The sequence below is a fragment of the Sturnus vulgaris genome, unplaced genomic scaffold (assembly GCF_052056855.1).
Source record: "Sturnus vulgaris isolate bStuVul1 unplaced genomic scaffold, bStuVul1.hap1 Scaffold_153, whole genome shotgun sequence".
NCBI classification, from domain to species: Eukaryota; Metazoa; Chordata; class Aves; order Passeriformes; family Sturnidae; genus Sturnus; species Sturnus vulgaris.
In genome coordinates this window covers 835,028-906,568 of record NW_028276071.1, presented here as the reverse complement: position 1 = coordinate 906,568, position 71,541 = coordinate 835,028, and the positions used below count along the sequence as shown (strand labels likewise).

Genomic DNA, 71,541 nt, shown 5'->3' with positions numbered 1-71,541 from the left:
TTCTTGGAGTGTGGACTTCTAATGTAGCAGGGAGGGCGAAAAATGCATCTCCTATAGTAATTAAACTGAAGGAAGGAAAGCAACCAGTTAGAATTAAACACTACCCCTTGAAAAGAGAGAACAGGGAAAGAATTAGCCCAATATTTGAAAACTCTTTGTAATTAGGTTTGTTAAAAGAATGTCAATCTGAGTTCAATACTCCCATCTTACTGGTCCGAACACCTGATGGGTCATATCAGATAGTACAGGGTCTAGGAGCTGTTAACAAAATAACTGAAGATCTGTATCCCATGGTAGCACATCCATACACTTTGCTAACGTGCCTAACACCAGAGCTAACTTGGTTTGCCATTTTAGACTTGAAAGATGCCTTCTTTTGCTTCCCTCTCCATGAAGGTAGACAGAAAATTTTTGCATTTGAATGGGAAAACCCTAAAAGAGGGCTCAGATCCTAGCTCACATGGACGGTGTTTAAAAACTCTCCTACCCTGTTTGGAGAACAACATGCAAAGATCTGGAATGCTGGGAGGCTCCCCCAGAAGAAGGAAAGCTACTGCAGTACATGGAATGATCTCCTCATAGCCACCCGGATGAATGAGGCATGTGCAGCCTGGACAGTAAGCCTCCTAAACTTCCTAGGACTTGAGGGATACAGGGTGTCAAAGAAAAAGGCCCAGGTAATGAAGCAAAAGGTAATTTATCTGGGTTATGAAATTAGTGTGGGACAACGGACTGTAGGGCAAGATTGCAAGGAAGAGATCTGCAAAACCCCAAAACTTCAAACAGTGAAGGAACTGCAAACATCCTTAGGAATGACAGGGTGGTGTAGGCTCTGGATACTCAGCTATGGGCTGCTTGTAAAATCTCTGTATGTGCTCATTGCAAATGGGAACAGAGAACTCCAGGGGACAGAAGAGGCCACTCGGGCCTTTCACCAGCTGAAGAATGCTCGAATGTCAGCTCTGGCTCTCAGACTGCCAGATGTGAGTAAACCATTCTTTCTGTTTTCCCATGAGAAGCAGGGAATTGCCCTGGGGATACTGGCCCAGGACCTGGGTCCGTACCAGAGAGCAGTTGCTTGCTTCTCCAAACAACCAGACACAACAGCCAAGGGATGGCTGGGATGCCTCAGAGCCATTGCAGCAGTGGTGCTGAATATTCAAAAGGCACACAAATTCACCCTGGGCCAGACAATGACTGTATTGGTGTCTTACACAGTGTCTGCAGTCCTGGAAGTAAAAGGCAGGCACTGGCTCTCCTCACAAAGGTTCCTGAAATACCAAGCCATCATGGTAGAACAAGACAATGTAGAGATAATTGTTACTAACATTATCAACCCAGCTTCTTTTCTTAGTGGAAATCAAGAAAAGTGATTTTTTTTACACCATGACTGCCTGGAGACTATCGAAGCCTCCTACTCCAGCTGCCCAGATCTGAAGGACACCCCTTTGGATGACACAGAAACCTGGTTCACTGATGGAAGCAGCTGTGTCATCAGTGGAAAGCGACGCACTGGGTATGCAGTTACCACCTGCAAAGAGGGAACAGAATCTGGACCCTTGCCAATAGATACCTCTACATAAAAAGCTGAGATAATTGCTCTAACCCACACCTTAGAGATCATGAAAGGAAAGAAAATAAATATTTATAGACACTCAAGATATGCATTTGGGGTTGTACACACACTCATGGAGCCATCTGGAAAGAAAGGGGACTGTTGAAGTCACAAGGGAAAAACACCAAACATGCGCAGGAAATATTGCGGCTACTGGAAGCAGTTCAGCAAGCTGATTATGCACATTAAGACACACCAGAAGGTGAGCTCAGAACTGGAGGAAGGAAACGAGCTGGCAGACAGAGAGGCAAGAGAAGCAGCAAGAGATGAAATGATGATTGAGGGAGCTTTAATTCCAGATGGACAGGCCTCCCTTGAAGGTAAGCCAGTATATACCAGAAGGGATAGAAAACTAATTAAGGATCAAGGAGGAACGTATAACCAAGAGGGATGGGCTGTTACTGCAGAAGGGAGAATGGTTATCCCTTCTCATCTCTTATGGTCATTAGTAAGGGAAGAGCACCAGAAAACACACCGGGGAACAGATGCCCTGTATAACTATCTAATTGAAAAGATTACTGCCAGAAATTTATACTCTATTATCATTCAGGTCACCCAGCAGTCTGACATTTGGCTCCAGACCAAACCCAAGAATATCCCCAAACCAAAACTTGGTCAAATTGGAAAAGGCCATGGTCTTGGGCAACAGTGGCAAATAGACTTTTCAGAACTCCCAAGAAAAGGGGGGTATCGATATTTGCTGGTGTTAACAGACACTTCTTAAGGGTGGACAGAGGCTTTTCCCACCAGAACTGCCAAAGCCTGAGAGGTAACCAGGGTATTGTTACAAGAGATAATATCACTCTTCAGAGTTCCAGCCACAATATCTTCAGATAGAGGGCCACATTTTATTTAAAAAATAGTACAACAAATCAGTCGTCATTTGGGCATAGACTGGGAGCTCCATACTCCATATCATCCCCAGTCAAGTGGCCAAGTTGAAAAAATGAATCATTTAATTAAGCAGCAAATTGTGAGGCTAGGACAAGAAGCTAATTTACCCTGGCCTCAGTCTCTCCCACTGGCATTGCTGCGGATCCAAACCAAGCCTAGAGCCATAAAAAAACTAAGTTCCTTTGAAATGCTTTATGGGAGACCATATGGAGTGCAAAAGGGATTGTCTACCCAAGGGGGGAAGAGAGGCTGCCTGCCTATACAATAGCATTAAGTAAGCAACTCAGAAATTGAGAAACATGTGGCTGGAACTTGGGGCAGAGGGCTGGATGGACCAGTGCATGACACACAGCCTGGAGATTATGGTTATGTTAAGTCTCTTACACAAAAAACTTTGTAGCCACTATGGGAAGGACCATTCAGGTGCTTCTCACCACCTTTACTGAAGTTATGATCAAGGAACAGAGTGCCTGGATTCACCATTCTTGAGTGAAAAAGGCTCCAGAAGCCCCTTGGAAAGTAACACTGGGTAACAATGAAATGAAAATGAAATTAAAACTTACTTGAGCAAAATGAGTACATTGTGGTTGGGAATATTCAGTAATTTAGCTCGCAGAAATCTAGTCAATAGAACAGTTTAGTTTGTTTTGCTTGTAGTCATAAGTGCAATCCAAGAATTGGAAAGCACCTCTAGCCAGAATAATGCTGAATGGCCTTGGTCCCAAGCTTTCATTCAGTACACTGGATCCATGGGAAAGTGTTCTGATATAAAATACCCAAGCTGCCATGAGAGACGTCTGGCTGCCCTCGCTTACAGTGGCTGCCTCTCATCTTCTTCCAAAACACTTGGACTTTCTGCTTTTCTTTCATATGGAAAAGCCCATCTATCCTGACATGGTGTCCATGGCCAAAATTTGGATTCCACCTTCCAAATTCCATATATCCAAGGATTGCTCCCAGACAAAAGCTGCCATTCCTGTCAAGACTGGCTGGCTCTACCTCCTGAGGGCGAGCTCTCACCTGCCTTCCAAACACTGGGGCTCCATGTTTTCCTTTTTATGGAAAAGACTCGTCCTGCTTGTCCAGGCACAAATGGCCAAAATTGGCATTCCACATTCAAAATTCTCTGTATCCAAGTGCTACTCCCAGACAAACCTGCCAGGACAGACAGATGTGGCTGGCCTTGCTCCCTGGTGCTTGTGTCTCATGTGTCTCTGAACCACTGGGACTTGGTGCTTCCCTTCCCATGGAGACCATTGTGACTCTGCGTGGGCTCATGGAAGCCAGGAGCCATTGTGACACTGCAGGGCTTGTGGAACCATGGGGAACACAGTGATCCTGTACTGTTCCATGGAACCAAGGGGACACTGTGGCACTGTTGAGCCCCAGAGAACTGTGAGGCCTTTGTGACGCAGCAGGGCCCCATGGAACCAAGGGAACATGGAACAGCTCTGGCTGGCATGGGCTCCTGGGGGCTGCCTGAGAGGTTCAGATGACCTTGGCATGGTGAGAGCTTCTTCTCCAATGGACCTGGAGCAATGGGGCTCTGTGCTTTCCTTCCCATGGAACAGAACTGTCCTTCACTTCCAGGCACAAATGGCCAAAATTGAGATCCCTCCTCCAACATTCTGTATATCCAAGGATTGTTCCCATATGAAACTTGCCAGGACAGACAGCTTTGGCTGGACTTGGCCTCTTGGGGGCCACCTCTCATCTGCCTTTGAAACACTTTGGGGCTGTGCTTTTCTTCCCATGGAAAAAAATCTTTCAAGTCCAGGCATCCAAGGGCAAAATTGGGAATTCATCTCCAAAATTCTATCTAAGTATAGCTCTGACAAAATCTGCCTGGACTGACAAGTATAACTTCCCTTGGCTTCCTGAGGGCCACTCTCAGCTGCATTGAAACACAGGCGCTGTGCTTTCCTTCCTATGGAAAAGAACTAACCTTCTCTTCCAGGTGTCCATGGCAAAAATTAGAATTTGGACTCAAAAATTCCATCTATCAAAGGATTGCTCCCAGAAAAACACAGCCAAGACAACCAGGTCTGGCTGACCTTGGCATCGGGTGAACGCCTTTCATCTTTCACTTCTGGGATTCTGTGGTTTCCTTCCTACAGAAAAGAACTGTATCTCTTGTCCAGGTGACAATGGACTCAAGCACTTGACCACTGTATAGGGGCAAAGGAGCTCTGTGCTGAGTGGAGTGGAGTGGAGACTGAGGACAGCAGAGGAGAGCCCTGGGAGGGATTGAAGATCAGTTTCAGAGATGGTGGATACCTTTGACATGGAGGAAAACAGCCAGAGAAAGAAAGAATTAATGCCAAGTGCAGCTAGGGTGATCCAGAGTTGACAAAAGGATAAAGGAATTTCTCTCGCAGGGCAGGCCTGTGGTGCAACACATCCCCCAGAAGGAGCCTGGGGCAGCCCAAGGCTTTGTGTGTCCAGGCAGAGGCAGGCAGGAGGCAGAGCTGTCAGCAAAGGAAGGGGCCAGCGAGGTGGGGCAGCCGGGGGATGACGACAGCCTGCAGGGACAGAGGCGCAGGGCATGGACACCGTAGGACAGCCTGGGCTGCAGAGGGCACAGGGATGGGCAGCAGCTGAAAGGCCCTGACACAGCCAACTCCTGCAGCACTTGGGCCATGCAGGCTGGCCCTGGGCCTGAGGCCAGCAGGGGACAAGTGAGCCTTGCTGTGCTGGGGCCTCATTGCCTCCTTGTCCCTGCTCAGCAGCCTGGCAGGGGCCGCCCCATGGTGCTGCCCTTGGCATTGCACATGCCCAGAGCCCAGTGGCCCGGGAAGAGCCCTGAGCAATGAGGGAGGGACAGGATCTGCCTTGCCAGGGGCTGGGGCTCAGCCCTTGGCCCTTTGCATTCCTGAAACACATCCAGGTGTGCTCAGCACCAGAGACAACTTTCCCTTGTTTGTCCCCACTAGTCATCAGTGCCTCCAGTGTTCTGCTCTAACTGGAACCTGGGTGCTGGAATTCAAACTGCAAGGAATTCTCAGAATACTGGGTCTGTAAGGCAAAGCTTAGAATTAAGCATAGTTGAGATTGTTTTAGCATTAGAATTTAAGATATAGAAAGAAAAAAGTTAGTTACAATGGTAACAAGTTTCAGAGTGCAGCAATGTATGTTTCTCTGTTATATGATTGGCTAAGAAAGTTCACACTGTAGTATGACTCAATAGGACAAAATATTTTAGTACTGAATTAGAAGCATAAATATCTCTGTTGACAGTGTTTTATTGGTTAATACATCCTGAAAACCCACTGTAAACATAAGTGTTTTAACTTCTAAGTCATGCTGTGAACATGTGTAAGACCACCTTACCTTTTCTCCCTGTATAGGAAATTTAAAAAACAAGCTACACTTTCTAAAGCAACTCAGAAGTCCCATATCTCTGCTTCATTCAGAAAAAGAAAAAATCCCCACAAAAGCCCACACTTAAAAAAGACATCATAAAAACAATAAGCATACACTTTAAAAATATAATGTAAAAAGAATAAACCCACACCTGGGGACATTTTATTTGTCATGTCCCTCACTGGGACCCATTAGAACTTCAGGAAACTTTGAATCTGACTTTGAAATCTTGAGAGGTTTCTTTTCCTCATTTACCCTATTTTTTCCTATCTGAAATAATTGTCATCAATTTTCTGCACTAATTCAACACTTGGGAAATCTTCTCCTTCATGTTTATCAATGAGAGTCACTAAAAGTAGCAGAAACTTTGGAGTTTGAATCTGACTTTGAATTCTTGAGAGTTTTCTTCAACTCTCTCTCAGGGACTGATGTTCAGGGACTCAGCCCCAACCCCGAGAGGGTCATTAAAGTCCTTGTGCTGTGTCTGTGCTGCTGAGCTGGGCCGGGCTCCTGGCAAAGGCAGAGCTGCAGAGAGAGAGCCAATATTTCCAAAATATTATTTGGAGCTCCTAGGCAGCACCAAATGCACCACGGGGCTCATTGGGATCAAGCAAGTCCTGACAAACCATGGCTCTTCCTTGATTTCCATCTGGTCTGGTGCAGTTCATTAGGAAGGTTTTCAACTCCAGATATGGAGAAATATTTCAAAGAGCATCTTAGAAATATCCATTCCTATTATAAAGGGTGCATTTTATTACTGTTCTCTTTAGAGCAGAGCTGATTGCAGCATTCTGTGATTGATGTTGTTCCAGGGTCTCTACTCAGGAAATCTGGCAAAGAGGGGTTTTCTTCTTTTTATTTCTTTTATTTTTTTTTAAGCAATCTAAAACTCCTAATGTTCCCCACTGCAAACAGACACACTCCTCAGGTGTGTGCCAGCCCAAGGTGCCACCAAAACCACTGCAGAGCTGCCCTGGGCCAGCTCTGAGGGTGGATCATCATCCCAACCTGCCCTGGGCCACTGCCAGGGGCTGTGGCCATGGACACTGCACTGACCCCACTGCTGGCTTTGGCTGCCACAGCAACCGGGAGAAGTTCAAGTTTCCTTGGGAACACTGGGGAGCACTGGGAACCCCTGGGAAGATGGGAAGTGCTGAGGGGGGATCTGGGTGGACTGGGATGGACTGTGGGCTGCACTTAAAAACACAGGGACATCCTGGGACATCCTGGGATTGACAGAGCCCGACTGGAGCCGGGACTACAACACCTCTCATGCCCCGTGCCCCACAGAACCCCGGTGTCCGTCCCCCACATGTCCCTTCAGTGTCCCCCAGACCCTCCAGGATTCAGAAGTGCCTCCTTAGCACCCATTCGGGATCCCCTAAAAGTGTCCCCAGATCCCCTGAATGCTCCCAACCCCACAGATTCCTGTTACAGTCACTTCTGGAATTCATCTCCTGTAATCCCCCACGGCCTCAGAGTCCCTCATAACACAGTTCTGTACCTAAAACCCCTGCCCTGCCCTGAGCACTAAAGAGCCCGGTTAGAGCTCCCCAAGCTCCCCCCAAGTGCTCCCGAACCATTCACGTTCCGTCCTGAGCACCTCAAGTCTCGGCTCGGACACAAAAGTGTCCCCCAGGTGCCTTCCCGGACCCCCAAACGCCCCGGCTGAGCCACTTCCGGGACTACAGCTCCCATCATGCTCCGTGGTTCCCATAGAGTGCTATTGCAGCCGTGACTTCATCTCCCATCATGCACCACGCCCCACCGAGAGACATTGTAGCTGCACCTACAACTCCCATGATGCTCCGTGGCCCCTTTGAACCGTATTATACCTGTGCCTACAACTCCCATCATCCCCCGCGCCTCATAGAGCCCCGTTAGAGCCCCCCAAGTGCCCGCCCGGACCCTGAATGGCCCCAGATTCCCCTCCCTGACCCCCAAGTGCCCACCCTGGACCCCCAAGAGCTCACCCGGACCCCAAAGTTTCTGTCCTAATCCTTAAGTGACCACCCGGCTCCCTGAAGTGTCCTCCAGACCCTCAAGTTCTCTCTAAATTCTCTCCCCAGACCCAAAACTTCCTGAAATGTACCCCAGAAATGTCTTCATGGACCCTAAAGTGACCCCGTTTTATCCTGTGAAAATGATTAAAAAGAAGAGAAAGGGATTAACATAGGACTAATTATCATAAAGAGGGAAAAATTAATGGCCAGTAGTGATCAATTAATTAATGAAGTGAATTGTGTTTCTTAGAACTAATGACCATTAATTTTTCTGATTGCTAAAAATTCATAGATTTTTTTTCATATAAATATAAAAATTTGGTATAAAAAAGAATAATAGTATTATAAAAATAAAAGCATAATTTTATATTCGTTATTTAATTAAATTAAAATATTAATAATAAATTGATAGGGGTTTTTTTATGTTTTAGGATGTCAGTCCCAGATAGGCAATGTCAGACATGGTGAGGCTGGGGGTGAGGAGCAGGTTGTCCAAACAGGGTTGGCCTGCAAGGGGCTCATTGTTCTGCATGCCCAGACCTCCTAAGGAGACATTCAGCATCAAGATCACTTAAGGAATGCTTCAGTCAGCCCTTCTCTGAACTGAAAAATAAAAATAATATGCCCTTGATTAAAACCAAAATTCCTTCTCGTCTCACTCACAAGGAAAGCTCTGTCTCCTGCTGTTCACAAACAGAGAAGGGCTGGTGGGAGATGTGGTGCTCAGAGGCTGTTTGGGGTACAGTGACCATGAAATAATGCAGTTTTTTAATATTCTGTGAAAGCAGGTGGTGCATCAACAAAACTTCTACATTGGACTTAGAGAGAGCAGACTTTGGCCTATTCAAGATTTGGCTTTGTGGAGCACCAAATCAGGTACTGATTTTCTTAAGGGAAACAGCCTTTTAAAACAAAGGATTCCAGAAAGGATGGACACACGTCAAGAATGAAATCTTGAAGGCGCAGGAGCAGCCTGTCCCTCTGTGCCAAAAAGTGAACAGTGACCTAGCAAGGAAAATGACAGGCCTGGCTGGGCATGGAGGTTTTTCCAGGAACTCAGGGAAAAAAGAGGGTGCATCACCTGTGGACAGAGGGGCAGAAAAGTCAGGAAGTGTTTAAGGATGTTGTTAGGTCATGCAGAAAGAAAATGAGAGAAGTGAAAGCTCAATTAGGATGTAACCTGGCCACTTTTGTGAAGAATAACAAAAATGATTTTAAAAATATATTTATGGGAAAAGGAGGGACAAGGAGAACCTCCATTCCTTATTGGATATAGGGGGGAATATAATAAATAGGATGAGGAAATGGCTTCTATACTTAACTCATGCTTTGCCTCAGTTTTCAACAATAAGACATGTTGTCCTCAGGACAAGTGTTCTCCTGAGCTGGGAGATGGGGACAGGGAGCAGAACAGACCCCCTGTAATCCAGGAGGAAGCAGCTGGGGACCTGCTGAGCCACTCAGATGCTCACAGGTGTCTCTGGGAACAGATGGGATCCATCCCAGGGGGATGAGAGAGCTGCTGGATGAGCTCCCCAAGCTGCTCTCCATCATTTCTCATCAGTGCTGGCTCAGCAGGGAGGTGCCAGAGGACTGGAGGTGCCAATGTGAGCCCATCCCCAAGAAGGGCTGGAAGGAGGATGTGGGGAACTGCAGGCCTGTCAGCCTGACCTGGGTGCCTGGTGAGGTGATGGAACAGATCACCTTGAGTGCCATCCCAGGGCACCTACAGGATGGCTGAGGGATCAGAGGCAGCCAGCGTGGATTTCAATATCTGCATTGATGATCTGTTTGAGGGCATTGAGTGCACCATCAGCAAATGTGCAGATGGCACCAAGCTGGGTGTGAGTGTGGATGTGCTGGAGGGCAGGAGAGCTCTGCAGAGGGACCTGGACAGGCTGGATCCAGGGCCCAAATCCAACAAGGTGAGGTTTAACAAGACCAAGTGCCATGTCCTGCACTTTGGCCACAACAACCCCTGCAGTGCTCCAGGCTGGGGACAGAGTGGCTGGACAGCAGCCAGGCAGAAAGGGACCTGGGGGCACTGATGGACAGCAGGCTGGACATGAGCCAGCAGTGTGCCCAGGTGGCCAAGAAGGCCAATGGCTCCTGGGCTGGATCAGGAATGGTGTGGCCAGCAGGAGCAGGGCAGTGATTCTTCCCCTGTGCTCAGCACTGGTTGGGCAGCACCTCGAGTGCTGTGTCCAGTTCTGGGCCCCCAATTTAGGAAGGACATGGAGGGGCTGGAGCATGTCCAGAGAAGGGCAACAAGGCTGGTGAGGGGTCTGGAATACAAGTGCTGTGAGGAGGGGCTGGGGAGCTGGGGATGTTTATCCTGGAGAAAAGGAGGACTCAGGGTGACCTTATGACTACAACGCCCTGAAAAGTGGTTGTAGTCAGGTGGGGATTGGTCTCCTTCTTCAGGCAACAATGACAGAATGAGAGGACACAGTCTTAAGCTGCTCCAAGGAAAATATAGGTTGGATATTAGGAAAGCATTTTTTACAGAAAGGATGATAAAGTACTAGAATGATCTGGCAGTGGTTGGTGGAGACACCATCCCTGGATGTGTTTAAAAACAGACTGGATATGGCACTCAGTGCCATGGTCTAGTTGAGGTGTTAAGGCAGGGGTTGGACTTGATGATCTTGAAGGACTCTTCCTACCCAGTGATTTTGTGATTCTGTGATTCTGTGAATTCTCTGAGTCTTTCAGCTGAATCCTCTGTCCCTGTCCCTTCCCTGTGTCTCTGTTGCAGATGGAAGCTGCTGGTGCCTTTCTCACTTTTTTCCCATTTTCTGAATACAGACAGATGTTCCTAGGAGTGTTCAGCAGGTGTTGCTCAATGTTTATGCAAAGCTTTTGTATTCTCATGGAACCAAGGAGACCCTTGTGACACAGTGAAACCCCATGGAACCAAAAATCCATTGTGACATTGGGGCTGGATGGTACCAAGGAGACCATTGGGATACTGTGGATCCAAGGACACCATGGTGACACTGGAAACTGATGGAACCATGGGCATTGTGACACAGCAGGGCCTCATGGAACCAAGGAGTGAATTGTGACTCTATCAAACCTCATGGAACCAAGGGGCCTTTGTGACTCTGAGGAACTTCACAGAACCAAGAGTCTATTGTGACATGGGGTACTCATGAAACCATGGAGAGCATTTTGAAACCAAGGCCTGCTGGAATCAAAGGTCCATTGTGGCTCTTCAAGGCCCTGTGGACCAAGGGGAGCACAGTGACACTGTGGGGTCCATGGAACCAAGGGGCCATGGTGACACTGTGGAGCTTTATTGAACCAAGAGTCCATGGTGACACTGCAGGGCAGTATGGAATCATGGAGAACATTGTGACACTACACGATGTCATGGAATCAAGGGGCCATTGTGACACTGTGGGGCCTTGTGGGACCAAGGGGCAGTTGTGGTACCATGGAAATTGTGGCAACTGTGTCACCATGGAACCAAGGAGTCCATTGTGACACTACAGGATGCCATGGAACTAAGGATTCATGTCACAGTGTGGGACACATGGAACCGAGGGGCCATTGTGACACTGTGGGGCCTCATGGAATTACAGAGACCTTTGTGACACTGCAGGGCTTCATGGAATGAAGGGGCTGTTGTGACACTGTGTGCCCTCATGGAACCAAGGAGAGAATTGGGACACTAAGAAACATAATGGAGTTGCTGCAAATGATACAACTTGAAATTTTTTAATGTAACTTCAGTCAGGATTTATGTTCACCTTTGCCCAGGGGGAGGGGATTTGAAGTTTCTCTTCAAAAGACTCTGTTCACCAAGGTTGGGTGAGGCCTGATGAGTTTAACATCTACAGATTTGGAGTAGCCAGAAGATACAGAGGAGGTAAAGGAACATTAATGAACATCACCCCCAGTGTGCTTGGAGACACCTGGTGTGGAAAAAGATTGGTGAGAGAATCAAAGAATGAGGACATAATTCACATCAAAGACAAAGGGATCAACAGCCAACAGCCAATCAAATACTAAGAATTGTGTAATTTAAGATCAATGAATGTGAATTTCTTTGGGCTTTGTCTGTATAAATATGTGAAAAGAGTAAAGAACCATGTGTGATGGAATGATTTTCACTGCACAAGGCAGGCATTTGTGGGTGGAATGATTTCTATTGCACGTGCTGGCTACAATATTATCCTGGCCAGAAGAAAGTAATGCCTAAATTCTCTACAAATGAGAAGATGTTGTTGGAGAGTTTCTGTTTTTCATGCAGTTTCAGTGTCAGTCTTACTGAGGTCCATCACCAACACAGGCTCCTCCTGGACTCCTTGGAGGAGAGAATTGGAGGCCATGATTGCAAAAAGCTCTCAAGACTCCAAGGCAAAAGCAAAACCCAAAGTCCTCTGAAAAACCTGCAGTCCCTGGGAGCATGAAGGAGCCCCCAGGGCCATTCCTGACCAAGGCTCCCCCAGGGACTCGTCCCAGCAGATCCCTGAGGCCACTGGGATGTGGGGGGATGCTGAGGGCAGGACAAGTGGTGCCAGTGGCCAACCTTGCTGGGGCTGTGCCAGGAGGCCCCAGTGGCTCAGGACAAGGTGTCTCCTCCCAGCCCTTGGTGGCACAGACCCTGCTGTGACCCAGGACACCAAGACTTGGCTTCTCCTGGGCACTGCCAGCACTGCCAGGGCCCTTGGCCATGTCCAGCACAGCTTGTCCTGCACTGTCCCACAGCTGCTGCTGTGTCCCTGCAGGCTGCACACTCCCATCTCTCTGCCCCTGCCCTGCCATTGCCAGCCCTGCCCTGACCTCTGCCCACCCTCACCCTCTGTGCCTTGGGACACACACACATGCACTGAGCTCATCCTCCTCCTCCTGGCTGCTTCTCCTGCCACAGCACTGCCCTGGGAGGGTTCATTCCTTACTGGAGCTGCTGTGTTTGTACTGGTGCATTTTATAGCTCTGCTTCTGCTTCTCTGTCAATTCTGCCTTCAAAGAGCTCTCCAAGGAAAAGATTCATTGAATGGTGGAATAACAGAGGTGGGAAGAGCCCTCTGAGCCCCCCTGGCCTGGGTGTGGCTGGGATGGAGTTCCCTTTGCCCAGAGCAGCCCCTGTCCTGCTGTGCTTGGCTCTCTTGGCTGGAGTGGGTTTGGTCCCAGCCCGAGGCTTTGGCTGCTCCTGGGCAGGACTGGCCCCACATGAGGCATCTCTGCAACTCCCCAACCAATGTCCTGGGGATGGGCAAGTGATCCTGGGGACACAGGGATGGGACAGCTGGGCTGGACTGACCCAAGGGATCTTCCATTCCATGGGATGTCCAGATAAGCAGGGAAATGAGGGGGAGAAGACGGTCTCTGGATTTTCTGTATATAATACATTTGTCTTCCAAAATAACCAGTACATGTGCTGAATTCTTGTCTCCCCATGATCTTCATTGCTTCTGCATTTGGCCTTTGCTTTTTAGTCCCCCTAACATTAATCTCTTCTTAAGGTAACCTACAATATGTCCACCTTATTTTCCCCTGTTTTCTGAGTGAGGAGGGACAGTGACAGAGACACTTGGCTGTCACTTGATGCCCAGAGGGGTTTAACCACAGTCACCTTGCCCAACTCTGCTCTTATGGGCACGCCCAGCAATGTCAGGGCTCTGTCAGGTGCCCAGCCCTGAGCTGGGCTCATGCCCTGCTCACAGCCCCAGGGGTGTCCAGGGACACGAGTCCTTCCCTGGCACACACACACACAGTTCATTGCAGCACGGGCAGGGGCTCCCTGGGCTCTGCTGCCACTGCCAGAGCCTGGCAAGGACCTCAGCCCTGCGGGTGTCACCCTGCCCTGCCCCTGCCCCTGTCCAAGGTACCCCACGGCCAGAGGGATGGACACGGGGAGCTCTGGGCACAGGAGCTCATCCCAGCCCTGCATCCAGGGGTTCCCAGGGGATGTTACTCTCTGGAAACTCCAGGAACAGCTGCAGGTGTTTGTGTCACTGGGTTTATGTCCCCTCACACACACACAGGATGTTCAGGGCTGTGCAATGTCCCTGCACTGCAAACACAGACTCCTGACCCGGTCACTTGATGTCCCTCCACGCAGAGAAGAACAACCTCTGTGCCCTGGGGTGAGAGGCCACTCCTGGGGGCAGTGCTGGCTTTGCCAGGGCACTGCTGGGACAGCCCCACCCTGAACACTGCCACACTTCTGCTGGTCACTGCAGTTCTCCTCTCCAGGGCGCTGTGTTGGGAACATCCTTGAGAGCAAACTGGGAAGGAGATTGAAGCTTTCAGGCCCTACACTGGGGAGATGCCTCTGCATGATGCAAATGCTGCTGCAGAGCCCAGCTCTGTCCCAGCAGTGCCCATGGCCTGTCCCTGCCTGCAGTCCCTGGACAGTCACACAGCAGGACAGGAACTGAGCTGAGAGAGCCCTGAGGCCTTAAACCAGCACAGAGGCTCTGAAGGGCAGTGTGGAAATGAAGGACAGGGAGGTTATGGAGCAGAAGCCCTGGGGCTGCCTGGCAGTGAGGAGCACAGGGGTTCCATTTTCAGTCCAGCTCTGCCCAGAGGCACCAACCCTGCAGCTCCAGAGAAGCCAGGGAGGAAAAATGTCAGGGGATCATGGCAATACAGACTTCTTTATTTCGGTAAGCACATATGCAGTGCAACTCCTTGGTTTATATACTCTGTGGTTCACATGAGAAATCCAAATGGTAAATTTAAAATGGTACAGACAAAGATTATCCTGTGAACAAATTCTCAAAAATATAATACCTGTGCCAGCAAAAAAACCACAGGACAGTGTGTGGGCATTAATGACTAACATCTTAAGAGCTATACAGAAGAATGAGAGTTTATTACTTCTGAAAAACATTCATGATCATTTTCCTCAGGCCATCCTTGAGCTCCTGGTTCCTCAGGCTGTAGATGAGCGGATTCAGGGCTGGAGGCACCACTGAGTACAGAAATGACAGGGCCAGATCCAGGGATGGGGAGGACAGGGAGGGGGGCTTCAGGTAGGCAAATATGACAGTGCTGAGGAACAAGGATACTACAGCCAGGTGAGGGAGGCAGGTGGAAAAGGCTTTGTACTGTCCCTGCTCAGAGGGGATCCTCAGCACAGCCCTGAAGATCTGCACATAGGAGAAAACAATGAACACACAACATCCGAGTCCTAAACAGGAGCTAACAGCAACGAGCCCAAGTTCCCTGAGGTAGGATTTGGAGCAGGAAAGTTTTAGGATGTGTGGGATTTCACAGAAGAACTGGCCCAGGGCATTGCCATGGCACAGGGGCAGGGAAAATGTATTGGCTGTGTGCAGCAGAGCATTGAGAAAGCCACTGGCCCATGCAGCTGCTGCCATGTGGGCACAAGCTCTGCTGCCCAGGAGGGTCCCGTAGTGCAGGGGTTTGCAGATGGACATGTAGCGGTCGTAGCACATGATGGTCAGCAGGGAAAACTCTGTTGTAGAGCAGAAAGCAAAAAAAAATACCTGAGCAGCACATCCAGCGTAGGAGATGTGTCTGGTGTCCCAGAGGGAATTGTGCATAGCTTTGGGGACAGTAGTGCAGATGGAGCCCAGGTCAGTGAGGGCCAGGTTGAGCAGGAAGAAGAACATGGGGGTGTGCAGGTGGTGGCCGCAGGCTACGGCGCTGATGATGAGGCCGTTGGCCAGGAGGGCAGCCAGGGAGATGGCCAGGAAGAGGCAGAAGTGCAGGAGCTGCAGCTGCCGCGTGTCTGCCAATGGCAGCAGGAGGAAGTGGCTGATGGAGCTGCTGTTGGACATTTGCTGTCTCTGGCAATGGGGATCTGTTCATGGATAAAGGACAGTGACAAGTCAGCTGAGGCTGCTTTGAGCCAAACCTGGGCCATTCCCTGTAGACTGTTCCACTGTGACTCACCCACCCTTGTTCCTGCTCTGGGAAACTTTCACCCAGGTCCCTGACTGAGCTCCAGTTGTGCTGTCTGAGTGTGTCAGCAGCAGCCAGGCCTGTGCATGGGGGCTCTCAAGAAGCCATCTTTGCCCTGCTATCCTGGGTTTGTGGCTGTGTGGCAGAGGGACAAGGCTGGATATTCAGGATTTGTCTGTGGAATCACTCCTTATGGAGAAAGACTTGGTAGCTTCTGCACTCACAAGTCTAAAGGATGGCAAGTGTTGGTTTTAGGAATTGTTTTCCTACCCACACATCATTCCTGGTTCTCTGAGATCAGAAATCCCAGCATTTCTGCTGCACTCACAGTTTGCCACTAAGGGATGAGAGAGGCAAAGGATTCCTTGGGCAAGGTAATCCTGGTCAGGGCAAGGTGGGGGACTGGATGGGCTTGTTCCCAACCGCCCTGGCTTTGCACCTTTGGCTGCAATCAGAGCACAATCACACTCCCGTGTCACTCTGGGATAAACCAGACCCTGCCCAGAGCAGAGGGATCCCTGAATGTCTCACCCTCTCTAAATGTCTCTGAGCAAGGTCTCAGCACCCCCTTCTGCCAAGGACACTCACGGCTCCCTTGGCAAACCCAACAGCATTTCCTCAGCTGTGGCATCTCTGCACTTCCCCGAGGGACATTCAGGGAACTCTGAGAGGCTCTGGCATCGATTTGCACCCAGGAGGGCAGCTCAGAGCTTGGAAGGACACAGCAAGGAGACCCCCGGGTGTGTCCATGATGGGATCTCAGGGAGGGGGGTTCAGCTCATTCCCCTTTGCCAGGGATTGCTCTGCCCACAGCCCCACAGGACACAGGGAAACTTGGACACCCCATTCCCATGGACACCCCATTCCCATGGACACCCCAGCCTGGCAGGATTCCCAAGGGCAGTGCCTGACTCAGCTGCTGCAAACCCCAGAGGCTCCCTGAGAGCAGCAGATAACAATGACAGTATCAGAGGAGTGCAGAAACAAGAGAAGATGTTGTGTTGCTGTGCCTGGGAGGGCAGGGCAGAGACAGCCGGGCACTCAGGACAGTGTTCCTGTGCCCAGCTGTGCACGGCACCTCCCACACACCAACAGTGCCCTCCTGCCCCCAGCATCGCTCTGTTCAGCCCCCTCTCCTTCCCTGAGCATCCCCCTGGGCCTGGACATTTCCCTCCTGAGAGCTGCCTTGTCCCTGCCAGGCTCACAGAGCCCATCCCACCCTCTGTGCACTCACCTGGCCCTACAGAAACCTGCCTGTCTGCAGGGCCCTGCCTGGGCAGGCTCTGTCTGCAGGTGGGCAAGGGCAGCTCAGGAGAGCCCTGCTGGGCCCTGCAAAGGTGATGCTGGTGCTGCCCAGGGCTGAGGAGTGGCTGAAGGCCCTTTGGGAGGCTCCCAGCAGAGACATTGACCCCCCCAAAGTTACAGATCTGGAGTCTCTGTAAATGTTCGTATATAACTTTGATTATCCAGATGTGTCCCTTTCAACTCAGAATATTCTGTGGTTCTGTGATTACAGTTCCTTTTCTGCTTCTCTCATCCCCCTCTTGTCTATAATCAAAAGAGAAAAAAACCCTTGAAACTGTGTTAGAAGAGCAAATTAACAAACAGACCTTTATTGGAAGATTCCAGGTGTCCCAGTGGTGATGGGGCACATACGGCCCCCCGAATCCAACAATGTGTAACGGTTGATTAATTAGGATATTAAACAGGAACATCCAATAGGAGATTCAGTTTCCCATGTTACACACCCTTGAGTGAACACATTGGGCTAGACCCAAGGGCTTCTTTGCCCCACTTTTGTTATGACTGCTCACATTCTGGTTAAAACCTAAAATGTTCTTCTTGGAGATCTTCTTCCTGAAAAATAAGACTATACAATATTTCAGGAATGGATTTAGAAGGTCAGCTTATTGTACTAAAATCTAAGAGAAAGGTTAGGAAATGTATTTGAATTAATTAAGGATTATAGTATATAAGTATATAATAGTAATTTAATAGAATTAAGAGTTTAATAGAGTTCATTAAGGATTATAGTTTTATAACTATATAACAGTAGTTTTCAGAGCTATGAATATACGAAAAATGTACAAAAAGCAAAAATATTTTTGTCATCACCCCAACTTTTTCATCCTTCTCCAAGGAAGAAATTGAAAATACTCTCAGGAAAACCCCTGATCTGTGCAGAAATCCCAGGCTTACCCTCTTTTGGGAAGTGTCCTCCGGAGCTGTGCCCAGGCTGGTCTGCATTGTCCTGCAGCCAGAGGCTTCCTGTGTCAAGGGCTGGGAGTGATTCTGCCCCAGTCACTTGTGAGCATCTTCCCAGCCCTGACTGATTGAAGCTCTCTGTGCCTCTGTGCTGTGCCCGGGGTGGCTGCAGGCAGTGCCCCAGCCCTGCTCTGCTGGGAAAGGAGCTGCTCATGAAGAGAAATGTGTTTTTGAAGCTCTTCTTGGTTGCCAGGATTGCCTTCTGTGCCAGGAGCCCAGCCCAGCTCAGCAGCACAGACACAGCACAAGGACTTTAATGACCATCCTGGGGTTTGTGCTGAGGCCCTGAACATCAATCCCTGAGAGGGAGCTGAAGAAACCTCTCAAGTACCCTAAGTCATAATCCAACTCCAAAGTTTCTTGAAGTTTTAATGGGTCCCACTGAGGGAAACAACTGAGAAAGTGTCCCCAGGTTCCAATTAGAGAAGGAAATTTGAGGCAGTGATGGCAAGTGGGGACAGCAGGGTGTGTGCCACCAAGGGCTGGGAGGAGACACCTTGTCCTGAGCCACTGGGGCCTCCTGGCACAGCCCCAGCAAGGCTGGCCACTGTCACCCCTTGTCCTGCCCTCAGCATCCCCCCACATCCCAGTGGCCTCAGGGATCTGCTGGGACGAGTCCCTGGGGGAGCCTTGGTCAGGAATGGCCCTGGGGGCTCCTTCATGCTCCCAGGGACTGCAGGATTTTCAGAGGACTTTGGGTTTTGCTTTTGCCTTGGAATCTCTGAAAGCTTTGTGCAATCATGGCCTCCAATTATCTGCTTTAATGAGTCCCTTGAGAGCCTTTGTCAGTAACAACACTCAGTGGGGCTCATTAATGCCTCAAGGTACTCAGGATTAATTTAAGTTGTACTTTTTGACACTAAGCCTCTGAGAGGTTTGTGCAGTGACAGCTTCCAATTATCTGCTTTAATTAGTCCCTTGAGAGGCTTTGTTAGTAATGATACTCAGTGGGGTTCATTAATGTTTCAAGGTACTCTGTTTTTTTAAGGTACTCTGAGTTTCCCTTTTGACACCAACTCTTTTAGTAGTTTATGCAATGATGCCCCCAATTATCTACTTTAATTAGTCCTTTGAGAGCTTTGTATTCACACTCAGTGGGGCTCATTAATACCTTGAGCTACTCAAGGTTTTAAAGGTACTTTGGATTTTCCTTTGGATTTCCCTTTCTCTCTGAGTTTCTGAGAGGTTTTTGGGCAATCCTGACGTCCAGTTCTCTCCTCCAAGGAGTCCATGAGGAGCCTGTGTTGGGGATGGGCCTCAGTGGGACTCATTAATGCTTTGAGACACTTTGGGTTTTTCTTCTGACTTGGACTCCTGGAAGGGTTTGTGCAATCTCCTCTCAGGCCCTGAGTTTCAAGGGCTCAGCACCAAATGCACCACGGGGCTGATTGGGATCAAGCAAGTCCTGACAAACCATGGCTCTGCCTTGATTTCCATCTGGTCTGGTGCCATTCATTAGGAAGAGTTTCAAATCCAGTTATGGAGAAATATTTCCAAAAGATTCTAAGAAATACACATTCCTATTTTGAAGGGTGTATTTTATTGCAGTTCTCTTTAGAGCAGGAAGTGATTACAGCATTCTGTGATTCATACTGATGCAGTGTCTCTCCTCAGGAGGTCTGGCCTGCTCACAGAAGCTGTGCCTTGAGGTCTGAGCCAGTGTGGACAACCTTGCTCCACATTCCCCAATCCCATCCTGTCTGTCCTCACTCACCTGGGACCTGCTTTCCTTGCAGAATTGGCTGCACACAGAGTAAGAGTGGTTTTCTTCCTTTTCTTTTTCTGAAGCAATCTAAAGCTCCTGAGTTTCCCCATTACAAAGAGACACTCTCCTTAATTGTGTGCTAAGCCCAAGCTGCCACCATGGAGGTTTCTCTTCCCAAGGCAGAGCCAAGCAAGAACTTCTTTAGGCATTTGGACTCCCTTAGTTCCCTGAGGCCTTGCTTTGTCTCCATGGACTCTTGGTTCTGTGAGGTTCTGTAGTGTCACAATGGATGTTTGGTTCCATGTGCCCCACAGTGTCACAGGGGTTTCCTTTTCCCTGTGGCACCCAGCAGCAAACCCCACTGCTGGGTCCAAATGCCTGGGAAGAAGGAGAAGGGGACATTTGGAGTGATGGTTTTTGTCTTCCCAGGGCACAGTGACGTGGGCTGGGGCCCTGCTGTCCTGGAGATGGCTGAACACCGGCCTGCCCATGGAAGGGCTGAGAGACAACAACCTCTGTGCATGGAACTGCAACAGCAGAGAGCTCAGGCTGAAGGCTGGGTTTAACAGACTGTCACCAGCACAGGAACCATCAATGTGAGAGGAAAGATGTGTGCTCATGTCTTTACAAATCATTTGGTGGGTGAAGGGATGGGTGTTGAGGTGTTTGAAATGGGTCATAACATTTCTACTGACTTTGGGCAGCAGGTTTGTTACTGGGCCCAGCCAGCTTGGCTCCTCAAATAGACAAGGGTCTGCACAAGGCTGAACTCCTGAACTTCGGGGGGGAATGCCAGGTTCAAGGGGGGATATGGAGCAGGATGTTCAGGAAGGCTTTACCTTCCTAGTGCCTCGGTCAGTGAGGAAAGGAAGAGCTGGCAATGTCCAAGTGGCACCTGGCTTCCGTGAGGCCCCACTGTGTTTGCAGCTGACACTTGTGTTCCCCAGACTGCCTTGTGTCACAGTGCTCCCCTGGGTGCCCTGAGTCCCTGCTGTGTCACAATGGACACTTGCTTCCATGACATCCCATTCTTAGTTACAAAGCTTTATGTTAGCTTTTTAGTCAATCAAATACTTCTACAAAGTTTGCTAGCATCCTTTTTCACCAATCATTAATTGCTTTGCTTCCCATGGCTTTGCCACAATGCATCATTTATCAACCAATCCTATAACACTTCACAAACCTACATTGATATATCTTATACTTCTAATTAACTTTATAACAGGTTCTATTGCTAAGCTTTACAATCTTTTACTATCTTACTTAACATACTGCTTTGCTTACGTAAGGCATATTTCTGTTTGCTTAAAACATATTTATACATAAATTAAAAGCTTATATTCTTGTTTTATATCTATTTATATCTATTTATATCTATTCTACTTTTAATGCTCAGATTGCCCAAGATTTCTCCCAGGTCTTAGGTCAAACCTTGTATCTTCTATGAGCCTGTATGCACAAGGCCCTGAGAGCTCTCTGTGCCTGCATTTCCCACACCACCTGTCATCTCTGCCTCCAATTTCCTGCTCACACTGGAACCTGCAGACACTTTCTGAGTCACAGGCCTCAGCAAGACCCATGAATGGTATCAGAAACTTTGGAGTTCGATTATGACTGAATTCTTGAGAAGTTTCCTAGAAAACAACGGTTCTGCCATGATTTCCCTGTGGTCTAGTCCAGATTATTCGGACAGTCTGATAATGGAATAAAATCTTTTTAAAACCCCTATCAGTTGCCCCATCTCTGTAGAGATGGGATTTTCCAACAATGCGGAGTCCCTGAACATCAGTCCGTGAGAGGGAACTGAAAGAAAACTTCTCAAGAACTCAAGGTCAGACTCAAACTCCAAGGTTTCTTTAACTTTAATGGGTCTCAATGAGGGATATGACTCAGAAAGTGTCCCCAGGTTCCAGTTAGAGCAGAACACTGGAGGCACTGATGACTAGTGGGGACAAACAAGGGAAAGTTGTCTCTGATGCTGAGCACACCTGGATGTGTTTCAGGAATGCAAAGGGCCAAGGGCTGAGCCCCAGCCCCTGGCAAGGCAGATCCTGTCCCTCCCTCATTGCTCAGGGCTCTTCCCGGGCCACTGGGCTCTGGGCATGTGCAATGCCAAGGGCAGCACCATGGGGCGGCCCCTGCCAGGCTGCTGAGCAGGGACAAGGAGGCAATGAGGCCCCAGCACAGCAAGGCTCACTTGGCCCCTGCTGGCCTCAGGCCCAGGGCCAGCCTGCATGGCCCCAGGGCTGCAGGAGTTGGCTGTGTCAGGGCCTTTCAGCTGCTGCCCATCCCTGTGCCCTCTGCAGCCCAGGCTGTCCTACGGTGTCCATGCCCTGCGCCTCTGTCCCTGCAGGCTGTCGTCATCCCCCGGCTGCCCCACCTCGCTGGCCCCTTCCTTTGCTGACAGCTCTGCCTCCTGCCTGCCTCTGCCTGGACACACAAGGCCACACAGACTCCTTCTGGGGGATGTGTTGCACCACAGCCCTTCCATGAGAGAGAAATTCCTTTCTCTTCCTGTGTCCAGTCTGGACGTCCCCAGCTTCTCCTGGCATTAATTCTTTTTTTCTTTGGCTGTTTTGTACTATGTCAAAAGGATCCACCATCTCTGAAACCACCTTTCAAACCCTCCCAGGGCACTTCTCTACCGTCCTCAGTCTCCACTGCCCTGAGCACAGAATTCCTTTGTCGTTCTATAGTGGTCATGTTCTTGCCGCCTACAAACCCCACCTTGGGAGATTTTTGGGCCCTCTCCAAGTTGTTGGCAAAGGAAAACATTCTGCTTACAGTCTCAGAAAATCACCAGAGAGCAAGGCAGCCAAACCTGGCTGCCCTAGCTGCTTTTCTCTGGGCCCAATATTTGAATAGATACAATTTTAGAAGTAGAATCCCAGTTTTGCCAATGACACCTAGGTGAGAAGGGCAGTTCTTTTCCCCTGGAAGGAAAGCACAGAGCCCTGGTGTTTGGTGGTAGATGAGAGACAACCTGCAGGAGGCCAAGGCCAGCCAGCTGTCTGTGCTGGCAGATTTTGGCTGGGATTTTGGCTCTATATAGAGATTCTTTAATATTTTTTATTTTTTAGGGGGACTACCAATTTCAGCCTTGGGCACCAGGAAGAAGGGAAAGTTCTGTTCTACAGGAAGGAAAGCTCAGAGCCCCAGTGCTTCAGAGGCAGATGAGAGGCAGCCCTCGACATGCCAGGATCAGGCCAAGCAGACCTGTTACCTGTTCCCTTGGTTTCATGAGGCCCAGATGTGTAACCCTGGCCTCTTGTTTCCATGGGATTCTACAGTGTCACAATGGTCCCTTGTTCCCATGAGGCCTGTCAATGTCACAGGGGTCTCCTTGGTGCCAGAGTATCCCAATGGACCCTTGGTTCCCTGGGGACTCACAGTGTCAGAAGGGTCTCCTTGGTTCCACAAGGTTCTGCAGAGCTCCTTGATTCAACGAGGTCTCAAACTGTCATCATGGCCTCCAGGATTCCATGAGGCCCCACAGTGTCACAATGGACCTTTGGTTCCATGGGGTCCAGCACTGTACCATGAATCCTTAGTTCCATGGGGCCCTGTAGTGTCACAATGCACTCCTTGGTTCAACTGGGCCACAAACTGTCACAGTGGCCCCTTGGTTCAATGAGGACTGTGATGCCTTATTTTAGCCTTTATATTTTTCAAATCCAGTACTGCATTAGAGCATAACTCCAAACTCCATATAAAGAGTTAGTTAACTCTCTTCGTATTTTAGTCAGACAAAAATATTCCTGTGTAACTCAAGGACATCCTACAGCCTCAGGATCTAAAAAATATAAACAAAAATGAATTGGGGGGTAGTCACCTGGGGGAATATGGCTTCATTACCTGAAGCTCTGATTGTAGGATTAACAGCTGATTCGTAAATTTACCAAACTTTTATCTGTCTGAAAAAATCGCCACCACAGTCCATCTCAGGTGTAGCCCCTGGGAGGCTTTTGTCCAAAGTGAATCTATTGAAGACCTTTAATAAATATCCACTTTATTCTCTTAACCTTGTCTAGTCTCTGTTCTAGGTAGCCGCTCCAAGGCATCACCTGTAGTGTCACAATAGTCTCCATGATTCCATAAGGCCCTGCAGTGTGAAAACAGACCATTGATTCCATGAGATCCCACAGTGTCACAACAGACCATTGGTTTTACTGAGCCCCACAGTGTCACTATGGTCCCCTTGGCTCCACAAGGCTCTCAAGTGCCACAATGGCCCTTTGGTTTCAAAAAGCCTCAAACTGTAAAAATTGTCTCCTTGGTTCCATGAGGCCCTGTACTGTCACAATGATCTCCTTGGTTCCACGGTGTCAAAATGGCCCCTTTGTCCCATGGAACCCCACACTGTCACTGTGCTCCCTTTGATTCCATGAGGCCCTGCCGTGCTACAATGGCCCCAATGGCTACAATGGTCTCCAGTGAGACTCTCTACAATCACCTGAACAGAGGTTGTAGTCAGGTGGGGGTTGGTCTCTTCTCCCAGGCAACCACTGACAGAATGAGAGGACACAGTCTGAAGATGAGCCAGGGGTCATTTAGGTTTGACATCAAGAGAAAAATTCTTCACTGAAAGAGTGATTGAGCACTGGAATCTTCTGCCCAGGGAGGTGCTGTAGTTACTGTCTCTGGAGGCATTTAAAAACAGACAGCACATGGCACACAGAACCATGGTTTAGTTGATGAAGTGATGTTAGGTGATAGGTTGGACTTGATGATCTCAAAGGTCTTTTACAACCTCATTGCCTCTGTGATTCTGTTTCATAATGGTCTCCATTGTTCCATGAGGCCCTGTAATGCCACAGTGGACCTTTGGTTTCATGAGTCCCCACAGTGTAACAATGGACCCTTGGTTCCATGAGGGTCCTCAGTGTCACAATGGTCTCCTTGGATCCACAGTTTCACAACGGCCACAATGGATTTCTGGTTCCATGAGCTTTCATACTCTCAGCAAGAGTTCTGCAATGTCACCAGGGACCCCCTTGTTCCATGAGGTTCTGTAGTACAACATGGTCACCTTGGTTCTATGAGGTTCTGCATTGTCCCAATGGAATCCTTGGTTCTGGGAGGACCTGCAGTGTCACAATGCACCCATGGTTGCAGGAGGTTCCAGAGTGTCACCATGGCCTCCTTGGATCTGCAGTAGAACAATGGACCATTGGTTCCATGTGGCCCCACAGAGTCACAATGGCCCCTTGGTTGCATGAGGCCTTTGTCTGTCACAATGGACTTTTGGTTCCATGAGGTTTCTCAGTGCCACAAAGGTCTCCATGGATCTGCAGTGTCACAAGGGAACATAGGTTCCATGTGGTCCCATTCTGTCAAAATGGATTTTGGATCCATGAGCTCTGTCCTAGGGTGATGTTATGGTGTTTCTATCTCCAATCGTGTGTCCTGATTATGTTTGGTATTATGTCCTGTGCTTCCAGGACTGAGTCTGAGAGTGAAGCTTTGTTTTGTCTTATTATCAGCCGGCTCACCTCCCCCATGGTCTATGTTTAGGAGAGGTTTTAGCTCGGCTTGCTTGCTTGCCTGCTTGCTTGCTTGCTTGCTTGCTTGCTTGCTTGCCTGCTTGCTTGCTTGCTTGCTTGCTTGCTTGCCTGCTTGCTCGCTTCTGCCTTTTTCTTTCCTTCGCTTTGCCCTTGCTTTTGCTTATTAGTTAGTTCAGCTAGGCAGTCCAACTTTTTCCCTGGACTGTTTTCTCTTCCACCCCGTCCCCTCCCTCTCCTGGATACCATCTGAACGGACGGGGACCTGGGAACCCCAAGAAACACCGGGAGGCTACACTTTGTCACCTGCAGCAGTCATCCCCAGCGCCAGAGACTGATAACTGAGCGACCACTCGCCAGAGAGACTGAGTTTGTCATCCCTTCAGAACGGTGAAAGAGTTTTTCTTGTCAGCTGGTGTTGTCTTTTTTCCCTGTGCTGGGGAGTGTCTTGCTTGTTAAATAAACAGGTTTTTTCTCCCACTCTTCTCCGAGGAAATTCTTCCCGAACCCGGTGGGGTGGGGGGGGAGGAGTCGTGGGGTTTGCTGTCTGGGGGCTCCTTCTGGAGGTTTTCCCCCAAATTTGCCCAAAACCAGGACAAGCTCCCACAGTATCAAAAGGCCCCTTTGTTCCTTGAGGTTCCATAGTGTCACAGTTGACTCTTTGGTTCCGTGAGGCCCTGCTGTCACCAAATCTTCAAAATATAAGAATAAGACTCCTTAACACTAATTCAGTGTTAAAGAGGGCATCATTTTTTTTCAGGCCTGAGATCCAATGTGGGATAACTCCTAACTGTAATTGGACACATTATTCTATAAGGTTGTTGCTTATATTCAGTCATTACATGTGTATTACAGTTTACTCATTCCTATAAAACCACCCCAAGCTCCCAATTCAGTCCTTGTTTCTTCTGTCACTGCACCCGTGAGCCAGATGTCTTCTTCTTCTCTTCCGGCAGTCCCTGCTGGGAAAGCAGCCCCTGCATGCCTTGTTCCTAAAAGTTCACAGGCAATGTCCAGGGACTCAGCATTGTCAGAAAAATCCCAGCTCTACAGAGACGGGGCAACTGAGAGGGGTTTTAAAAAGATTTTATTCCATTATCAAACTCCTTGAAAGGTGAAACGTAAGAGAGGTAAATCTCAATGCCATTCTATCAAAAGCCACGTTATTTCCTGGTTACAATATTTTATAAATGTTTTTCAGCCTATTAGCTTTTGCCACACAATGGTGCTAATAAAGCTGACACCAATCACCTAATATTTTACTCCACATGCTCTTGCCACAATGCATTTTTCACAGTTCTAATTCTCCAAAATATCGGATCTTTTTGCAAGGCCATTGTTTGAAACTTGTTTCTAGTTCAATCTCTCTCTCAGCAATGTCTTCTCTATTCCAGGGCCATTCTGAGTCAGCACACCTTATCTCAGAGTTTGCATCCAGATGTACAAGGGTGTGTGAGCTTTCAGTCAGGCTTTGAGAATCCTTTACAAATACATTTCTCACAAATATCAATCACAGCATGCTGCAATCACCTCTGCTCTAAAGAGAACATTAATAAAATACAGTCTTGAAAATAGGAATAGATTTTTCTAAGAAGGTCTTTGACATATTTCTACATAACTGGAGTTGAAAAACTTACAAATGAACTGCACCAGACCAGAGGGAAATCAAGGTAGAATCATTGTCTGCTAGGAAATCTCTGAAGAATTCAGTCATAATCGAACTCCAAAGTTTCTGATGCTGTTCATGGAGCACAGTGAGGAACACAACAGAGAATGGGTCCCCAGGTTCCAGTGTGAGCAAGAAATTGGAGGCAGAGATGACAGGTGGTGTGGGAAATGCAGGCACAGAGAGCTTTCAGGGCCTTGTGCATACAGGCTCAGAGACTGAGATGGATCCAAAGTTTGACCTATGACCTTGGAGAAGGCTTGGGGAATCAGAGCATGAGAAGGAAAATTGATATAAAACAATAATATAAGTTTTTAGTTTAAGTAGAAATATGTTTTAAGCAAACAAAAATATGCATTATGTAAGCAAAGCAGTATGTTAAGTAAGATAATAGAAGACTTTAAAGCTTAGCAATAGAACCTGTTATAAAGTTAGTTAGAAATTTATGGTTTATCAGTGTAGGTTTGTGAAGTGTTCTAGGATTGGTTGAAAAATGATGCATTGTGACAAAGCCATGAGAAGGAAAGCAATTAATGATTGATGTAAAAGGATGCTGGCAATTTTCACAGAAGTATTTGATTGGATAAAAAACGAACATAAAGCATTGTAACTAAGAATGAGGTGGCTTCTGATATTATGGTGTTGGATGTAACACCTTTAATGTCTCACCCTTCTATGAGACTGACACCATGAGGCCATAAACCATCTTTTACAACGTCTCTCAGTTGCCCCATCTCTTATAATGTCAATCTCCCAATACACATTTTTTTGACATCAGACATGACTAATGAAATCAATAGGGACTTATGGACGCCAGGTGTATCCCATTAAAGTCAATAGGGATTTAGGGACACCTGGCTTATCCATTAAAATCAATTAGGTTCTGAGGAAATTTGGTCCTAAAATAGGGAAATTTGGGTCAATTTGGAGGAAATCTTGGGCTGAATTCTGGGAATTTCCACTCCAGGATCGCAGTGCCAATGCTCTGGATGTCCTGGATGAATTCCTGGAGGCCAATCCCGAATCCCTAATCCCTCACCTGCAGTCCATGCTGGAGCTGTGCCTCCAGGTAAGCCCAAAAATGTCCATTTTCAGCCCAAAAGATGAGAATTCCAAGCCCAAAATTGGGATTTTTGGCGCCAAAAATTTTGGGACATCAGCTCTGCCCACTGAAATAAAAAAGGATTGAAGGACACCAGGTCTACACCAATTAAGTCAATGGGGATTTTAGGGACACCAGGTCTACCCATTGATAGGGCTTGATTGAGAACAGTTACTGTTTAAACTGGGAGCACTGGGAAGGGCTAAAAGGGGACACTGGGGTGACTGGGAGCACTGAAGCAAAAGTGGAACCACTGGGAGGGATTTGTAGAGATAAATGGAGATAAACAGGACTCCAGGTCTATCTCATTGAGATGAACAGGAATATAGGGACCGCGGGTCTAGCCTTTAAGAGTAATAAGGTTTAGGTGCACCAGGTCTACGCAATCAAAGCAATGAGGATGTTTGAGGCACTAGTTTTCGGGGGGCCCAGGGATTTTTGGTGATCCAGGTATCCAAGTGGTACCCAGGTATATCCAGGTGATTTCTAGGGGTACTAAGGTGATTTTTGGGCATGCCCAGGTGTACCCAGATAATCTTTGGAGATATCCAGGTTATTTTTGGGGCACCCAAGTGCCCTGACTCACCCTGACAGGCCAGAAGATGATGGCCACGGTCCTCCCAGTCGACGCGGACACAGATGACCCTTGGCAGTTGCAGGGCTGTCACAGGGCACTCCAACATTCAGGGGGTACCCCAGAACTCCAGGTGAGGACTTCAGGGGTGGGAGGTAGCCCTGAGTTACCTCAGGGGAGGAAACAGATCAGGTACACCCAGGTGCTTTGGTGCATGGGGTTGGTGCAGATGGTATTCTGCAGCAGCTCCAGCTATGGGGTGGGCAAAGGAGGCACCCCAAAATCTCAGGGGGACACCGGGGGAAATCCCAACATCTCGATGGGGGCACCCAGGTATCCAGGAGTTCAGGTCTACCCATTAAAATCAATGGGGATTTAGGGAAACCAGATTTACCCTTTGAAGTCATTGGGGATTTAGGAACACCAGATCTACCCATTCAACGCAACAGAACCCACCAGCTCTCACTTTAGGCGAGCGACGAGCTGGAAAATTTTGGGGATCCCGCAAAATTATGGGAGTTTTTTGGGGGAATCCCTCAGCTTCCTTCAGCCTTCCAGGGGGCAGTGCCCTTGTTGTAGTTCCTGGTGGGCATCAGCAGCCACAGGCAATGTTTCCAGGCTGAGAAGCTGGAGAAGCTGTGCCTCAGCAAGGCCCTGGTGAAGGCCAGCTTGGCCTTGAGGTCCTGCCCAGCCGCAAGGGCCTACCAGTGTTCCCAGGTGTGGACTGGGAAGGCACCAGTATAAACCAGTAAGCACTGTGAGCCACTCCTGAGCTCCTGAGGCCTGTGGCAGCAGCTCCCAGTATAAACCAGTAAGGCCTTATGCACCCAAACCCATTCCCAGTGTGGCCCTGGGGCTCCCAGGTTTATACTGGGAGGGCACCAGTATAATCCAGTAAGCACTGGGAGCCACCTCTGAGCCCCTGAGCCCATTGCGGCAGTTCCCAGTAGAAACCAGTAAGCACAACCTGAAGTCACTCCCAGTAGGTCCAAAGTCCCATTCCAGTGTAAATCAGTAAGGCCAGCATCCCCAGAAGTTGCTCCCAGTGGAGTGCCAAGCATCTCTAAGCTCCCTCCCAGTATAACCTGTTACACCCCAGTTTAACCCAATATAAACCACTACAATCCAATCACTCCCAGGACCACATCCCAGTATAACCCAGTGACACCCAGCACCCCATCCCAATATAAGCCAGTATAACTCGCAGTCGGCCACCAGGTCCTCCGAGCCAGCAGGGGGCACTCACACAGCCCTGCTCCCTTTCCCAGTAGAACCCAGTATAACCCAGTAACCCCCAGCACCCTATCCCAGTATAACCCAGTATAAACCAGTCACTCCCAATACCACATCCCAGTATAACCCAGTACAGACCAGTAACCCCCCAGCACCCCATCCCAGTACAAACCAGTATAACCCAGTACAGCCAGTACACACAGTGCTAGGTCTTCCCGGACACTCACACACTCTCTCCCAGTATAACCCAGCATAACCCAGTGACCTCAGCCCCATCCCAGCACCCCCTGGACCCCATCCCAGCACAAATCAGTACAAACCAATACCAACCAGTTCAAACCACTCACGGTTGCAGGGGTCGGCCACCAGGAGGTGCGTGCACCGTGCCTGATCCTCCCAGCCAGCAGGGGGCGCTGCAGCGCGGCCCAGCACCCAGCTCTGGTGGTGCCACACCCCGTAGGATTTGGGATTCAGCCCAGGATCTGCCCTATGAACAACAGCTCCAACAGCACCCTGAAACCTGTATAAACCAGTATGGACTAGTATGGACCAGTACGGACCAGTATGGACCCGTATAAGTGGTAAAAACCAGTAAAAAACAGTAACCAACTGTGTAATGCAAACCAGTAGTAAACCAGTACAAACCAGTATAGACAAGAAAAAAACAGTACGAACCTTTATAAACAAGGAAAACAGGTAAAAACCAGTACAAACCAGTGAAAACCCTTGTCTGTTTCAGGAGACAAGCTGGCTGGGCCCGGTAACAAACCTGCTGCCCAAAGTCAGTAGAAATGTTACAACCAATTTCAAAGACCTTAACACCCATCCCTTCACCCACCAAGTGATTTGTAAAGACATGAGCACACATCTTTCCTCTCACATTGCTGTTTCCTGTGCTGGTGACAGTCTTTTAAACCCAGCCTTCAGCCTGACCTGTGTAAGGGTTGGTCTGAAGTTTCCCTCGATTTTGCCTCTCAACCGTCGCAAGGAGACTTGGAGGACCCCACCCAGGCTGACTCCCAGCAATGGTTTCCTGGCCTGGCCACGATGGATGCTTGTGAGTGTGTGCTGGTATATGGCGTTCACTGGACTCTGCTGTCATGGCACCAACCAGAGGTTGTGTTGTACCAACTGAGGACTGCCAGACCACACCTGTCTCCTGCAGTACTACACAATGGTCCATAAATCTTCCCACCTCTTGGCCAGAAGCCACTCACTTTGGAGAAGGACTATAAAAGAGCGACCCCCTGGAGAAGACTCTTTGAGATCTCTGCGCTGATGAAGACTCGTCTATCGGATGACCCGTGAGGACACCCGTCTCGTCTGTTGGTAGCTATTCTCCCATCCCTTTCTTTCCTTCCCCTTTCCCTATCCTATACCTCTCCCCTTTACCGTAAGTGAATTGTTGGCATTTAATGAAATGCATTGCTGTTGGTGAATAAACTGATTTTGTCCCCTGCATTTTGCCTGTTTGCACCTTTAAGATCAAACGAACCATCACGACCCCTGCCCTGCATTAATAGCGGATCGTGACATTAAATTGGCGTCACGGACAGGATTTTCTGGCAGGCAGAAGTGATGCAAGGTTGTCTGTAGTCTGTATCAGGGGAAGGAAGTCTTACTCCAGCCGCACCTAGCTGGCCACCTTGAATGGGTGAACCTGTCTAGAAAGCAAGGGGGGTTTTTCTGATTTCCTACATACTGCAGACACCTTGGTGTGGAGCATCCCCAGACTCGCTTGAGGGTTCTGTCGTCAGAATTTCACAAAAGATCTACTGGTGCAAAAGGCGGGACACTGTTGTTGTTGTTGTTGTTGTTGTTGTTGTTGTTGTTGTTGTTGTTTTTTGTGATGTTTGACTACTTGGTGCAGTGAAGAGACATCCTGGTGTTTTGGTAACTAAGGAGTGCCTCCCAAGTAGTTTGGTCTCTTCACCCGCACAGGGGAGCGAAGGGGGGCACACAGTGAAAGCTGTTTCGTTGTGTGTGGCAACTTAAGCAATAAACCTTCCTGTTGTGGTTTTTACTTATCCCTTCACAAAATGACTGAGAATTCCACTGTAACAGATAAAGCTGCATTTTATGCTCTATTAGCTAAGTATAGCGCCAGACCGTCCCAAGGTGGGGAGGAATGGGCGAACAATAATTGGTTTAATCTGGAGAATGTGATTGATAGAATATGTTCTTTGCAACATGAGTCAAAGTTCAAACTGGGCAAAAATAAAACCATGCTCTGCTCAGTTTTGGGAGCTTGTCTTAGGGCAGCTATAGAAACTTGCTCTCAGCGCAGAAATAGGAAAGAACAATTATAGACTCTCTACAAAATCTTGTTCAAATTTTGCAAAAACAATTAGATCAAGAAAGGAATGAGAACCATTTGTTGCTAGATGAAAATAATTTGTTAAAAGCTGCCTTAAGAGAAGAATGGGACAAAAATTCAACGCAGGGTGTAACACCAAAAGAAACACAGGAGAAGGAAACTATTCACATTAATCCAATACACTCAAAAAGACCTAATTTTGATGAAAAATTGTGGGCAACACTGCTGCCCCAACTTGAAACCTGTGATTAAAATAGAATATGATTGTATCAGTGATGCATCCCCCGAGCAACCTTCTCCACAGGTTCTGGGCAGTGTATCAGAGGAAACTTCTCCACAGATTCTGAACAATGTACCAAATCAATCTCCTGCACAGGCTCTGGGAGTTGAGCCAAAGCAGTTCACCTGCACTGGGCTTTCCCAAGGGTATGAACATTTCTCCACTTCGGCCCACCACACTTTAGCCCAGGAATTAGAAAAGATACCCAAACCTGTCAATGTAGCTGTCTATCAATACATTGATGATATTCTGGTGGGGGGGGATGAAATAGAAGTAGTGGGGGATACCCAACAAAAAATAATCTCTCATCTGGAAAGCCTTGACTTACAAATTCTCCCAGAGAAAATTCAAAAACCTTCTCAGGAAGTGAAGCTCCTGGGAATTTGGTGGAAAGGAGGTATTCCACCTGATACTCTAACCTCCCTGGATCAAATTAAATTGCCTGAATCCAGGAAAGAGCTCCAGCAGGCTCTAGAATTATTAGTGTTCTGGAGAAAACACATCACAGTCACTATTGAGACCCCTCCACCTCACGGGGTGGCCGAGAGATCCTCAGTTAGGAAGTGGTATGCCCAGATAAAACATTCCTGTAACATCTTCTTAGTGATAGAAAGAGCTGTAAAAAATCTGGCAATACAAGAAACTGAGAGCTTGGCAAATAGCCATGACAAACCTGCCTTGGTAAGTAAAGTAGCCACTCCTTTCTCCCCTGAACAATCAGCAAATTCTTGGTTCACTTATGCTTCTGCCAAACGAGAGGGAAAGGTGGGGAAATACAGGGCAGTCGCCCTCCCCACTTCTGCTGGTGAACAAATTATTACTGAGGGAGAAGGCAACTCTCAGACTGGTGAGCTGACAGTTGTTTGGAGTGTTTTCCAACTTGAGGTACAGAATATCTCTCTTGTTTACATCTACACTGACTCCTATGCTGTGTTTAAAGGAGGTACAGAGTGGCCTCCTTTTCAGCAGCAAAATGATTGGGAAGTTAACAGAATTCCAGTCCACGCTACACACTGGATAGTTCCATCATTTTAATCTCCTGCCTCCTGGAGCAGACTCTGTTGTGTTTACTTTTCACAGAAGAACACCGAGGGACATGAAGAAGCACCCCCCTTAGTGTTGGATGACAAACCAAGGTTTTTCCTCCTTTCATGGTGACACAAGGTGATGATGTCGCAATAACTTGTAAATTAGCAACTGGATCCCTCACCGAACCTGCATACAGTCATGGCATAGGACCCCATGGCCGGACTTTATATTGCAAACCCCAAAATCAAGACTGTTGGCTAAACCTAACTGCTGTACAATTTTCCTATAAAATCATGTGTGGAAAAAATGATACAAAATACTGGGGAGAACTTGATGTTAATGTTGTAACACCTACTACCCAACCACCGGTTGTGTTGAGCCCTACGATTTTTCAATTTGGACCTTATGTAATTAGAAAAAACTGGCTAACAACAAATATTGTTTAATCCGGCATGGTCTCTCAAACAAATCAAATTATTGATGCAAAATAATGTCTCAGAAGTTCAGCCAGCTTGTTCACCCTTTCTGCAAACTTCTTTTGAGGGATGGACAACCTGGTTGCAAAAACGGAATCCTTCTAAAAAATGAATGGCAAGAGACATAACCGGTGTTGTGGGAACAGGATTGGGAATTTTGAATAGCATCGATTCGGAAGTACTAATGAATAAATTGGCTACCACAGCTGGAGATGTAACCAAATTACAACGGCCCCTGCAAACAGCCTTAACAGCTCTGGGAGCCCAACAATGGTTGTTATCAAACATATTACCAAGTTGGGAAAAGGTAAACGTAAATGACCACAAATTGATAATCGATGCACTTGGTGCTACACAAAATAATATCTCTTTGGCTCTCAGTTGTATCCAGGCCCAGTTGTGGATGCAGTTGGTTACTGCTTTAATTATAAGTCCTGGTGGAACTTAGTAAATTTTACCTATGATCCCAGCACAAACACAGGCACAGTCTTTGTACTGACAATTCATAATGCTTCAGTGCATTCAATATTCCCCATCATTGCATTAGGGTTGAACCATGATGGAGCTATTCTCTATCCTTTCAAGCATTCCACTATTAATGCAGAGCAGGAGTCGTGACGGTTCTTTTGATCTTAAAGGTGCAAACAGGCAAAATGCAGGGGACAAAATCAGTTTATTCAACAGTAGAAGATCTGTTTATTCAACAACAGCAATGCATTTCATCAAATGCCAACAATTCAGTTACGGTAAAGGGGAGAGGTATAGGATAGGGAAAGGGGAAGGAAAGGAAGGGATGGGAGAATAGCTACCAACAGACGAGACGGGCGTCCTCGCGGGTCATCCCATAGACGAGTCTTCATCCGTGGGGAGATCTCAGGGGTCTTCTCCAGGGGGTCTTCATCAGTGGAGAGATCTCAAAGGGTCTTTTCCAGAGGGTCGCTCTTTTATAGTCCTTCTCCAAAGCGAGTGGCTTCTGGCCAAGAGGTGGGAAGATTTATGGACCATTGTGTGGTGCTGCAGGAGACAGGTATGGTCAAGCAGTCCTCAGTCGGTACAACACAGTCTCTGGTTGGTGCCACGACAGCACAGTCCAGTGAACACAATACACCAGCACACAGTCACGAGCATCCACCTTGGCCTGGCCAGTAAACCATTGTTGGGAGTCAGCCTGGGTGGGGGTCCTCGAGGTCTCTTTGCGACGGTCGAGAGGCAAAATCGAGGGGAACTTCGGACCGACACTTACACAAGTCCAATGCTGTTCATGCCCAGCAGGGTCCCCTGTCCCCCCAGGATCCCCCTGGTCCACCTGGAGCCACAGCCTCCCCCAAGGATGTTCCACAAATCAACCCCAGAGCCTGACACGGGGACAAGGGGCCAGGGCTGTGTGACCAGGACATCAAGGCCGTGGATTATCCAGGTCACTGGGGCCTGGTTTGGGTTCCCCAGGCAGGAAAGATGTCTGGCAGCTGGAGCAGGGTGAGGGAAGGGCCTCCAAGGTGGGGCTGGAGCCCTTTGGCTGTGAGGAGAGGCTGAGGGAGCTGGGCTTGTCCAGCCTGGAGCAGGGAAGGCTGAGGGGCTCCTCATGCCAGCCTGGCAGTGCCACCCAGGAGCTGATGGAGGACACAGAGCCAGGCTCTGCACTGGGGGGGCTGGGGGGGACAAAAGACAATGGGTGGAAGGGGAATGAGGGGAGATCAGAGAGGACATGTGGAAAACCTTTGTTCCCATGGGCTCAGACAGGTTCTGAGATGCTGCCCCATCCCTGGCCTTTGGGATTTTCCAATCCACACCAAATCAAGCCTTGAGCCACTTGGTCTGACCCAGTTTCTGACAGGTTGGGCTGCAGACTCCCTGAGGTCCCTTCCAACCTCAGCTCCTGGATGATCCCTGGACGATGCTGCTCCTGATTTTGGAATGGGCTGGAGCAGATATTTATGGGACAGGAGCCCTCTGGGGCTGTAGGGGACCTGCAGCTTGCAAGGTGCACGAGCACATCTCATTAGCTGGGGCATTTGAGTACTTTAAGAAATGTCAAAGTTTTCCCGCCAGGGGAGAGCAGGAATTTCCTGGAATTGTACAATTTAGGGTGAAGAAATATTGATCTTTCCCTCTATTTGCATCATCAATATTCTGTCTATTATTTCAGGTCCTTCTTCATTCAGGAGTTTCCACCTGTCCTGTTTAAATGGCCATGTCTAAGGACATCTCTTAACTAGAGCAGCTGGATCTATGTCCTCCCCATTGCTCCCAGATTTCATCCTCTAGCTGCACTCTGGCCATTCCAAAGCCTCTCAATTGAGTGTCTTCAGACTTTGAGCTTCAGGGAGTTCCCCAGTCTTTCATGACTTCAAATAACTCAATAGTCAATATCTTGTGTTTATGTCTTTTACAATTACCTTTGTCTTTATCCAAAAATGTTGATGTATGGATACCCCTTGTGGATTATGGGCATGTCAGATGCTGATGAGTCATCTCACATTGCTGAGGGAGGACTTCTGATGTTTTTAAAATTCTATGGTGTTTACAATTCTTGATGTTGGCCATGAAGAGAAGCCTTTCTGTGCCTCTGAGTCTCACCAGTTCCTGATCCCCAAAGAACACAAACTGCAGACTTTCTAAAGTCACTTCCAACCTCAGCTCCTGGATGATCTTGGAACCATGCTGTTCCTGATTTTGGAATGGGCTGGAGCAGATGTTTATGGGACAGGAGCCCTCTGGGGCTGAAGGGGACCTGCAGCTTGGAAGGTGCACGAGCACATCTCATTAGCTGGGGCATTTGAGTACTTCACAAAATGTCAAAAATTTCCCACCAGAAGAGAATAGAAATTTCGTGGATATGTACTGATGGCAGGACAAGAAATACTGATCTTCCCCTGTACCTGTGTTACCACTACACTGTCTATTATTTCATGTCCCTCTTCATTTGGGTGTTTCCACCTCTCCTCTTTAAATGGCCATGTCTAAGGACATTTCTTCCTTAGACCAGCTCCTATGGCCTTGCCAGTTCCCATGGCCGTGCCATTGCTCCCAGATTTCCTCCTCCATTTGTTCTCTGGTCATTCCACATTAGTCAACATCTTAATTGTGTCTACATCTATCACAGAATCACCCTTTCTAATGTCTGTGTCTAAAACTGTTCCTGTATGGAAATACCTTGTGCATGGTGGATACATCAGATACTGCTTTGACATTGCACAGAGCTGAGGAAAGAATTTTGCAGTTTATTGAATTTTATCATGGGTACTTTGTTTTATGTTGGCCACGAAGAGAAACCTTCTGTGCCTCTGAGTCTCACCAGTTGCTGACCCCCAAAGGACACAAACCTGATGAGTTGTGGTTCCCACTGCAGTGGTGGCACTTGCACCTCCCTCCATAGCCACAGCAGAGCTCCCTTGTCCCAGAAAGTCCCTGGCAATCAGGGATGAAGGAAACAGGACAGGCTGTGGGGATCAGGGGCAGGGCACAGCCAGGGATTTGGGGTGGTTGTGAGCCCAGGGCAGGTCCCAGCCCTTGGCCTTGGTGAACCTCATCCAATTGTCCTGGGCCCATGGCTCCAGCCTGTCCAGATCCCTCTGCAGAGCTTCCTGCCCTGCAGCACAGCCACACTCCCACCCAGCTTGGGCTCACCTGGACACTGACTGAGGGTGCCCTCCATGCCCTCGTCCACATCAGCAATAAAGAGATTTCACTGCCCTGGCCCCAATCCTGAGCCCTGGGGACACCCCTGGATGTGGCTCCATTGCCCAGCACTCCTTGGGCTGGACTTGTGGTTTTTTATGGAGCTGTGCCTGCCTTTGGTTTTGTTTGCTGACAATAAATGAACATCCCTCTGTGTCTCAGGCAGCTCCTTCTCCAAGGAAAGCAGGTGGGAGTTGGTGCCACGGAGCTGAAAGCTGCAGGCACAGCCTGGAGGGGAGGGTGCTCAGATTTGCACAAGGCTGCTCTGAGTGCCAGGGCTTGGATGGGGGAAATGGTGGGGTGGGGGTAGGGATAGAGTGTGATTGATTGTCAGCCATAAAGAGTCTTGATTTTCATATCTGTTCAGACTGCATTAGGAGGTGCTTGGGATCAATATCAACTGGAGATTGCTGATACCAATCTATAAACAGAAAAAAAAATAAATAGGAAAGAAGTGCTTCTCTCTTTTTATTTTTAATTGAAATATGTTTTGAATGGAGTGAAAGCTTAGACAAGTCCTGCCTTATGCTCACGTTTCTGGCAGTAGCTCTTTTTCAGGAGACCAGAATTCCAAATTGCTCTTGCTCTCAAGTTCCTTAGAATGCCTGCTTAGATATAATATAAAATAAATTATTTACTGGAACGACTCAAAATTCATCAAGAGACTTTAAACGGACTACTGACTACACAGGATAAACAAAAGAAGTCCAGGTAGATACAAACACAGTGCACAATGAAGTTTCCTATATTACAGCTAGTGAAGAAATAGCAGAGATCAGGAGTCAATGTAACTTATCACCAAACTGATGAGGGAGTACACAGGGAGCCCTTTCACTCAGCTTCCAGAAAAGGAACCACAAAGTTGCATCCAGACGTGGGGGAGAAGCCCTACCTGTTTGCAGGGACTATGCAGAAGATTTCTGTGTGGTGAAAGTTTTATGCGACTTTTATAGTTTTTAAAGTGAAGTGTGTGTCACTCAGAAATTCAAGGCTCATCTCCCTTCAGTCTGCTCTCAAGGCAAGATGTTCATGGTCAGCTGGGAATTCCACCTCCCTGGCACCAGAGAGAACTCAGGAGAGGACAGATGTCGGGCCTGGGTTATCTCAGCAATTCCTGAGAGGGGGAAGATGCCCTGAGTGATGGCCCCAGCTGATGGACAGAACAGATGAGCTCTGCTGGGCCATAGGGGAAGTCCTGCTGCAGGATCCTCTTGGAACCAAGGGTCTGTTGTGACATTGTGATGGCTCCTGGAACCAAGGAGACCATGGTGACACCAATGACCCTCATGGAACCAAGGGCCTGTGTGGTACTGCACTAGAGAGAGAGAAAAAGAGAGTAAGAACAGCAACACACGTGGACCTCTTCAGGGAAAAAGGCCAACTTTATTGAACAGACAGCCCATATTTAAAGCATGTTACAGAGAGCTAAGATAGGACAGTAACTCATTGGATAACTGGGAAAAACATCTGTGAGACCATACCTTAGAATGTGTCTCACAGAAAAACACCAGGTCTAATCTTTATTGTGAATTCCATTCTGTTTTTCACCAGATTTCATGTTGTTTTGACCAGATCATCATCCTGGGAGAGATTCTCCTCAGCTGAAGCTAGAACCAGCTTATCAGCCTGGGAATGAAACTGAAAAGCTCCAGCCTGAAATATTTTTCAGGATGTAATTTTTCTAGCTTTCTAACAATGTGTCCACAGGTCTGTGGTGATACTTTAGAACTACAGAGACCATTGTTGAGTACAGAACCTCATGGAACCAAAAGTCCATTGTAACACAGCAAGGCCTCCTGGAACCTAAAAGAGCATTGTGACACCGTGGGACTCCATGGACCCAAATCTCCATTGTGACAGTGCAGAACCTCATGGAACCAAGTGTTTATGATGACAACAGCAAGGCCTTGTGGAACGAGGGAGTCCAGAGGTTTAAAACATTCCTTGTATGGTTCTGCCTTGGGGAAGGAGAACCTCCATGGTGGCACCTAGGGCTGGCACACGCTAAGGGAAGGTGTCTGTAATGTGGAAATTCAGGAGTTTTAGATTGCTTCAAAAAAAGAAAAGGAAGAAAACCCCTGTTTGCCTGAGTGCAGCCAGTTCTCCAAGCAAAGCAGGTGCCAGGTGAGTGAGGACAGACAGGATGGGCTTGGGCATGTGGAGCAAGGTTGTCCACACTGGGTCAGACCTCAAGGCACAGCTTCTGTGAGCAGGCCAGACCTCTTGAGGAGAAAGCCTGGATCAATATCAACCACAAAATGCTGTAATCATCTCATCTGTAAAGAGAAGAGAAATAAAATACACCCTTTAAAATAGAAATATGTACTTCTAAGAAGCTCTTTGAAATAGTCCTCCATAACTGGAGCTGAAAGCCATTGTTATGAACTGCACTGGACCAGAGGGAAATCAAGGCAGAGCCATGGTTTGTCAGGACTTGCTTGATCCCAATGAGCCCCGTGGTGCATTTGGTGCTGCCTAGGAGCTCCAAATAATATTTTGGAAATATTGGCTCTTTCTCTGCAGTGCTGCCTTTGCCAGGAGCCCGGCCCAGCTCAGCAGCACAGACACAGCACAAGGACTTTAATGACCCTCTCGGGGTTGGGGCTGAGTCCATGAACATCAGTCCCTGAGAGGAAGCTGAAGAAACCTTTCAAGAATTCAAAGTCAGATTCAAACTCCAAAGTTTCTGCTACTTTTAGTGAGTCCCACTGATAAACATGAAGGAGAAAGTTTCCCATGGGTTGAATTAGAACAGAAATTGATGAAATTGACATCAGGTAGGAAAAAACAGGGTAAAGGAGGAAAAGAAACCTCTCCAGTATTCAAAGTCATATTCCAAACCCAAAGTTTCCTGAAGTTCTAATGGGTCCCACTGAGGGACATGCCTGAAAAAGTGTCCCCAGGTGTGGGTTTATCGTTTTTATGACATATTTTTTAAGTGTGGGCTTATTGTTTTCAGGTTACAATTTTGGTGGGGATTTTTCTTTTTCTGAATGAAGCAGAGAGATGGGACTTCTGAGTTGCTTTAGAAAGTGTAGCTTATTTTTTTTATTTTCTATAAAGGTAGAAAGGGTAAGGTGGTTTCACAGATGTTCACAGCATGGCTTAGAAGTCACAGGACTTATGTTTACAATGGCTTTTCAGGATATATTAAGAAATAAAACAATGTCAAAAGAAATATTTATGCTTCTAATTCAATACTAAAATATTTTGTCTTATTGAGACATACTACAGTGTAAAATTTCTTAGCCAATTATAACACAGAAACGTACATTGCTACACCCTAAAACTTGTTGTTACCTTTGTAACTGTCTCTATTTTTTCTATATCTTAAATTATAAATTTAAACCTATCTCTACTTAACTGTGCTTAATTCTAAACTTTACCTTACAAACCCAATGTTCTGAGAATTCCTTGCATTTTGAATTTCAACGCTTGGGTTCCAGTTAGAGCAGAACACTGGAGGCACTGATGACAGGTGGGGACAAACAAGGGAAAGTTGTCTCTGATGCTGAGCACACCTGGATGTGTTTCAGGAATGCAAAGGGCCAAGGGCTGAGCCCCAGCCCCTGGCAAGGCAGATCCTGTCCCTCCCTCATTGCTCAGGGCTCTTCCCGGGCCACTGGGCTCTGGGCATGTGCAATGCCAAGGGCAGCACCATGGGGCGGCCCCTGCCAGGCTGCTGAGCAGGGACAAGGAGGCAATGAGGCCCCAGCACAGCAAGGCTCACTTGTCCCCTGCTGGCCTCAGGCCCAGGGCCAGCCTGCATGGCCCAAGTGCTGCAGGAGTTGGCTGTGTCAGGGCCTTTCAGCTGCTGCCCATCCCTGTGCCCTCTGCAGCCCAGGCTGTCCTACGGTGTCCATGCCCTGCGCCTCTGTCCCTGCAGGCTGTCGTCATCCCCCGGCTGCCCCACCTCGCTGGCCCCTTCCTTTGCTGACAGCTCTGCCTCCTGCCTGCCTCTGCCTGCACACACAAAGCCTTGGCCTTGACACCAAAAGGGTTTAATTCAAGTTTTACTTTGCATGCGCAATTTAGCAGATAAACAAGGTACTGAGGGGCTGCTTTCCCTGCAAGGATGATTGGAAGGGAAGAAGACAACATCTGTCTCAAGGGTGCAGTGACAGAAAAAGCAAGGACTGAATCTGGGAACATGGGGTAGGTTTCATGGAAATGGGTAAATTGTAATACATACATAATAACTGCATATGAGCAACATGCATTTTCAGTCATTTGTCCAGGTCAGGTTAGGTGTTATCCGCTCCTGGACCTCAGGCCTCAATAAATTATGCCCTCTTTATCATCAAATTAGTGTTAAGGAGTCTTATTCAGGTATTTTTGGATTTGGTCACAGCATGGCCTCACAGACCCAAGGAGTCAATTGTGACACTCTGGAATCTCATGGTACAAAGTGTCCATTGTGGCACAACACAATGCCACGGAACTAAGGAACATTATGACATTGTGGGGCTGCATGGAACCTAAGTCCATTATGAAACTGCAGGGCCACATGGAACTGATGGTCCATTGTGATACTGCAGATCCAAGGAGACCATTGTGACACCATGGAAACTCCTAAAACCAAAAGGTCATTGTGACAGAGAAAGGCCTCATGGAGATAAGGGGCCACTGTGACACAGCAGGGCCTGACAGAACCAAGGAGTCCATGGTGACACTGTGGAGCCTCATGGAACAAAGGGTCTGTTGTTACACTGGGGGCCCTGTGGAAGCATGGAGACCATTCTGATACTGTGGTGCTCCATGAAGAAAAGGGGCCATTCTGAGAGTGCCAAGCCTCATGGAACCAAGGGGCCATTTGAGACACGGTGGGGCTTTATAGAACCAGAGGTCCATTGTGGCATTGCAGGGCCTCATGGAACAATGGAGACTATTGTGACTCTTTGGGACCCACTGGATCCAAGGGGCCATTGTGACACTGCAGGGCCTTGTATAACCAAGGGGTCATTGTAGCACAGCAGGGCCTCATGGAATCAAGGGGACCACAGTGACACTGTGGGGCTCCATGAGACCATGGGGACATTCTGACACCATGAAATCAAGGAGACCACTGCTACACTAAAGGGTCCATGGAACCATGGAGGCCATTTTGAAGCAGTTGGGCCTCATGGAGACCATGATGACACTGTGAAGCCTCCTCTAACCTGAGGACCATTGTGGCACTTCGGGGCCTTGTGAAATGAAGGGGGCCCAAGAGACACTGTAGGACTCAGTGGGACCAAGTGTCCACTGTGACATGTGGGGTCTCATGGAACCAATGGTCTGTTGTGACATTACAGAGCCTTATGGAGTCATGGAGACTACTGTGATAAAACAGACCTCATTCAACAAAGGGGCCATTGTGACACTTTGTGGCCCCACAGAACCAAGGAGACCATTGTGACACTGCAGGGCCCATGGAACTAAGGGTTCATGTGACAGTGCAGGAACCAAAGGTTGGATGTGACATCGTGGGGCTTCATGGAATACTGGAGACCACTGTGACACTTCAAGGTCTCGTTGAATGAAGGGGCTCTGCAGGACCTTGTGGAAGCAAGGAGAGCATTGTGACACTGCAAGGCCCCATGGAAGCAAGGGACAGTTGTCACACTGTGGGGCCCCATGGAAGCCAGGGGCCAGTGTGACACAGCTGTGCCTTGTGCAGCCAGGGGGCCATTGTGATCCTGAGGAGCCCAATGGAACCAAGAGACCCTTGTGACACTGCAGGACTGTATGGAATCACAGAGACCATTGTGACACTCTGTGGCCTCATGGAACCAAGGAGCTATTGTGTCAATGTGCAGTCCCATGGAACCAAGGAAACCATTTTGATACTGCAAAGGATCATGGAAGAAAGGGACCATTGTGACACTGCAGGGTCCCATGGATCCAAGGGAACAGGTAACAGATCTGGTTAGCTTGGCCTGACTGGTTCAGTGCCCTTGGCAGGTCAAGGGTCTCTTCTCATGTATTCCTGAAACACTGGGGCTTTGGGCTTTCCTTCAGATGGAAAAGAACTGTCCTTCTCACTCAAGCATCCAAGGTCAAAATGGGATTCCCTCTCCCAAATTTCCAATATCCAGGGATTGCTCTCAGACAAAAGCAGTCTTTACCAGCAAGTGTGGCTGTCCCTGTATTCCTGAGAGCCAGCTCTCACCTGCCTTCAAACCCTGGGGCTCAGTGCTTTCCTTCCTATGGAAAAGAACTGTCTCTCCTGAACAGACACCCAAGGCCAAAATTGGTATTTCCCCTCCAAAATTCCCTATGCGCAAGGGTTTCTCCCAAACAAAAGCTGCCAGGACAGACAGGTCAGGCTGGCCTTGGCCTCTGGTGGTTGCCTCTATTCTGCCCTGAGACATTGGGGCTCCTTGCTTTCCTTCCTACAGAAAAGAAACATCCTTCTCCAGGTGCTCATGGCTGAAATTGGGATTCTGCCTCCAAAATTCTATGTAATCAAGGATTGTTCTAAGACAAAAGATACCAGGACAGATGGGTCTGGCTGGTCTTGGCCTCTGGTGGCTACTGCTCATATGCCCTTGAAATACCAGGGCTCTATGCTTCCCTTCCAGTGGAGAAGAATCATCCTTCCTTTCTCCGAGTGCCCATGGCCGAAATTGGGATTCCACCTCCAAAAGTCCTAGATCCAAAGATTGCTCCTACACAAAAGCTGCCATTACAGACAGGTCTGGCTGGCCTTGGCCTCCTGAGGGCTGGCTCTCCCCTGCCTTCCAAACACAGGGGCTATGAGCTTTCCTTTCTGTGGAAAAGAACTGGCCTTCTCCTCCAGGCACAAATGACTGAAATTAGGATTCCACATTCAAAATTCTTTATATTCCAAGTGCTGCTCCCAGACAAACCTGCCAGGACAGACAGGTCTGCCAGGCCTTGGCATCTGGTGCCTGCTGCTCATCTGCCCCTGAAACACTGGGGCTCTGTGGTTTCCTTCCTTTGGAGACCATTGTGACACTGTGGGGCCTCATTGAACCAAGGTGAGATGAAACAGATATGGCTGGTTTGGCCTCCCAGGGGCCACCTGAAAGATCCAGCTAACCTTGGAATGTTGAGGTCAGCCTCTCATCAGTCCCCGGACCACTGGGGCTTTATGCTTTCCTTCCAGTGGAAAAGAACCATCCCTCTTTCCAGGTGCCACTTCCAAAATTGATACTCCCTCTGAAAAATTCCCTACATGCAAGGCTTACTCCCAGTCAAAGGCTGCCAGGACATAGACCTCTGGCTTCCCATGGCCTCTGGTGGTCACCTCTCATCTCAAGGAAACCCTGGAGAAAGTATTTAAACAGGTTTGTCTGCTGGAATATCAATGAGGCTCTCATCATCTGCAAAACTCAGGTGCTCTTCTGATTATATGTGTCTTTATTTTCCTCATTGTGTATTATGCATGAACAATTTTTCAGCTGAATAATATTATTCTTATCACTCTGCCAGTGTTACCTGACACAAAACACCTCCTCTACATGTGGATGGACATCACCTGTATAAGCAAACACACTAAAGAATCCAGCAGGAATTATTTGTCTCTGCTCCCATGTCTCACATCTCCTGTAGAGCTGGAGGTGCAGCCATGGGGCCACAGCAGCCCTGGGGCTCTGTGTCCCATGGCCTCCCTGCTGGGCAGCCTCTGCCAGCTCCTGCCCAGCCCGTGGCACCTGTGGGCCTGCACTGACAGCCCTGCCCCGGGCTCTGCCGGGCTCTGGGCCAGCACAGAGGCCAGGCAGGGCTGGCCATGGCCGGGAACAGGCCCTGAGCCCTGCAGGAGGATGGAGCTGGGCCACAGCCAAACTCAGCCCAGGGCAAACCTGGGCTCAGCAGCCAGGGCTGGCAAGGGCTGGGGACAGAGGCTGGCAGTGACAAATGTCCTGGGCCCCCTCCCTGCTCTGTGCATGCCACCAAGGGCACAGAGCAGCCTCCTCTCTGGGCCACTTGCCTGTTTGCAATGCCTTCCCCAGGCGCTGGCCCTGCCCCACAAGGCCTGGGCTGAGTCCTGCCCCTGCACGCTCAGCCATGCTGACATGGACACTGCTGCTTTCTCTGGCAGGCTCTCTCAGGCCAGCCCAGCTCCCTGCAAGCTGTGCCAGCTGCCCTGAGCTCTGTGCAGCACCAAGGGCCTCTCCCCAGCACAGCCCAGCCGGCTCTGGCCCCACAGCTCTGCTCAGGCCAGGGGGCTCTGGGCAGTGGCCCCACGGCCTCAGCCCCTGCCAAGGGCACAGCAGCAGCTGCAGCTCAGAGAGGACTCAGCCCCAGCCATGGGGAAGGTGCTTGGCCAAGGCAAAAGGAGGCTCCCTGTGTGCCCTGCTCCCCTCTCCCTCAGCTCCTGACAGCTCTGCAGCCCCTCCTGCCATCCCATCTGCCCAGGCCAGCACAACAGCCCTGGCCTTGGGGCCCTCCAGAGCTGCTCCTGCTCCAGGCCCAGGGCCCATCCCAAAGCTGGGGCAGCCACAAAGCTGTGCCCGTTTCTGTTCATTCCTGCTCTGATGAGGATAGTAAAACATTTTTAAAATGTGATTGCATGTCCATTTATTTCACCTAAATACTATGTGAGACTCCCTGCTTACACAATGTCTCTGGGTCACACAAGAAGATAGGCTAAGTAAGTTGAAGGGGGTGAATAATTGCATTTCTGTTAATATAACAGAATCAGAAAAAAATATATGTATATAAAAGAACACTTGGCCTCTCATGACGTGAATTAGGAGCTCCTGACAGAGGAAAGAAGGCCTTCTGTGGCTTCTGCTAGTGGGATACCTCCACTGGATTCCATGTGCCCACCAAGCCACTCAATCACTCCCCTCCTTGGCTGCACAGGGGAGAGAAAATAATACAGAACACAACTCATATGTTAAGATAAGACAGTTTTCTATAGCAAAAGAGGAAGTTTTTACATGCACCAGCAAAAAGAAACAAACAAAAAATTTTATTCTCTATTTCCCATCAGCAATTTATGTTTGGCCACTTTCCAGGAAGCAGGACTTCAACAGGCAGAGAGGTTGGTCAGGAAGGAAAACACTGTAAATAGGGAATGTCCTCGATTCATCCTCCTTTCCTTAGCTTTTATACACTCTGGAATATTGCTTTGGTTAATTAGGGTCACTGGGCTGGTGTCCCTTTCCAGGATCTGACCCTCTCTCAGCTGCTTGATGGAGAGAGAATGCTGCAAGACAGCTCTGATGCTGTGCCAGCTCTGCACAGCAGGAGCCAAACCAGGGGTTTGTTTCTATCTCCTTTCTACCTCCCAATGCAAAGCAATGTGAGGGCTGTTATTGGAAAATGAAAGGGCTGAAAAGCATCCAGTCATGGCTTTCCTGAGAGCTTCTTTGAGCTCCTGGTTCCTCAAGCTATAAATGAGGGGGTTAAGGACTGGAGGCACCATTGAGTACAAAACTGAAACCACAAAGTCTGTTGCTGAGGATGAGATGGAGGGGGACTTCAGGTAGACAAATGTGTCAGTGCTGAGGAACAGGGAGAGCACAGCCAGGTGAGGGAGGCAGGTGGAAAAGGCTTTGTGCCGTCCCTGCTCAGAGGGGATCCTCAGCACAGCCCTGAAGATCTGTACATAGGAGAAAACAATGAACACAAAACAGCCAAGTGCTAAACAGAAAGTGACCACAAGAAGCCCAACTTCCCTGAGGTTGGAGTGTGAGCAGGAGAGTTTGAGGATGTGTGGGATTTCACAGAAGAACTGACCCAGGGCATTGCCATGGCACAGGGGCAGGGAAAATGTATTGGCTGTGTGCAGCAGAGCATTGAGAAAGCCACTGGCCCAGGCAGCTGCTGCCATGTGGGCACAAGCTCTGCTGCCCAGGAGGGTCCCGTAGTGCAGGGGTTTGCAGATGGACACGTAGCGGTCGTAGCACATGATGGTGAGAAATGCAAATTCTGCTGCAATGAACAAGGCAAAGAAAAATACCTGAGCAGCACATCCAGCATAGGAGATGTGTCTGGTGTCCCAGAGGGAATTGTGCATGGCTTTGGGGACAGTGGTGCAGATGGAGCCCAGGTCAGTGAGGGCCAGGTTGAGCAGGAAGAAGAACATGGGGGTGTGCAGGTGGTGGCCGCAGGCTACGGCGCTGATGATGAGGCCGTTGGCCAGGAGGGCAGCCAGGGAGATGGCCAGGAAGAGGCAGAAGTGCAGGAGCTGCAGCTGCCGCGTGTCTGCCAATGGCAGCAGGAGGAAGTGGCTGATGGAGCTGCTGTTGGACATTTCTGCAATATGGCCATGGTGGGCTGTTGAAAGAACACGTTTTACAAACGGAAAAGATTTTCTTGAGTCAATCCTGGGCAATTTTATAATGAATTCTCTCAAAACGACTTCTCTTCCCTTGTGGGAATTTCACTAAAAACTTTTTTATATTCGAGTTCAGGTAAGTGCTCCTGCTGAGTTCTTGCTTCATCTTCAGCATTGCTCTCAGCCTGAACACTAGGGAGCCCAGAGGGAAAACAGGGATCCCTGCGGCCCAGTACAGTAAGATGTGCTGGCTGTACAGAGGTGCCCTTTGCTCATTACTCCTCCCAATATTTCAGGGTGATCACAATTACTAAGTGCTGGAAAAATAAAGTGGACTCTTTGAAGGCTCCAGTTTCAAAGTCAGTCTCCCTAAACCCTTCTCTGTCTCCATAGTCACCTGAAGATGGAGGATATCCAGGGTTGCTTTGGCTTTCTGCTGCCTGCAGCTGTACCTACTGGGAGCTGTTTCTCTCTATCCAAGCCTTATCCCTGCCAGTGCTGCCAGAGCCCAGCCCAGCCCTGGGGGCTCAGCTCTGCCCTGCACACCCCTCCCAGCACAGGGCACTGCCCAGGGCCATCTCCCTGCCAGCAGGGCCTTAAGGGCAGTTCACACAAACTGAGATGCTGCAAGCCAAGGTGCTGCTGCTGCTGTCTGTGGGCACAGGAGGGTGAGGAGGCACTTTGTGAGGGAAATGTGAGGCACATCTGCTGATGCCCAGTGGGACAGTGCAGGAGTGTCAGTGACACAGACACACCTGACAGCCCCTTTGCCTTCCCTTGAGGAGAAAGCTGAGAGCAGCCCTGGCCAGGCAGCACCATCTCCACAGCAGGAGGAATCTGCCCTGATGGGGGTGGCTCCTTCCACCTCCAACTTCTCCCCACAGTCCATGGGGAGCTGCCAGGCAGGCTGAGAGCTGTCCCTGGCAGGTGGCACATGGCCTGGGCTGGCCAAGAGCCCTGAGGGCTGCAGGAGCTGCTCTGCAGGACAGCCCTGGGCAGCCCTGGCTGCAGCCCCAGCTTCAGCCCCTGCAGCCGTCCCTGGATCTGGGAGAGTCCTCCTGACACATTCCCCAGGCCGAGGGCTGTGCTGGCTCCAGGAGATCCCTCCAGGAGCACAGGGGACATTGCCCTGCACCCACACACTCACCATGTCCAGGGCTGTGAAGATGTTTCCCCAAGTGCAGTCTCAGCTCAATGTCTTCCCAGTCCTGATTGCCTTGAGCCTGTCTGTGCCTGGCTCCTGTGCCCTCAGTGCCTGCAGGCAGTGCCCTCAGCCCTGCTGGGCTGGCAGAGGAGCTGCTCCTCAGCAGAAATGTCTTTTTGAAGCTTCTCTTGGTTTACCTTGGGAGCTGCCTCTGTGCCAGGAGCCCGGCCCAGCTCAGCAGCACAGACACAGCACAAGGACTTTAATGAATCTCTTGGTTCATTAAATATTTACATTATAATCATTCCCTGAGAGAGTGTTCCAAAAACTTCTCAAGAACTCAAATTAAAATGCTGAAGTTTCTTGAAGTTTTAATGGGTCCCACTGAGGGACACAACTGAGAAAATGTCCCCAGGTTCCAGTTAGAGCAGGAAATTCGAGGCAGAAATGACAGGTGGGAACAAAGAGAAGTCGAGTCTTTCCCTTTAGACACCAACTCTTCTAGTAGTTTATAGACTCATGCCCCCAGTTATCTACTTTAATTAGTCCCTTGAGAGTTTTGTATTGACATTCAGTGGGGCTCATAAATACTTTGAGATACTCAAGGTTTGGGTTTGGGTTTTGCCTTGGAATCTCTGAGACCTTTATGCAATCATGGCCTCCAATTATCTGCTTTAATGAGTCCCTTGAGAGCCTTTGTCAGAAACAACACTCAGTGGGGCTCATTAATGCTTCAAGACACTCAGGGTTAATTTTAAGTTCTACTTTTTGACACTAAGACTCTGAGAGGTTTGTGCAGTGATGGCCTCCAATTATCTGCTTTAATGAGTCCCTTGAGAGGCTTTGTCAGTAATGATACTCAGTGGGGCTCATTAATGCTTCAAGGTACTCAGTTTTTTTAAGGTACTTGGAGTTTCCCTTTTGACACCAACTCTTTTAGTAGTTTATGCAATCGTGGCTCCAATTATCTGCTTTAACGAGTCCCTTGAGAGCCTTGTACTGACACTCATTGGGGCTCATTAATGCTTCAAGTTACTTCAGTTTTTTAAGGTACTTTCCTTTTTCCTTTCCTCTCTTACTCTCTGAGTGGTTTTTGGGCAATTCTGGCCTCCACCAGTTCTCTCCTCCAAGGAGTCCATGAGGAGCCTGTGTTGGGGATGAACTTCAGTGGGACCCATTAATGCCTCAAGACACTTTGGATTTTTCTTCTGATTTGGACTCCTGGAAAGGTTTGTGCAATCTCCTCTCAGGCCCTGAGGTTCAAGGGCTCAGCACCAAATGCACCACGGGGCTGACTGGGATCAAGAAACTCCTGACAAACCATGGCTCTGCCTTGATTTCCCTCTGGTCAAGAACATATCCAGCAATTAGTTACACTGAGTATTTCGGCTACTTTGATATTTACATTTTCATCACAATTTTCATGACTAATCCTTGGTAAAACTCTAGAGGTGTTTCTGGCAAACAAAGATTGTGGCTGCTATCAAGATACAACTTACAAACACCAGTAGTTCTTTAGTGACATGGTTCTTCATTATTTTTCCTCAATCTCATTTGGGTTAGGAACAATAATTCAGTTGTCCATGGAGCTGATGCCTTTTTAATTCCAGAATAATGTCCCCAAGGTCCTTTGCTGTTCAGCTCTACTGTGCTGTCTGTGGGTGACAAGGCTTGGTGGGGTCCTTTCCCCTCTGGCTGGAGAGGTGCCAGGTCCCAGTCCCTGAGGGCACCCAGGCTCCTGGATGGAATTTGTGTGGAATTCCACATCCTCAGTGTCACATCAGCCTTCACATGGAGCCCTGTGGATCAGAGCATTTTCCAAAGAGCTGTTGGGGCAAACAGGGAGATTTGGTCTGGCAGGATCTGTAAAACAATATCCCATAACATCCACTTGTTCTGGCACAGAACACTTGGCTGCAGGGACACATTCCCATTGTTCTCAGCCAGGTTTCAGGAGTCAAACAGTGTTGTCTTTCCCCAGAGCTGTTCCTTCAGCTGGCCTGGGAGGGCCATTTGGCCTCTGCACCCACACTCTGGCTCCATTATTAGGACTGGTGCATCCAAACCCTTTATCTCCATGAACAGCAGTGATTTGAGGTGGATGTCCTTTTTGCACAGTTGTTCTAAAACTGCAGCATCAACAATTGTGCTACCCTTCCACAATTGAATATGGGGTTGAATAATCCAACTGTTCACTTCTGTTTAACAGGATTAATTAATTTATCCTTGATAATCTGAACTAATTACTGCTCCCATGACATGAACACTTTTCAAGGCCAAGCTTGAGTGAGCAATCATCAAACCAAAGTATCCTGGAGCAATCTGAATCACTATTCCAGTACTGATGACTCTCATTTGCTCCTGATTTCTCCTGATTAATTCCTATGCATGAAGGTCCAGCCCTGCAGCCTCTGGGGTGCCCTGTCAGGGGCCATCACACCCGGAATAATTTCCCAGGCAGTCACAGTGTCACTGTCCATGGCTGTATTTGCAAACTGGGTGCAGCCATGCACATCCAGGGGGTTCCCATTTCCCAGTGGGGCCATTGTTAAGGGTAGGGAGCACATCTGGGAGATGGGTTCTCCATTGGGACAGGTTCCCATCTCCTCGTTTTTTCAACTGCTCTTTTAACAACTCCTTCATCTGTTCAATCAATGCTGCAGCTTGTGTAGTCTGGTATATAAAAAACCCAGCAGTCTTACTCACTGTATTTTTCACAGAAATAAAGCATTGCACATCCTAGTGTCAGCAAACCCTGTAAAAACTGCCGATTTCATCCTTTCCTCTTTCATTCATTGTATACAATCTCACAGTTTACCAGTGATATTTGGGTCCTGGCCAATCATTTCTTTAGAGTATTCAGTGTTAAATCCCTGAGTAGCCAAAACTCAAAAAATCAGTATTTGGAACATTATTTTACAATGTTATTATATACATATAAATATATAAATTAAAAAATAATTATTTTTTACATACGTATATAATTATTTATTGTATTATTATTATTTCTCTTGCACAAACAAATCCAAGCTCAAGATTAAGAACCTCTTCTGTTCCTCCATGTGATAGAGTTCCAACAACAATTGATCCTTCTGTTGGTGCTGTTTCTGGGATTCTGTTTACAAAATTCACCCTCATCTTCCTATACCCATAAGTTCTTTTCCTTGTTCCAAGTGCAATTTTTGGATGCATTTTAATACATCCAGTGGTTCAGCTTCTTTCAGCTGCCTTCCCCATTGCTCACACAGTGCTCCAACCTCAGCCCCCTTTAGAGCCAGCAAACTCTAGGGAAGGTTTTCCCCATACCTGGGAATTTCAGACAAGACTGATCCCTTACATTTACATTTAAAAAGCAACATTTTGTGGTGATCTGGCCAGACTACACCAACTTTGTTTTACCAGTGGGCAGGGGCAGCAGCAGAGACACAGACACCAAGTTCAGCAATCAGTGTCATTTACTGTAGTTCAAAGCAGCAAAGCATCACAAAAGGAGAAGCTCAGCAATGCAGCCAACCATCAGCACCAAAGATTGCCTGCAGGGATTAAGAGACAGCACCAGTCACCCTCAGACTTTGCCATCAGCCAGGTGCACACATCAGCTGGGGAAGCTGTCACAGCCAAGGACTGCAGAGCCACTCCTGGACACTGGGAATTCCTGCAGGTGCCTCCAGCCACAGGGGAGGCTTCCAACCCCGCTGTGAGAGGGCCCAGCTCTGATAGTGCTGAATAAACAAACTGACAGCACTTCTAGTGCAGGAACAGCTGCTTTCATTCTCCTCTTGGGCTCCTCCCAAAGCCTGGCCAGGCCTCAAGGAGGAACCAAGGGAGGTGCCTTTGACCATACAGCCCCAAACAAGGCCAGATGTCAGATTTCATGGCCTTGTCTGGTTTCCAAATACAGAAAGGTCAATCCATGTTTCACTCATGAGTGGATACATTTATCACAGCACTAATGACCATGTATATTTGCTAAAATAAAGATAACCTTTGGTTGGAAGGTTCATCCAGAGGTCACCTTTGGCTCAGGGCCTGTTGTCCAAGCCTTGGCACTTCAGGGACTGGGTTTAGTGCTGGGCTTGACTGCTGGGAACGATGGGAGACAAGCACACCAGATGATGATCAGCAAGTCTCAATTTATTGATCAGAAGGCTGCAGTCATATAGACACAATAATAAGGCTCATACATATTGCAAAAGCTAAGCTCATCATGGGTTCTGTGCTCTCACCTTGTTAAACGTCATCCCTGCACATATTGCTGCATACTCCTGATGGCTGTGGTGGCTCCACCACAACAGCTAGTTCTTGTTTTGACAAAAGCTAATTCTTATTTTGACATCCTGTGATTTCCTTGCTCCTTGCTCAAAGGCACAATGTTCTTGCCCAAGGCCTTATTTCCTGACTAGTGGAATCTCATCATGTCCCTTCTCACGTAGCCAGTCCTCCACAAAACTCTCCACACTTGACAGTGCTGGGTGAACAGCTGGATTCCATGTGCTCAGAGGTCTTTTGCAACACAAAGGATTCTATAATTCCAGGATTCCATCTGCTGCGTTCAGTTAGGCCCCTGTTGGCAGCATTACTTTGGTCAAAAGTTCCCTCTTGGTCAGCTCTTGTGGCCTAAGGCTTTAGCTCCTTTAGCTCCTGGTGCTGAGCTGCTCATGCTGAACGAGATGGCTCAGAGAGAAGAATACAGTTCATCCAATTCCTCCTGGGACACTGAGAGGGGAGGCTGTGGAAACAGGAGCATTGTTTGCTGTGCTCTCCTCCCTGCCCTTCACACCTTTCAGCACTTTGAAGCAGCCAAGAGCTTTCTCCAAGGGTGCAGTGAAGCAGCTGCTCCTGCTCCCAGCTCTGGCTCTTCCCAGTCTCTGACCTTGACTGGTTTTGTCCCTCTTGCTGTGCCCTCTGTTCCCCCTGTGCTCAGTGGCTGCTGCCCAGGACTGTGGCACTGGCACAGATCAGGGGCTCCAGTCCCTCCTTTCTGTGCCCTTGGAGCTGCCTGCTTACAGCAGCCTTTTCCATCTGGAAGCTCCACATGGACAGGGAGTCCCCACCTCTGTTCCCTGCACAACCTCCAGGAGCCCAGGGCTGCCATCTCCAGTCCCTGCTGGCCCTGGGGGCTCCCAGGTGGCCCAGGCTGCTGTGACACCACTGCACTCGGGAGGGAAGAGTGGCAGGGGCTGTGCTGAAAGTCAGGTCCATGTGCTGCTGCTGCTGCTGCTGCTGCTGCTGCTGCTGCTGCTGCTGCTGCTGCTGCTGTGGGGGTCGTTTGCCCAGCCCTGCCCCAGAGTCAGGGATCAGATCCAGGCCCTGCTGCTGCTCCCTCGGGATCAGCCACAATTTGGGGGTTGCTGTCAGTGCCAGCAGAGGCGGTGGCTGCAGCAGTGGGTGCTGACAGTGCCCCAAGCCCCGGGGCCAGAGGGGTCCCTGCGCTGGGGGCTGGGAGGGAGCTGCCCCTTGTTCTCCCTCTGCCCCACACAGAGCTGGGCTGGGCACAAGTGGGGCAGCACAGCAAACAGGAGCCTGTGAGTCTCTGCCAGCCCTGTCTGCTCAGAGTTTGGCCCTTGCAGCTCCAGGTGGACAAAGGCAGCTGCTCCTGGCCCCTCTGTGTGTCCCCGTGCTCTGCAGTGCTGCTCCACCAGTCTGTGCCCAGCAATGGGGAAAAGCCTCAGCCCTGCAGGGCCAGGAGCTGCCGGGCTCTGCCTGAGCAGCTCAGCCAGGAGGAAGGAGCTGCTCCACACGGGAACCAGCAGCAGAGGACACTCCTTTTTTATGGCATGTTTTCTGTTTTAAGGAAGAGAAAAAGGAAAAAAAGCCTCTATAAAATGTGGAAGATAAAAACACCCAAGTGTGCAGTGAAAAACCTTCTGTTTTAACTTTGAATTATGAGGTAACTGATCTTTTGAAACAGAAAACTCAGTTATTTACTTTGTAAAGGAGGTGATGGCATTGATGCATCTTACTGGCCTCAGTAACCTTTTTTAAAAAAATTTTGGGGTTTGTTTCCAATATTATTTTAAATTGTGGTGAAACTGGTGGGAAGCAAGAAGAAATTCCTTTGTGCCCTGCCAGCTCCAAGCAGGACTGGGAATCCAAATTCTGTCACAGCCCAAATCCTTTAGAAGATGCCCTTCCTTCTCACCCTGTGAATGAGCTGCACATTCCCTTTGAAATTATCAGGGGTTTCTTAAAGAGAGTCTCACTTATGGCTTTTTGCTTGGTTTGGAAGTGCAGAAGGACAATTCTCCATCCTCAGCTCCAGACTGCACTGCCTTAGGAGCACGGCGCACTCACCAGGTTTTGTCCACTCAGGGCACTTCTAGAGGAAGAAGAAAGTGCAATTGCACAATTCCAGACAAGAAGGAATGAAGAGTGGGACCAGCAAAACATCCTGTGGAGATCCAGGTGTTCAGCTGGGACTGTGGAGAGTTTGGGCTCTTGCCAACTGGATGTGTGTCTCTAACTGCAGTGTCTTGGCCTGCAGGAGAGTCTCACTCACCTGCAGAAGCACAAAGCTCAGGTGCTGTGCTGGGAACGGGCTCATCTGATGCAAAGCTGTCAGAGCCATGTGAGGGCAGAGCGGGCCCAGCCGTGCCCAGGGCTGAGCCCAGCAGAGCCCTGGCAGAACCCAGAGCAGCCTCAGCATCCACAGAGCCCGGCTGCAAGGAGAGAAACCAGAAACCGCCCGTCAGCTGAAGGCTCCTGGCCCCCTTGTCCCAGCTCCCACCGTGCCCAGGCCATGCTGGCCGTGCCCAGAGCGGTGCCCAAAGCTGCCCATCATTGCTGCCTTGGGCACAGAGCAGGAGGGCAGGACTGTGCCCAGCCTGCAGCCAGCCAGGGCACATCCAGCCCCTCAGAAACTGCCCAGAGCCAAAAAGCAGCTTGGCAGCCCCTGAAGAATTCATTGCATCTGCCCCAGCAAAGGGGGGAACCTTTGGTGCCCGGCCAGGCCACGCTGTGCCCAGATCTGGGAGCATCCCCCTGGCTGTGGACTCACCCACAAATTGGGTGTGGATCTGTGCAGAAGTTGCCAGAATCCAAGTCCATCACCTTCAGCTGGCCAGGTCGAGGAACAGATTGTCATCACTGAGGTTGTCCTTGGTGTCTCCAGCAGCAGCCCCACCTGGTACAGCTTCTCCAGGGGCTCCTTCTCCTTCCCTGGGGGCCAGACCAGGCTGTCAGTGTTCTGCCCACGGCCCCAGCCATCAATGAACCAGACAAGGAAACCCAGGGTGGATGGTGGCCCCCAGTGCTTGCCACACCAGGTCTCCAGCTCAGCTCCAGCCCAAGAGCTGCGTGTTCCCTTCTGATGATCCCTGCTCAGAGCTACAGCAGGACAAAACCAGTCTGGTTTGCTTTGCCACTGATTGCCAAGAGATGTGTGCAGCTGTTGCCTGCCAGGCTCCTGGATCCAACTGTGCCCGTGGATCTCTCCCATCTTCTGGGGCAGATGAACACCCTGCAGCCAAGGATCACAGAAAAGGTCTTCTAAGGACAGCCTGTCCAAGGGTTGTATGGACAAACACCTCTTAATAACATCTTGGCACTCTGAAAAGAGAAACCAGAAATCACCAGTCAGCTGGAGAAGTTGCCCCCCCCCGGTCCTGTGCTCAGGCCATGCTGGGTGTGCCCAGGGTTGTGCCTCAACTTCCCCATGGATTCTGTGTTTGGTGGAGAGCAGGAGAGCAGGACATGTGCCACCTCCTCAGCAGCTGCCAGAGCAGGATGCTCACGAGCCTGCTGCTGTCTCCCAGCACTGGTATTCCCCCCGTGCCCAGGGATGAGGATCCACCTTGAGAGAGCCGTCGTGGGAACAAGATCCATCCCCAGATGATCTCCTGGCCCCTCCTGAACGGCTGCTTCCCCATGACCAGGTGGTACAGCAGGAGGCCCAGGGACCAGATCGTTGCTGCCTCGCCGTGGTAGCGTTGGTGGTGGATCCACTCTGGTGGGCTGCAGGACAGGGCTCCTATGGAATACAGATGGAGTTCATCAGGGGGATGCTGCTGCTCCCAGAGCCTGGCCCCAGCATCCCTGGGCATGTGGGGGCTGCTCCAGTGGCACTTGGTGTGACCCACTGTCCTCTCAGCAGCACCTGGGACTTGTGTACAAACTCGGGGTTGGAAAAGAATTCACTGGTGCTGGAAGAGGGTAGCAGAAGCCCCATGGAGGCCCAATCATGACATGCAAAAGAAAACCCCACCCAGTGGTGGAGAAAATCCACTCTTCTCCCCACCTGCATGGCCCCCAAAAAATGTTAATAAGCCAAGGCAAACAAGGGGAGCAGAGCAGTTCAAGCCCTTCCTTGCCTGCACACCAAACTGAGCGGTGCACAGGTCTGATCCCCCTCTCTGCTACCCCCATGGGGTTTTTATCGGCCTGGCTGCCCCAGCTCCAGCCCAGCCCAGGGCAGAGTGGGTGATGAAGGCTGTCAGCAGGGCTGGGAGCGGGCACCCCTCACACCCCCACCCAAATCAACTTGGCTCAAGCATTAATCCCATCCCGGCTGCAACAGGGGGAAGCCTCGGTGCTACAGCCAGGCTGGGCCATGAGATGCCCAGGAGCATCCTCTGGGAGGGCTCATCTGCAAACTGGGTGTAAGTTGTCTTGGAGGAAGGTGCCACAGCCAAACTCGATCAGTTTCAGCTCCCCAGTGGCCAGGTCGAGCAGGATGTTCTCTGCTTTGATGTCCCTGAGCAGGACCCCGCAGCTGGTACAGTGCTGCACAGCCTCCAGCACCTGCTGGAACAGCTCCCACACCTCCTGCTCAAGCAGGAATCTCCACTCTGACCGCAAACCCGAGAGGTCCTGGCACCACTCCGGACACTCCAGCACCAACAAGAAGCTGTTGGGCAGCTCAACCCAACCCACTCCAGGAGCTGAATGACCCCAGCACACCCAGAGGACGCCCTGGCCAGCAGCACGATCTCCAGGGGCAGGATCTCAGTGGGGCTTGGGCCCTGCCAGGGCTCTGGGACCCCTCAGCCAGCCCAGGATGCTCTGCATCAGGGATGCAGCGCTCACCCCACGCCCGCTCTCCCAGCAGCGAACCCACCTGGTACCGCTCCTTCAGGCCCTGCTGCGCCTTCCCTGCCGGCGAGACGCGGCTGTCAGCGCTCGGCCCGGGGCCAGGAACGGCCCCCGAGCGCCCCTCAGCCGCCCCGGGCCGGGCAGCCCCAGGCGTTCGCTCTTTGGAACGGGACAGCGGCGGCTCGGGGCCGGCGGCCGCGCTGCCGAGCGGCGGAGCTCGGGCCGGGGGAGCCGCAGCGCAGGCGGCGGGAGCGGCCGCGCCGCGTGTGTCCTCCACGGGCCCCGGGAGGAGCCGGAGCCGGGACCGGGGCCGGGACAGGCGGAGCCAAAGGGAGGCGATGCCGCCCCAGCCCCAGGCACTGATGCCCGCCCAGCAACGGCACCGCCAGCACGGGCAGAGCCGGGCCGAGGCGAGACCGCGGCGGGACGGCCGGGGACGTGGACGGGAACGGGGAGGGGGACGGGGATGGGGGGCGGTGACGGGGACGGAGCAGTCCCGCCCGGAGTCCGGGGCATGGCCCGGCCCGGAGGAAGGAGAGGGACGCCGGGGAGGGGGGAGGTGGGAGGTGGCAGGGGTAGAGCACCAAACGAAGAGCGCGAGAGGGTGTGGGACAGTGGGAGAATGAGATGAGGACCAAGAAAAGAGACACAGCGGGTCTGTGGAATCGCTGCTCTTCTGCCGCTGCCGAAGTTCCGGGAGCGTTTGTCCGCGTGTCCTTTCCCCATGTATCCGTTCCCCGTGTGTCCATTCCCCGTGTGTCCATTCCCCGTATGTCCATTCCCCATGTGTCCATTCCCAGTGTGTCCATTCCCCGTGTGTCCGTTCCCCGTGTGTTCATTCCCAGTGTGTCCGTTCCCCGTATGTCCGTTCCCCGTGTGTCCATTCCCCGTCTGTCCATTCCCCGTGTGTCCGTTCCCAGTTCCGCCCCTTGTGCCCCACAGCCAAGCCCCGCTCCCCTCGGGGCAGCACGGGCTGCTCCGGGGCCGAACCAGAGTCACGGAGCATCTCTTCTTCCTGCACCCACGCCAAAACCACCGTCTTGTTTAGCTTCTTCTTCACTAGATTCTAACTTCTATTTCTGGCAATCTTGCAACTTGCCCCTCGTGCTCGCATGCCCCGGGCCCCATCCCGCTCGCCCACCCCGCTCTGCGGTCTGTTCGTCACAAGCAAGCAAAGCGCTGTCCGGACTCTCCCCTGGAGCAGAGGAAAGTGCTGAATGAGGAGCCTGGCAGCGCCAGGCAGAGCCAGCCCCGTGGGAGGGCAGAGCAGCACATGAGGAGTGAGAAATGCAGCCCCTGCAGGGCAGCGCTGCTCCCCGGCCGCTCCGGGTGGGCAGCGGCAGCAGAGGGGCCACACCCGGCTCGGTGCCCTCGTCCCCAGGGCTGTTCCTGTTTTCTTGTCCAGTTCCAGGAGAAAATCGGAGACTGCCGAAAGGAGGATTAAAATAAAAGAGTGAAACTGCTATTTTTGCCCAGTTTGGCTGCCCATCCAATATAGCAGCTCAGTTCTCAGCTGCCTGCCTCCTCCCTGCCAATCCAGCACTTTCAACCTGGAGCAAAGGCCCTCTCTGCAGAGAAACTGCTGGCTGCTTTATTTCTCCTGCTGTTCATCGGCACAGCTAGAAAAGCAAACTAGTTTGGATACTGAGTCCGTCAAAACAGGTGAACTTTGTCATGTTAAGACACAGAGCCTTGACCCCTGCACAATGTCCTAGGAATCGCCTTTGTTGCTGCTGTGTATTGTCCCTGCTGAGGGTGAAATACTGTGGGAGCCCGTGCCCTGTCTCTAGAACTCACAGCCGACCAAATCACTGTGCTCTAAAATCTGGCATTGGCAGGTTTCTGGTGTCTCCAGCATTGCTTTCAAAAGAAATCGGGAGAAGGCAAACTGTGTGTAACTAATGATACTGTAGAGTGTATAAAACTTGCTAAGTCGTAGGTGTTTGAGGTAAGATCACCTTGGAATGACTGTGATGTAGAACCAGTGCAACACAGAAAAAGGGAGCATATAAGGAAAGGAATTAATAGTATATGTCAATATCTTGAGTTGTCTCTTTCCATTTTCATTTCACTTCTGGAAAGTTCTTCTGCTTCTCGAGAATCTTCTCCACGGTGATGTTTGCTCTTTCCAAGAACCGTTCCTGGAGAACGAGGTCGAGCTCCTGTCACAAGATGTGCCACCAACTGCAGCTTCTCTTGGCTTTCCACACTGTGAGTGCAGCACAATTTCCACAACAAAGCAGGATAAATGTTTTGAGAACTTGACAACTTGTTCTTTCTTTTCCTTTTGGGCTGGGGAGTTGTGCCATGGGTAAGGTTTTAATTGTTACTGTTCTAACCTAAGAAAACAGGAGGTGCTACCAGGAATTGTTAGGGAATGCAACCCTGACTGAATGCAGAGAAAGAATCTCCAGAGCCTGCAGCCAGAAGTGGAGAGTTGTGTCATAATCATTCCAACACCCCCATGCACATCTTGACAGTGATCTAGAACATGAAAATGGGCTGACAGAGGAGTTTGATTCTGTGTTCAGTTTAGCTGATTCTACATCTCTTGCACTGGTATAAATCAAGAGTACCATCAGTTCATGAGAAGCACCAGAACAAGCTGGACCTCTGTGAGGAGATGACTGAAAGAATCTGAAAAGGAGAAATGCAGGGAATGAACTTTGTCTGTAAGAAGGGTAATCTTTTCCTAATAATTTCCAATTCATTCCCTCTGCTTTTGTCCTTTATAGCAAGGGATTTCCATCCCAGATTCCCCATGAAATGAGAACCCTGAGCTTGTGGAAGTGCCTGAAGGATGCCCTGTTCGTCTGCAGGGACACTCAGGCTGAAACAGGAGCCTGAGGCCTGTGTGGGGAAGCCTCCTGGGAGCTGGAATTTGTGCCGTGCTGGGAGAGGAGGAGCAGGGGGAGAAGGCTGGGCGCTGTGTGGCAGAGCAGGAGGTTTGGGCTCAGGACATTCCGCCTGCGCCGCTGCCCCGCAATGGGCGGCCGTGCCCGGGGCTCTGGGCCTGGCCCCGTGTGCGCTGAGCTCCCGACACTGCGGGAGCTGCCCGGGCTGGGCTCAGGATCCCGCTGGGGCTGGGCAGCAGGCTGGGCTCCCACTGGCATCAGCAGCAGCTGGAAATACCTCTGGGCATCTCTGTTATAAATGAGAGACAAAAGTCTCGATATTCAGCAAAATTTAGATTGCTTTATTTGATATAGAAAGAGCAAGCAGCGCGCTGGGGAACGTGAGGGGTCACCACCCACTCCACGCTCCACTGAACCTTGGTTTGCAGCCTCTTCTTAAACTGTGGGTTCTTGTTGTACACAAATTCACAAAGCCTTTTGTGATAATCAGTCACAGATAGCCATCCGGTCCTTGTAGATAGCCACCAGAGACGTTCTGGAGGTCTCGTCTTTGGGATAGGCAGTATTTATTAGACAAAAGCAGGAAGAGCTATTGGGAAGTCTGATTTTGCAAGCTGGTAGCCGATACAACTTATTTGGAAAACATAACATATTATAATGTAACATAATACAACATAATATAACATAACAAGGTGATTTTAAACAGAATGATTTTATCATATAATTTCCTTTATCTAGTGTCCATGCTTCACTTTAGAGCTTAGTATTCTGGTTTATACAAACCCCAATGCTTTTGTGATTAACACGAATCTTTTATCAATTATCACAATTTCCCCACTTCTCTTTTTTTATCCCATTGATTCGTGTTCTGGCTTCAAATTTTGTCAGTACCTCTTGTACTAGATTTAATTCATCTACTGCCATTAATTTGGTTGCCTTCTCAGGGTCTATTGGTATTGTAGCAACTTGCATTCCTTGAACCACCGACTGGATTAGTTGAATGAAGCATGGAACAAGACAAGGATGATCAGTAGTCCTAATAATGCACATGTTGACATAAACCCTAATTTCTTCCACCAAGCTCCCCCCAACAGGTTATTCCACCAATTATCATTAAGCATAGAGTTCCAGGTTTGTACAGGTACATGGGCTATTCGTTTTATTTCTTCTGCAATTTTAGTAATTACTTCACCACTATCATCAATTTCTAAGCAGCATTCAGAATTATTCAACTTCCCACACACTCCCCCTTCTTCAGCTAACAGATAGTCCAGAGCTAGTCGGTTTTGATATACTGCTGCTCTAGTTTGGGTAAGTTGTTTAGCTATTAATTCCATTGCTCAGGCTGTCCGGTTTGAAGTAATTTCTACTACAGCTTGTAGCCTGATAATTCTATTTAGCATATAAATTGGAGTGCGATAGCCCCAGCTCCCATCTTGAGCCCAGGTAGCTGGTCCATAATATTCAATAATTCGTTCTGGGGGCCATTCATCATCCTTCCAGGTTTGTGTTCCCCCTATGACTGTGCTCCTTTTATTTCGATACAAAGTTTCATACAAGGAAACTCTTAACACTCTACTACCCTTTTCCTTTGGTAATGTAAAAAAACCAGGCTGGATAATCCCTAGAGTACATGTCCCTCTCCATCTTTTTGGTAAGGTATTATAAGCTTTTTTCCCACAGATCCAAAATATTCCGTCTGGGGCTTTCCAGCTCAGTTTAACTGATTCAGGTTGTTGCCAATAGGTCCTTACACTTTTTACTTCTTCATATGGGTTGGCTTTATTTTTATTATACCAGCATAGTCCTGTAAATTGTTCTTTATACAATTATCCTTACTTAACTTTCCCAATATCCTTCTGGAGCTTTGGGCCACCAAGACTGATTGCTTGCATTTGTAATCAGGACAGTCTTACAGGGGGTGTGCCCCACATATTGGGTAAAGTTAGTTCCCTGACGTGTTATACATACCTCTCCTATTACCTCATGACTTAGAACCCACCCTTCAGGTCTATTGACTCCCCTCGATATTTCTGTTTGATTCCACTGGAACAACTGCTCTGGACCCAATCCCTCCCCCCTCCATGGCCATTGTTCAGTCATCTGCATTCCTCCACAGATCCAACAGTGAGTTAAGTTCAGTTCAGTAGTGATTTCTCTCATTAATTTTACAAATAATTTTTTTCCCCATGTGTGTAAGTCCCGTTCGCTGAGTTGTTTTATTTTCTCATACAAGTTAAAATTTCCCCCATGGTTTGTCCTTGTTCCTTTGAACACTTTAGTTATATTTTTTATCAATTCTTCCTTGTAGTGATCTTGCACTCCTCCCTGATCTGAATATCCCCACATACCTTCTTTTGTGAAGCACAGGTGTGTCTCTCCTACTGGACAACTTTGGTATGCTGATGGAGCCCACCCTCCTTTTCCCAAATTGGTGGCTACCCAGTAACTTCTTCCCATAATAGTGCAAGTTTCTAAGTTGTGTTTATTATAGCAGGCTGAATTGATGTGTGTATGGAAGGCAAGGGTGGATACCGTGCGTCTGCCGTACCCAATTGTCTGGTGACACTTGGAACAAGCATCAGCACTATTTCCTTTTATCATCATTAGCAATAGGATGACTCCCATGACCATTTTCATCCCTCTGCCTCCCTCAAGGCCTGTGGGGTTGCTGCCAGTAGCCGAGGTTTGTTTAATCTTCTCGGCAGCAGGGAATATGTCCTGGGGTCTCCCACTTTGTCTTTCTCTTTTGGTAGTGTTTTTTAATTTTGTCCCAGCTTTTAGCTTTAACATTCCAGTACGAGGTACAGCAGTAACAGCTTGGTAAATGTCACCTTTTTTGGTACTTCTTTGTTAATACCTCGGCTGTTGCTTTTTTTTTTGTTCCATTTTCAAATAACTCCTACTAGTTATGATCATCAATTTCAATTTCTCTTTGTGCTGATAGGGTATTAAGTACCTTAATAGTTTCCTTACATTTATTTCTTCCACACTGAACACATAATGCAAATGAGGGATACCCACCATAGGAATGACACCACCACAACTCAGTACAATATGGACACCCTTTTTTTTTTTTTTTTTTTTAAGAACGGGCTACAATCACACCCCTTCTGGTGACTCAAAAGACTGCATTAATTCTTCTAGGGCTTGTCCAAAGAGATTGGGAGATTCTCTAAAGCCCTGAGGCAATACTGTCCAAAGCAGTTGTTGTTTCCTGCCCTTTTCAGGATCTTCCCATTCAAAGGCAAAGTAATCTCTACTACTTTCCTCTAATGGGCATGCCCAGAAGGCATCTTTTAGATCTATTACACTATACCAAGTGTAGTCAGGGGACAACTCTTTTAAGAGAGTGTAGGGGTTTGCTACTACAGGAAATTTGGTAAGAGTTTGCTGATTTATAGCCCTCAAATCCTGTACCAATCTGTAATTCCCGTCTGTCTTTTTGACAGGCAGAATAGGAGTATTATGTGGGGACATACATGGTTCTAAAGCCCCCTGTTGCAAAAGCCTTTCTATGAGAGGCTTAAGGCCCTGTCTCCCTTCCAGTGATATTGGATATTGATGAACTCAGATAGGTAAATCGGGATCAGTGATTATCACCTTGATAGGTTTCATTTTTAACTTCCCTACTTCCCTAGGGGTGTACCACACCTCAGGACATATTTGCTCCTCGTCCTTTTGGGTTAAAGCAAAAATTTTAAGCTGCCCTTGGGATACTTCAATTTTCAAATCCAATGCTATTATTTAATCCCTCCCCAATAAATTATTTTCTGCCTCTAGTGATGCCTTTAGTTTTAAGTGTTCCTATTCTCCTTGGATGTGCTTTTCTGATGTGCTAGGGTGATGAAGACAAAACAGTCCTATTCTAGTTAAGAACTCAAGGACAGTTTCTCCAAACTTCAGGCCCTAAGCACAAACTACATGGAAAGGTGGAGAGTGGGTTCATGCAAATGAACCAGAACCTATAAAAGTGTAAGATTTTGTGGCCAACTCCTCCTTTCCTTCCAGCTTGGAGCCATCCAGGCAGGGGCCACGATTGTGGCACTTGTATTGCTGGTGTGTGGCTTTTGTAGGCCTTTCGTGGCCTCTCAATAAATACCCATTTTATTCCCCTGAACTCTGTGTGTAGCCTCTGTTCCAGCTCCTCAAGGCATCAGAGCTGGTGACCCAGATGGGACAGTGAAGGCATCTGGAAAACCCCCTGGACTGAAGTTCTGCCAGCAGCCCCGGAAAGGCCCAGCAGAGCTCCAGAGGTATCAGAGCCAAGAACCCTGGGGACAGAGGCACGTGAGTGACCGAATAAAAGGGTATTCTGTTTAGCACCTGGGTTAGGTGCTAAGAGGGTTTGTGGATTATAATTTTGTAAATTGCAAATTTGTTTGGGGAACCTTAGAGTTCCAAGTAGAATTGTTTGCTCTTTATCCCTCTTCTTAAAGAGCAGGTTTAAATTGCAGCATCTAGAGCCAGAAGGCGGCGTAGCATTTGCTGTGACTCTGAGAGTTGTGAGTTCTACCCCGAGTCTCTGTTTGTGTCTATTACTCTTTATTTTGGGCATCACAATGGGTTGTGTATTTTCTGGTGAACATGATAATGGTAGTATTCCAAGGGATAGCCCTTTGGGGTTAATATTGAAAAATTGGGTGAATCTAATCGGGGAAGAGTCTATACTTTCAAAACCTAAACTTATCAGACTCTCGGAGAAAATCTGGCCAACATATGAACTAGATAATGGAGAAACGTGGCCTAAAGTTGGGAGTTTAGATCGAAAATTAATATCAAGTTTAATATCCTGAATACGCGGAGATAGATTATTTGAAGAATTAGAGTATGCCCGACTTTTTATGGTATTAGCATATGAGCAGGACCTATATAAGAAGAAAGAACATATATTAGTCTTAAAAGATAAAAAGACAGAGCTACCTTTCAGCAGTATATATAAAAACCCAGAGGAGGCGGAGACAGATCTGGTGGCTCCTGCCATGAGGACAGGATCGGTCCCAGCCGCGCTGGGCGGGGGCCCGGGCCGGGGCGTGGGCTCAGGCCAGGGCACGGCCCCTCCTCCGGCACTGCCGCAAAGGGGGGCCAGGGGAGCCACAGCTCAGGGGGGCCCTGGGCAGTGAAGGAGGACGAAGGCGGGCCGGGGCAGCAATGGACACTGCCCCCACCACCACCTCCGGCAGCAGCCCGAGGGCTGGGGAAGGGGGGAGGAGAGAGCCAGTGTGTGCAGCCCTCGGCACGGCCCCGAGAGGAGGGGCCGGGGGACAGGGCCTTTTACAGGGAAGGAGGAGAGGGAACCTCCCAAAGGGCGAGCGACACCTCCTCCATTCTCAGGCCTGTGAGGTGCCATGGCAAACCAAAGGCCAGGGAGCTGCCTCGGAAGGTGACATCAGCAAAGATCACGGACACACAGCCCGGCAGCGGAGTCGCCACAGGTCTTGTATGATGCTTTCCAGGATTGGGACTAGCCGAGATCGACTCTTGGCTACAACAGAGTCAGACAGCTCTTACTCAAACGACTCTGAGGAGGAAGAGGAGGATGAGGAAATGGACGAGATTATTGCTGCCTTAAACAGGCGGAGGAGGGGAAGGATAGCAAGAAAAGCCCTCAGAGAGCGTAGCCCAATTGCCCACCACACTAGATCAAAAAGGGAAAGAGACAGAGAACCTTTTTGCAAGCCCCTTTACGACAGGCAGTTGGTAATCAGGGCCCAGTATATGTGAAAGTACCATACTCCCTTATAGAGTTAGAGCAGTGGAAAACTACCATGGGAAAATATAAAGAGAACCCAAATAAAGTGGCAAAACTGGTGGAACAGGCTATTAACTCACAAAACCCTGACTGGGCAGACTTAAACTCCATGTTGGATACATTACTCGACCCCACTGAGAGACAAATGGTCAATAAAGCCATCATAACCTCAGTGGAGGGGAGCATAGCCAGTGGATTGCTTCAGGGTACTGTCACTCAGGTATTTCCCCTTGAGAATCCTGGGTGGGATCCAAATATACCAGAACATATCGTGAGGCTAAAACGATATCAAAGTCTTGTGGTATATGGGTCAAAACATGGAGTACCTAAAGCTATAAATTGGTCCAAGCTTTATGAAGTAAGACAACATGATGTTGAATCATCATCTGATTTTTTGAACAGGTTAAGAGAAACTGCTATCAAATACACTGATCTAGACCCTGAATCAGCTGATGGTAAAGCACACTTGGTTTTGTTGTTTATGGGTCAGGCCTCAAATGATATAAGAAGGAAGCTGCAAAAGAGAGAGGAGGACTGAGATATGGAGAGACTGCTAGAGGTTGCCTGGAAAGTGTTTCGAAATAGAGATTCAACTGAAAGAGCTAAATCCCAACCTAGTAAGAAGGCAACTCAGGAAAAGTCACCCAACAAAGCTTCTCCTACACAGAAGGACCAGTGTGCATACTGTACAAAGTGGGGGCATTGGAAAAAGGACTGTCCAGTGTTAAAAGAAAAATCCTCAGTTCCCCAACTCTCAGTAGCACAAACCTCAAGTGGCTCAGGCTCTGAGGGATGGCGACCAAGGGCTATTCCTCTGGCAGAGCCCTTGATTATAACTAAGCTGGGCAAAGTTGACATCAAGTAATTTTTGTAGATTCTGGAGCAGCACATTCTATGTTAAATACCATAGAAGGGAAACTGAGTCACGACACTGTACATGTTATTGGGGTGACTGGGGTAAGGGAAACTCAGTTTTTCTTCTACCTTTGGAATTCAAATTGGAGAAGCATCAATTCCTTTACATGCCTAACTCACCAAAACCATTGCTGGGGGGAAGAATTGGAAGCTTGGAAGCTTGTAACCAGACTGTGTTTAGTAACTTAAATAAGTGTATTTGTAATGTAACTACAATTAGAGACTGTGGTTTTGTGTATAAACACAAACACTTGTAAAAGAAATGTTAGAGCATGTAAATCTGCAGCAGCTGCCAGAAAATGCCAAGGCCAAAGCTAAAAAGATCCTAGTAACAGTTCACCATGATGGTAAAGTTCTAAAATAGGGAATGGAACAAATTAGGAGGGCAGGAGAACACCACTGGTGGGAAGTTCCTTTTGGCTGGTTCCCCATGGCCACTGGCATTTTCAATGAGCTGCTGCACCCCATTGTAGTTCCACTGTTAATGCAAATTTGTGTGCTTTGGTAGCCACTTGTTGCCAGATGAGGCAGGTGAAACTGCTTTGATAACCAGGTGAAAGGAGCAGGGCTGGCCAAGACCCTCATGAAATAATCAGGGGCAAGCCTGGGTTGGCCTCTGTGTTTGCCACCAAGAAGATCTCATGGCTCCACTGTTGGCTGCAACCCAGGAGGTGTTGGGTGGTGGGGACACACGCCATGCCAGACCTTGATGAAAGGGAGGGGAGGACAGGCCAGAGAGCCTGCAGTTAGTCTGAACCAACCTGCTCAAGTCAGGGCACCTAGAACTGAGTGCCCAGAACTGCATTCAGCTGGGCTTTGACCATCTCCACAGATGGAGACTCCACAACCTCTCTGGGCAAATATGTTTCATTGTTTGATTGAAGCAAAAGTTAACATATGGTAGACCATGTAAAACCCCACATATTCCAGGTGAAATTAATTCACATGAAGAGGAAACGTGATTTGCAGTGTTATTTAATGGCTCTAAGTTTCACTTTGCAGAAGTTCCAAAAGCTACAGAGTTACATCGTGCTATCCAGACCCATAGGACTGGACACCCCTGCACATCTGTTCCAGCCTGGAGACTGGGTCTATGTGAAGTGGTGGGACAGTGATCCTCTGCAAGCCAAGTGGAAAGAACAATTTAAAGTCCTGCTGACTACCTTCACTCTAATCAAAGCTGGTGGCAGAGGACCCTGGATTCACTACTCCAGAATTAAGAAAGCTTCTGCTTCTGAACAATTGTAAGAACAAAGACTGGTAGAAATCATAGTTTTTCTTCTGGGTCTAATTACTTTTCTTTTATATAACATTTGATTGTGTAAGATATTGTTCTTCTTAGAGGTTCATTATTATTAGGTGTCCTGGTTTTGGACAAATTTGGGGGAAAACCTCCAGAAGGAGCCCCCAGACAGCAAACCCCACGACTCCTCCCCCCCACCACCGGGTTCGGGAAGAATTGCCTCAGAGAAGAGTGGGAAAAAAAACCTGTTTATTTAACTAGCAACACACTCCCCAGCACAGGGAAAAAACCAACACCAGCTGACAAAAAAACTCTTTCACCGTTCTGAAGGGATGACAAGTTCAGTCTCTCCGGCGAGTGGTCGCTCAGTTATCAGTCTCTGGCGCTGGGGAATGACTGCTGCAGGTGACAGAATGCAGACTCCTGGTGTTTCTTGGGGTTTCCCAGGTCCCCGTCCAGAACAGGTTCAGATGGTATCCAGGAGAGGGAGGGGACGGGGTGGAAAAGAAAACAGTCCAGGGAAAAAGTTGGACTGCCTAGCTGAACTAACTAATAAGCAAAAGCAGGGGCAAAGCAAAGGAAAGAAAAAGAGGCAGAAGCGAGCAAGCAGGCAAGCAGGCAAGCAAGCAGGCAAGCAAGCAGGCAAGCCGAGCTAAAACCTCTCCTAAACATAGACCATGGGGGAGGTGAGCCGGCTGATAACAAGACAAAACAAAGCTTCACTTTCAGAGTCAGTCCTGGAAGCACAGGACATAATACCAAACATAATCAGAACACACGATTGGAGATACAAACACCATTAACATCACCCTAGGACATTAGGTTTATGTTTACATTTATTTTTAAGTATGTATTTAGTACTAGGTATTTATTTAATGTTAGGTATTTATTATTATTGGTCACTTATCTGTAATTAAATACTTGTTGTTAGTAATATTTAGAATAGAGACTCGACAAGATAGAGGCCTTGTCAGGCCTCTAAAGGGGGGAAATGATGCCTTTAGTTTTAAGTTTTCCTATTCTCCTTGGATGTGCTTTTCTGATGTGCTAGGGTGATGAAGACAAAACAGTCCTATTCTAGTTAAGAACTCAAGGACAGTTTCTCCAAACTTCAGGCCCTAAGCACAAACAACATGGAAACGTGGAGAGTGGTTCATGCAGATTAACCAGAACCTATAAAAGTGTAAGATTTTGTGACCAACCCCCTCCTTTCCTTCCATCTTGGAGCCATCCAGGCAGGGGTCACAACTGTAGCACTCATACTGCTAGGGTGTGGCTTTTGGAGGCCTTTCGTGGCCTCTCAATAAATACCCATTTTATTCCCCTGAACTCTGTGTGTAGCCTCTGTTCCAGCTCCTCAAGGCATCAGAGCAGAGCAGCATTTAGAAGCAGTTTCAGGATTTCTAGGCAGGAAGTGGAGCTGACAACCACCTGCATCTGTGCTGCTGTGCTGGGAGTCTCTTCCCTCCACCTCTGCTCACAGGCACTGCCCTGCAGAGACAGACAAGGGCTCAGGAAGCACCTGGGGCACACAGGGCACAGCAGGACACTTTATTTTACTTCAATGCACAGTGATCATGGCTCCTTACTGTCTCTGCTTAACACAGGCCCAGTAGATACTGATGTAGCAATACTGTGACTAATGGCATCCCTTTATGGAAAATATTATCAAAAGTTAAAAAAAAAAAAAAAAAAGAGGAAAAGTAGAACACACTAATTGGAATAGCAAAAAAGACACATGGCACAAAGCAGTCTGGGCAGCCTGTAATGAGTTCCATTCTTAATGTTATGCAGAAAGGCACTTTATTGTTTCTGGAAAGCAGTAATAAAATACACCCTTAAAAACTGGAATGGGTATTTCTTACATGGTCTTTGAAGTATTTCTCTGTAACTGGAGAAAGAAACCTTCCTCATGAACTGCAGAAGACCAGAGGGAAGCCAATGCAGAGCCATGGTTTGTCAGGACTGGCTTGACCCCAATGAGCCCCGTGGTGCATTTGGTGCTGAGCCCTTGAAGCTCAGGGCCTAAGAGGAGATTGCACAAACCCTTGCAGGAGTCCAGTTCAGAAGAACCTTTCAGCTGCTGCACATCCCTGTGCCTTGGGCTGGCCCAGACTTCTTCTGGGGGATGTGTTGTACCACAGCCCTGCCCTGGGAGAGAGATTCCTTTCTCCTTGTTTCCAGTCTGGGCCTCCCCAGCTGCCCTTGGCATTAATTGTTTTTTTCTCTGGATATTCTCTACTATGTCAAAAGGATCCATCATCTCTGAAACTGCCTGTCAATCCCTCTCAGGGCTCTCCTCTGCTCTCCTCAGTCTCCAGCACCCTGAGCACACAGCTCCATTGACCACTATAAAGTGGTGATGTGCTTGAGGCCATGGGCACCTGGACATGAATGACAGTTCTTGTCTGTAAGAAGGAAAGCAGAGAAGCCCAGGGTTTTGAAGGCAGATGAGAGGCAGTCACCAGAGGCCAAGGCAAGCCAGACCTGTTGCTCTTAGTCTGGGAGAAATCCTTGCACAGATGGAATCTGGGAGGCGAAATCCCAGTTCTGTCCATGGGCGTCAGGACAAGAAGGACAGTTCTTTTCCATAGGAAGGAAAGCAGGGAGCCCTAGTGTTACAAAGGCAATGAGAGCTGGCCCTCGGGAAGCCAAGGGAACCTACACAGTCCTGGCAGCTTTTGTCTGTGAGCTATCCTTGCATAGATACGGAGTTCTGGAGGCAGACTCCCAATTTTGGCCGTGGATGCCTGCACTTGAAAGACGATTTTTCCATGGGAAGA

The 71,541-nt window shown here is 48.9% G+C and overlaps 1 protein-coding gene across 1 annotated transcript; it reads right to left on the bottom strand.

The window, feature by feature from the left end:
- Positions 1–40,800: 40,800 nt before the first annotated feature.
- Positions 40,801–47,795, bottom strand: LOC148219358 (olfactory receptor 14J1-like). The gene is made up of 2 exons (XM_088157689.1): positions 46,898–47,795; positions 40,801–40,832 (listed from the first exon to the last, which is right to left on the bottom strand). The coding sequence occupies exons 1-2, from the start codon at positions 47,793–47,795 to the stop codon at positions 40,801–40,803; spliced, it is 930 nt and encodes a 309-aa protein (XP_088013815.1).
- Between the last annotated feature and the right edge of the window lie 23,746 nt (positions 47,796–71,541).

Bases quoted from the DNA above. Each gene is read 5' to 3' on its own strand.
- LOC148219358 (XM_088157689.1), bottom strand. From the start codon at position 47,795: ATGTCCAACAGCAGCTCCATCAGCCACTTCCTCCTGCTGCCATTGGCA. The intron at 40,833-46,897 runs GGAAAGCCATGA...TTATAATTGGCT, and splicing joins GGAGCTCAAAGAAGCTCTCA to AAGAAATTTTACACTGTAGT.